Here is a 72,089-nt window from a genome sequence, read left to right on the forward strand (position 1 = left end):
TTTTTTATAAAGCACCTATATCTTCTCTTTTGATTGTCTACACTAAGGCTCTAATCTACTAATTGAAGAAAAACTCTTATAAAATACAAACTTATCTTATACTAAATCTTTATCTTTTTTTAAGGCTCAAATAGCAATATCTAACTTTACAATATCAAGAGGATATCTCACCTCTTGCTTATAAGATAACTCAAATAATTTTTTTAACTAAAATACCTTTTAAGGTTGAGTGTTTCTTAATAAAGTATAAAAAAATTTGATGAATGAACAACAATATAGCTTGGATACAATAAATAAAAAAGATATTAAATTTAAGCTCTAAAACTCTTGATTTCTTTGAGAGAATGAAAATATGACTTGTTTGATATTGCTCTCTTGATTCTTCAACCTTCTTGGTGTGTTGGAATGGCCAATATATAAAAAAATTGAAGAGCTAGCCATTGGGGATGCTTGAGAGAAGAAAATAGCCATTGAAAGTATGAGAAACTAGCTGTTTGAGTTATTCCAAGGCATACCTAATCGATCCCTTCCATGAAAGCATCAATTGTTTCATGTTTTGAACCAATTTATGGCTTGAAAAATCCTACTTGATTGATCCCTTCTATAAGGGGATCAATTGGTTCATGTTTTGAAACGAATTCATGACTTGAAAAACTTACCCGATCGATCCCTTCCTTGAAAGGATCGATTGGTTCAAGAGGGTGATCTATCCCCTTCATATGGTGATCAATCTCTTTTTGCCATTTCAGAAAACAAGTTTGCTTTTGGGTAAAAAATCAATCAATTCTTTCCCTAAGGGGATCGATCCTATCAAAATTGGGTGGTTATATCTTATTTTGCACTCTACTCACTAATTTGATCATATCTTGAGTTATACAAATCTAAATCACAATCATTTGAAGATTTAGAAACTCGACTTAAACGACTTTTTATCCGATAAAATTTATCACCTAATTCATTATGTACGAATTATAGTGAATTTTTAAAACTATTCATTGTGTAGTTTTTAGACAAATGAAAAGTATCTAGTAAAAATTCAAAATATTTTCTTAAAAATTTTGGATTTTGATTTTGTTTTATCCATTAGAAAGTAGACTCAAAGAGATTTTCAACCATATAAAATTCAAATATTAAAACTTTGTGAATTAATACAGAAAAATAAAACAAGTTCAATGTTGGAAAACTTTGTTCTTATAAAACAACTTTCTTAAGTTAATATATTTCTGAAAATCAATATTATCAAAATTGTATTAAGTCTAAGATGAATAAGTTCACATTAAAAACAATAATTAGACTTTCATTTAAACTCAAATAAAATATGTTTAAAGATACTTTTGATTTGAGAAATAAGAAAACATAAAAAATGGTTTGTTTAAACTTTGAAAATAATATTATTTATTTAGTACCAAAATATAAAACTTAAGAATATGTACTAAATAAATCTTTTTCAAAATCTTGACCAAGCTTATTTAGCTTAATGTTTTGTTATTTCAAAATAAGGATCAATTTAAGGTTAATAATCTTTCACTTTTTGATATGACAAAACTTAAAGATAAATTTGCTTGATAAAAAAAAAAAACTTTCTTTAAGACATTTAATATTTTGAAAAACATTTTAAAAAACTCTCTCTTAAATAATGCATGATAAAACTCTTCCTCAATTTATGTATCATAATCCAACACAACTCAACAAACATATGCTAGTCAAATATATGAAATAAACACAATCAAACATATGCATATCAAAATTAGGATCAATTCAAGGCCAATAATAGGGATGAAAGCTGGGTTTAGTGGCGAGGCTAGGTCCTGCAGGGGTTCTTCGGGGTTAGTTGCTGGTGCCGATGCTAGGAAAGGTTGGTGCTTAGGTCTTGGTTGGGGATTAGAGCTAGGGTTGTTTGGTGTTGGTGTCGAGCTGGGTATGGTGTGATTTGGGGTTGTGAAATGGGCGAGACTAGGGTCAAGAGTGGCCAGTCTTGCAGAGAAAATAAATCTGAAACCCCTCATCCCGGTGTATTTTCATTCTTGGTTTTTATCTGGTCATTTGTAATAATAGTCCAAAATTTTCAGTATGGCAAAGTAGTGGAGTTTCAGCTAAAACTCCTCAAAATTTTAGATTTTTAGCCTGTTATGGCAGCAAATTACTGACTACTTTCTCTTGTTTGGATTTTTTTTTTTTGTTTTAATTTTTTTGTCATTTTTCATTTTTAATTATTTCAATAAATAAAAAATAAAAATAATAAAATAATAAAATAATAAAATAAAATTAAGTTTTGAAATTTAATTTGGACTTAAAATTGAAATTTAGGCCTTTATTAGGATTTCAAGACCAAATAGCTAAAATTTGTATTTATCCCGATTATATTGAGCCTTGAACCAAATAGAATTTGATTTGATAATTAATCCATGATAAGTTCTAAATGAGTCAATCTAATTAAAATGCTTAAATTGATCTAAATTGAATTATTCAAATTAAGTGTAACAAACGAAAAAAACTGAATTGATCCAAATAAAATTAAATGTCTATATTTAATTTAATCATATTTAATTATTTTGTTTTGCAAATCTTTATTCGTATTTATTAAGAAGGAATTTAATAGATACACATAAAAATTAGTCAAATTTAATTTTTAAAAGAAAATTATCAATTCAAGATAGTTTATTTAAACAATTAAGAATTTCAATATTAATAATAAAAAATAAATATTAGTTAAATTTTAATTTAAAAATCATTAATTAAAAATAAAATAAATAATATAAAAAATTAATATGTCAATAACTATTTACATTTTTAAAATTCGTACTTATATATACATAAAATAATAATATTTAGTATATGATTGTTTTTTATATCTTCTGTCCAGATACATGAACTTATAAAGCTCTATTACTGGAACTAATTAGGAGAGTTTCAGTTGTATGTATGTGTCACGGGTCGAGACTTAAGCTCCGATTCGCACGATTTTGGGACCAGAACATTTACCCTTCTGGCGTCTCGGATAAGCCTGATCTTTACGGTTCACACATTTGTGAGGTATTATCCGCTCTGGCCCTCCCTGGCCTTACGATTTTGTCCTACAAAAAGTGTCTCACAAGGAAGAGATAGTGTGAACCATTTTATACCCCAGTGACCTTCTTATTATGTTCGATGTGGGATTCATGACTTCTCCTTAAGTCTGTGATATTCTTCTCCACCCAACCTCGTAACGCCTTCGTCACGAAGGTTGGCCACCCTGTCTACCTCCCTCGAGGTGCTCGGTGTGAATCGAACGGTATAGGGCTGACTTTGATACCACTTGTCAAGGGTTGAGACTCAAGCTCCGAACCCGCGCGACTCCGAGACCCGGGCATTCACCCTTCCGGCGTCTTAAATCAGCTTTTCTATCACGGTTCACAGTTTTGTGAGGTATTGTCCGCTTTGGTCCTCCTGATCTCACCATTTTATCTTACACAAGGTACCTCACAAGGAAGAGATGATATGAATCTTTTTATACGTCAGTGACCTTCTTATTATATTTGATGTAAAATTCAATACTTTTCTTTAAATCTTTGACATATGGTTCAGGATCAAGACACAAACTTACAAAAAAAAAAAAAAAAAGACGGGCCGGCCTGCCGCCTGCTGTGTGTGGGTTATCAGATAAGAACACTTATGGCCACGCACCATTGTTATCAGCAAATAGAAGTGCCCAGGGTTCTGACTTGTCAGGATTTGTCGTGGCATATTACAGGTCATGTCCCATTAAGACAAGATCAAGAGTCACGAACCAGAAACGAAAAGGAAAGGGAAATAATATCAGCAACATGGAAACTGGAATGACAAAAGTAGCTGTTAGTTGTTTCATCAAAATTTCGGTTATAAACAAAAGTCACAAACAGATCAGATAAGACTCTAAATCTATCTTGCAATTTGCAAACGACACAGCTAATTACGTGTTTGGATTTGTAAAATCCTTTTAAAATTAAGGTCGTCTCTATTTGTCTACCATAACATAAAATAAATTCATTCCGCTTTTTAACCATAATCTCGATGAGTAAGTAACATGCATAATCCTCCTGCATAAAAAAAGTAAGATTTTATATATATAGAAAGACTAAAAAAGTAACATGCACTAAATATGATTTTATATATATAGAAAGACTAAAGAAGACTTATTCAGTTTTTTGTCTTAAGGAAATACCTAATATATGAGAAAATTGTTAGGGTAAAAAAACATCAATTTAATTAAACAATCAAATTAACAAAATTAAAATTAAATAATTAATTAATCACATAAAATATAATAATTTAATATGATTCAGTCTAATCAATTTATGTTTTTGGATGAAAAAAATCTACTAATTATAAAAAATTATAAATATATCAAGAAATCAATCTTATTTACAATCAATACCTATAAATCTTTTTATTATCCTTTAATTTTATAGAATATTTTGAATCCAAATAAACATATAACTCAATGCACTTATGAATCATATTTATGTATATCTTTTTATTTTTTTTAATTCATTCAGACATATATATTTATAAAAAATCTTAATCTCATTTAATTTTATAAGATATTTTTCTCATAAAATCTTATAATTTTTTTATATATATTTTTTCATATCTAATCGTACAAGATTCCACCTATATATATAAATTTGTCCATCAAAAAAATTTTCTTTTAAATTTTTTTTATAAATTTTTTTAATTTTTAAGTAATATTTAATTAATTTTAAATAAAATTATTATAAAATTTAAATTATTATTCCAACAAAAAGAGGTTTGTGGAAGGGAGTCTAAGGATTGCACGTTGTGAAAAATACGTGCTCGCCCTACCAAAATTATATATATAGAACCACAATCTGTCGTAATGAATGCAATTCAATAATCTTTACACTAATACTGCTGTCAGTTGTAGTAACAATTATAAATTCAATAATGTTGTACTAACTAATATTTTTCAAGTATAAAGAGAAATTATAAATTCTTGTAAAGGTATGTAAAATCTAAATATTGTCATGACGTCTAGATCCGGAGATCTATCACTAGACATTGACTTAAGGGAGTCGCCACCAATCTTTTTTATCTAGGTGCGATTGGTCACCTAAGGAATCTATCTTTTCAAGGAATACTTAAATTTAAGTGTCCCTAAAAGAATAGGTTCAGGTCTACTAACCAGAACAAAGATCGGGAGTTCGGTTACTGTGAGGAAGGTTATAGCACCCTCACAACGCCCATCAAAAGATGGTACCAGTATAATTTTGTGTTATCCAAAGAGCCTTAAAATTTTACCAAGTAATTAATTATTGAAAATTATTCTCAATTGACTCTAATACTTTTAGCAAAAAATTGAAAAAATTCCCTTACCTCAAGAGTATGCAAGAAAAACTACTGTTACATTTGCAGAGGCTCCGTCGTCGGATTAGTTAAAGAAAAATCAAAATCAAAATCAAAATAGAAAGGAAGGAAAGAATGATTGTTCTTGTGTAGGAAAAATTGATACTTTCAACTTTTTTCCAAAAATATTTTTTAAAAATTTATTTTTAAGGAAAATTGATACTTTCAATTTTTCCCCAAAGATATTTTTTGAAAATTTATTTTTAAGGAAAATTGATACTTTCGACTTTTCGTCAAAAATCTTTTTTTTTGAAAATTTATCTTTAAGGAAAATTGATACTTTCAACTTTTTCCTAAAAATATTTTTCGAAAATTTTGATTTTCAAGGAAAATTGATACTTTCAACTTTTCCCCAAAAATATTTTTTTTGAAACTTTTGATTTTTATTTAAAGAAAATAGAATAAAAAAAATAAAAGTGAAAATAAATAAAAATAAAAATAAAGAAAAGTAAAACAAAAATAAAAATAAGATAAAGATAAAAAATATTAAATAAACCTAATCTAATAAATAAAAAAAAACAAATAAACAAATAAATGAAAAAAAAATTCAAAAAAAAAAAAACCTGGAGCGGCTCGGATCGCGGCTCGGCTCAAGGAAGAGAGACGGCTCGGGGGGTGGCTTGGGAAGCTCGGCTCGGCTCGGCTTGGCTCGGAGGGGGGCTAGCACGCGCGGGTTAGGAAGCGAGTTGATGCTCGGGGTCGGGTCACGGCAAAATGCGCGGATCCTCTAGGTCACTTAAGGCCAAAACGGCGTCATTTTGAGAGGGTATAAAAGGCATTCCCTCTGTTTTTCGGCAGAACGCTCCTCCCCTCTCTCTCTCTTCTTCCTTTTTCCTCTCTCTTCTCTCTAAAAGGTCGAAGAACTCCGGTTGAAGATTCACTGGATTTTGGGTTTTGTCGTCGAAATCTGGGTTTTTTCGTCGGAAGTTCATCGGAAGGTCACCGATTTCTGGGATTCTTGCCAGAAACTGGGCAGATCACTGAAAACTTCAAGGTTGGTCAAAATTTTCGTCGGAAAATTCAAACTTTGCCGAAAAATTCATCGAAATCTAGAATTTTCCAGAAATTCTCAGAAAAAAAACGCCAAAAATCTTCAAAAAATTTCTTCTAATTCCCAGAACCCTTCTACACCTTTTCTTAGCCTTCTATACGCCTCTTTTCCCTTAAATCAGTAGCTTTTGCTTACTGTTTTCTTCTGTGTGTTCCCAGCATCTGTTCCAAGAAGTCCCTTTTATAGGGATTGATCAGGAGTTCCTGATCAATCTCAATTCCTCTTTGGACAGAGATTCAATCTTTGAATCCAATCTAGACTCTCTTGATTGAATTTCCCTTCACAGTGGGATTCTTCCACTTTCAATCCCAGCCCTCCAAAATCAAATAAAAAAATAATAGATAATTAGAAAAGATAGGATAAATAAAAAAATAATAATAATATCAGATATACAAAAAATCAGATAAACGGAACAAGAGAGAAAAAATATTAATAGATAATACAATAAGATAAATAAAAAAATATTACAAGAAAAATAATGATAAAAAAATAATAAAAAAATTATAATATATAATAAATATAGAACTATATAAATAAAATACATATGAATATTAACAGAAAAAAATAAATAAATAAGTAAAAATATACATATAATAATAATAAATAATAAAATACATAAAATACAAAAGAAAAAAAAATAATACAAAATAAAAATTACATTGAGCTTACTCATTTGGATCAGACCCACTTGATCTGGGCCAGGACCCAATTGGATGTCTACAAATATGATTCATTAAAAAATTAAAATATGTAAAAAAAATTAAAATTATCATTAATAATTTAAATTTGATTATTACTTATTTAACAAGGAAAAATTTATTAAACTTTTTACTAAAAATATATATTTAAAAAATAAATTAAAATTTTTTAAAAATTTTATATATTTAATTTATGCAATAAGATTATTTAATTTATTAATTTATAATTAAAAAATTTATAAACTTTATCTAAAAACCTTTATTTAAGTGTTTTTATAAAGAAGAAATTAATACTACTAGGTAATTCAAACGGCCATCGGTCCCAAGGGGATTTCAGCATACGAATACTTCAGTTAATATGAATCTCCTGTCAGACGAGGTCAGCAGGTGCGTCATCCATGTACTATATTTTATACTATTTTGTTGAACACGGTTGATGTGTGTATCATCAATTCATCTTTCAATTAAGACATTGATTGAAAAGATTTGTGATTTATGAAATGAAAAAAAAAAATCATAAACTTGAATATTTTATATTTTTTTATTAAAATATTTGTTATATAATAATTTTTATGAGATTTAAAATAAATTAATTTTAATATATTTAATATTAAATATTTATTTATAAAATTAAAATTTTATGATTTTTAATGTCAAAAAAATTAAAAAATAATTTTAAAATATAAAAAAATTTCAGATGTTAAAAAAATAATTTTAAGATATCAAAAAATAAAAAATAAAAAAAGACAGAGGAAGTATTTATAAAAAAACAAAAATCACACACAAAATCTTCAAGGGAACATCTCAACCGTTAATATTATTATGATGTTTTAATTTGAGTGTCTTGATTCGAAATTATGAAAAGAAAGAGATAGGGTTTATCAAATGAAAGAAACCTAATTCTTTTATTCTTTAACCACATATTTACTATATGTTGACAAAGAAGAGCAGAAAATTGGACAAATGAGTGAGAGTGATTGACAATTTGGTAAAAATTTACGGATCAAAATTAGGTTCAATTCATGTAGGAATACATGGGAACGAGTTATTTTGGAAGTATTGGCGCCGTACTTGACTATAAATATAATTGTCTACATGAACTCCATTAGCGATAGGAATATCCTATGACAATCCGATGGACCTGTTTTCTTGGTTAAAAATGGTAATTCAAATATATGAACAAAAATAAATTTTAATTATTTTTTTGTATTTTATTAATTTAAATTAAATTAAATTAATAAATTTAAAATAAATCTTATATTTAGGTAATTCAAAAATTTTAATAAAAAAATTATTTATTATATGTATTACATACTAAAAAAATAAAAATTAAAAAATTAAAAAGTTAATGTACCCGCATACTCCATTCATTGGAAGAATCTGGATATCCATTTCTAGGAGACCGTCGTCATCTCTACTTTCATCCGAAAAAAGTAAAACATTCTAACCCATAATTTTGGTACCTTATTTGGGTGCGTTCACGCCTGCTTAGGTAAATATATAAATGTCATTATCTTGGAAAATTTTCCAAAACGTTTGTTAATTATGCCTCAAAAGAAACTGCTCCCACGGAAAAGGGAAGTTAATTACAAATCATAATCCTAATAATATCCTAATAAAAAAATGACTAGATTCATTGCATTTTATTTTAAGGCAAGTTTTAGGTAACGCCATGCCAGGTAATCTTTTTTATTTTCATTAATAGTTGCTTTTGCAAAATCTCTAACCCCACCATTTTCGCTCATTTCTGTGCTTATATATAGCTTCCAAACCCCTATATCTTTTCCCCAAACCGCTCGTGGATCCCCTCTCTCTCTCCCATATCAATCTTGATTAGTCCTTCAATTTTGCTATTACCAGTTACGTTCAAACAAACCCACCAACAAAATATAAAAAACCAAAGAAGAGAAAGATTCCAGGAAGGTTGGTTTAGTATGGCAGAAACCCAGAGCCGTGGTTTGGTTTTCTCCGGAAAGAAGAGAGCTGCAGGGGCCGATGACTTTGATGGGGATGATCTTTTCATGTCCAAGAAATCAATGTTGCCAACACTGGCACCGGCATGGGAAAATGACCCTGCCGCCGCATTAGCCAGTGCCCGCCATGAATTCGGGGAGCATGGTGGAGTTAACATGTCCATTGAAGCCTCTGCCACCTTCACCGTCATGGAACCTGAGACCATGCGTCGCATGTTTTCCGGGGAACTCGGCCCTGATCGTGATTTCTTCATTTACAGCCGTCACTTCAACCCCACCGTCTTAAATCTCGGTCGTCAGATGGCAGCCCTGGAAGGAACCGAAGCTGCCTATTGCACTGCTAGCGGTAATCCATATATATGGGGCGTAATATGTCTGTTTAACCTTTTATGTTACATGTAAAAATCGTCAATTTTGTGGTTAACAATTTGATTCCGTGATCATAGGTATGTCTGCTATATCATCCGTTTTGTTGCAACTCTGCAGCAGCGGGGGACACCTGGTGGCATCGAGGGCGCTCTACGGTGGGACTCATGCGCTTCTAACCCATTTCTTGCCTAGAGCCTGTAACATCACGACCACGTTCGTGGACATATGCGATTACGAAGCAGTGAAAAATGCCATAGTCGAAGGACGAACCAAAGTTTTGTACTTCGAGTCCGTGTCAAATCCCACGCTCACCGTAGCCAACATTCCGGAGCTTAGCAGGATAGCGCACGAAAAAGGAGCCATGGTGGTTGTAGATAACACCTTCGCTCCCATGGTTCTTTCCCCTGCTCGGCTTGGAGCTGATGTGGCTGTCCATAGTATCTCCAAGTTCATCAGCGGTGGGGCCGATGTTATTGCAGGTTTGTTTGTCGTGTGTTTCTCATTTACCGTACACGTGTCAGACATTATTTTACATTTTTATGTTGGAAATAGTGCCATCAAAGACGTGTGATCCTGTGATTAATCAAGTTAACTAGTGGAATCTAGGACATTGATTTCAGAGTTTTGATGAAAAATGACTTCAACAAAAAACATCCACAAAGTTACTTCAGTCGATAAGAGAGATTCTTTTTTATAATCAATGGGAAAACATTATTAGGGCTAGTGGGGAGCAACTTATCTCGTTAATGATGCTATTACTGATCACTTGCAAAGCAGCCAATAATTATGCAAAACTTTTTCTCGTGTTTATGCTTTAATAAATAGTTAAGTTTCGTTTTCTAGCTAGCTTTTATGGCTGAAAAGGATATTCTCCTGCAAATTCATTAATTTTCAAATTTTCATCGGCAAGATCATCATCGTGCATGTGAGGTGTGCGTTTCCATTGCCCTTTCCTTTTTCTCTTATAGATAAGCTTTCATGTGATGTATTTTGTCTTTTGCATTTTTCTGATAAATTCTGTACACCTACTCTAAGTTTCAAGGCCTTAAAATTGACATTTCTCGTTGAAAGTAAAAGTATCTCTCTTCTACAGTTTTTTTAATAATATTTTGTCCTAATGTTTTACCCAGCTAACTTCTTGGCAAAACTAGCTTGCCAAAACCATTAGTTCTTGTTAACTATGAATATCAGTTGATTGATTATTGGAACGCACAGTCCTTAACAGAGTATCGTGGAAGTTTATCCCCGATTTTGTTAATCCATCAAAATGGCAATTTTCAGGTGCTGTTTGTGGTCCTGCAAGCCTGGTGAACTCCATGATGGACCTTCGTCAGGGTACTCTTATGCTTCTAGGTCCGACCATGAACGCCAAGGTTGCCTTTGAACTCTCTGAAAGAATTCCTCACTTGGGCCTGAGAATGAAGGAGCACTGCCGCAGAGCCATGGATTATGCCACTAGAATGAAGAAATTGGGCCTCAAGGTCATATACCCAGGGCTTGAGGATCACCCTCAACACCAGCTATTGAAGTCTATGGCCAACAAGGAATATGGGTTTGGTGGGCTTCTTTGTGTTGACCTGGAATCTGAAGAAAGAGCTAACAGGCTGATGCACCACTTGCAGAACTATACTCAATTTGGGTTCATGGCGGTTAGCTTGGGTTACTACGAAACTCTCATGTCTTGTTCTGGTAGTAGTACCAGTAGTGAAATGAATGCTGAAGAGAAGGCCCTAGCCGGCATTTCGCCTGGGTTGGTGAGGATGTCCATTGGATACATCGGGACACTGGAGCAGAAGTGGAGCCAATTTGAAAAGGCGCTCTCTAGGATGCAGGATTCCAACTTATTTAACAAAAACTAAAGTTCTCTACTGTTCAATAATGGGTTACTCGTAGTTCATGTAAGGAAGGTGTCTTTGGTGTAATTTCAGTTGTTAAATGCTGGATCTTTTGCTTAATATAATGTTTCTTTAAAGAAAGAAAAAAAACTTGAACTTCAACTAGATGCAACAAATTGAGAACAAAATTGAAAATAAAATATACTATAAGTCACGATATGGTTACACGACTTGGAGTCATTGACGATAAAGATAACTGTCCATGCCATTGCCTTCTCTTTTCAATTTGATTTTGCCCGTATTAAACGCTGAGATTTTGTTATCTTCCTAGCATTTGTGTCCAACAGAGTAGAAGAATCCCTGAACCCACTATCTAGTGGGTATATATGACCCGATGGTCTTTTCTTCTGTAACCTTCCTGCCGTCGTGCCCTTAAATTATACTATTCCATAGCCCACAGTTAAATATTTAACTGAAACCCAGGACTCGTTCAGGCCACTGTTTAGCACCAACCAACTGTATGAAGTTACGGATTCCATGGCCCCGATAGTTTTTGTTTTGGGGCTTGAAACCCAAATAAATGAAACTGATCGAGGCTTTTCTACAGTTTCAATGTTTTGGTAAACGTAAATGATAAATCATATTCAAAGGAAAATTTAAATAAAATATTTATTAACTAAAAAAGTGCATTATTTATTAACTAACGATAACTACTTTTTTATAGTTTTTTCCTGAGAGAAATAACTTCCTGAAGAGATTTTATCATTCAATTTCTAATCCTATTTGTGATTACCTAAAAATTCTTCATATATTGAAGGAGAAGGAAAAAATTTTCAAGGTCAATACTTATGAATATATTTTGAGTAAATAAATTCAATTTCTTTTATTTTCTTGAAACAAATAATTTCAATCATTCATTGTTTCATTTAAAATATGAAAAATAATTTTTTTTTTATATTTAAAAACTCGATGAATCCCTATTACATAAAATTTTAAAAAATTTATATATGTATCTTCGATTAGATTACAATAATTGAATATCTTTATCAATATTTACAATATATATTGTAATTCAAAGATTTTAATTTAGTTCACTTGTTGTGTTTAGGCATATATCTTTTTAATGATTCGTTTGGTACAATATATTTGTTTTTTTTTTTTTTAATTTAAGGTGATAGGTATAAAGTTCACCCTAAGTTGTATAATAACAATATGATGAGATTAAATTGTTTTGTTGTTGGTTCAATTAATTATTGGACTTTTTTTGCAAAAAATCATGATCTATACATAAAGAGTGGTAGAATATTTAACTATTTTTATTTTGATAATATTTAACTATTAATATCTGTTTTTATATGTTATAATGTATAGATCAATGAACCTATTATTAGACATAATAAAAAGATTCGTTACTAATCTTTTTTTATTTAGGTGTAATTTACCACTTAACTAAACCTGTTTCATTTTAAAAAGAAGTTTCAAACTTAATTTAAATATCTCTAAAAGTTAGATTCTAGTTTACGAAACTAGAACTAAGTCAAAGAGTATAGTTATGGTTGAGAAATGTTATAGCAAACATGGATATCTTTAAAAGGTAAATTTTAGTCTATGAAATCAGAACTAAGTCTGAGAGTACGGTTACGCGTGAGGAAGGTTATAGCATCATCACAATGCTCATATAATAAATGGTATTAGCTGATTTCATGTAATCCAAAGCCTTAAAACGTTTTTAAAATTTACCAAATAATTTATTCCTTCAAAATCAATAAAATCTTTCAATAATTTGGTAAGATTTTATTTTAAAATTTAAATCCTTTAACAATTTGATAGGATTAAAAAATTTATAAATTTCATTTTTTTAAAAAAATTATAATTAAATATTCTAATAATTGATGATACTTTTGAATTTTATAAATTATATGCTATTGGTATGTGTTTTGGAGTTCATAAAGGTAGCAGTAGGCGTGATAAAAATGGTGTTATAATTATGAAAGATTTTGCTTGTTCCAAAGAAGGAATGATGTGAAAAATCTTGCAAACGTATAGGCTGTTAAGTAATAATAGAGATTATATAGTCTAAATGTTGATCTCTTGAGAATTAGTTAAATAACTAATAACCTAAACACCTGTTATTCTTAGTCCCTATCTAAAGTTAGTTTGATCAATTAAAGGCGATAAAAAATATATATTTCTACAAAATTAATATTGAAAATCAAGTAAGGAGACAAATCATAAAAAAAATTGAGCTAAGAAAATAAAATGTAAATTAAAAAAGATTTCACAAAAAAAATTCCAAAAAAGCAATAAAATGCAAAGCTAAAAAAAATAAAATAAAGAAAATAGTGATATATTCACATGCAAATTGTACTTAAAATTCTAAAAAGAAAAATTTTTGGAAATGAACTCTATACAAACCAACACTTATCATGAACTTCCTACATTGACTTTGTAACTAAAACAATTCTAAAGTGACATTTAAATCTTAAGTATGTAGCCTAAGTGAACCACTAATATCAAGTACCCTAAACAAAATCTAAAAAAGAGCAATTGTATACATGTAAATCATGTGAAAAAGGAACTTTGAAAAGAAAACAAATGCAAATTGAGACTGATTTTTCTCCTATTGATGAAGTAATTAACCTATGCAAATCTTATATGAATAACTACCTATAGATTTATATGAAGAATGCGAAAACATAAAAATTTGCAAATAGAAGGCAATTAATGATAACAGAACCCCCATTCACCTGATTCACACTAGAACACGCAACAAAGTGAATTTCTACAATGTATACATAAGCTTAGTCCAAATGCATTATGTGTGAACAAATAAAGAACTAAATGAAGAAGTAAAATTCCTTAACAAACTTGAATAAATAAATGAATAAAAATAGACCATAAATGAAAATGTGGTTCATGTATGCAATGTCTTACATGAACAATAAATGAAATTGAGTTATGTTATGCCAGTGAGTTGCTTTTCTAAACTAAACCAAAGGAACCTATTTTTATATGGAGATTAGGAAAGTAAGTAAATGATGCAGAGAACAGATTTAAAATGTAGCAAAAATTAAAAGAAACAATAAAATACTGATGAGTAAGAAATCTGCCAAGTTACGCATGGATTAATTTGTATAAATCTAAAAAAAAATTTAGCAATTGATAATAACTTGTAAGAACTCTTCAATTGCACTAAGAACATCAATTTTGACAAGTTTCTAACAAGAATCCATAAGCAAATCACACAGATCAAATGTAAGAGCAACTCAACAAAGTTAATCATGAAATAGTTACTACTATATCTTCACATATTTTATTTATCACTCAATGATCTAAACATCATCTATCTTTATGTGAAATCAAAGGATTCAATCAATATTTATCAACTAAAACATAAGTCTATAGATCTAAGAAGAAAAGAGAACAAATAGAGCTTCAAGAGGAAAGCGAATCCATGCCAAAGAGGAGTGTTGCGTCTGGCAATTGCAATTGTTCCAACCACACTTTCAGCCTTGATTTGATCTCTTTGCTTCAAAATTCAATCTAAGTTTTATCTATGTTGTGATTATGTATCTTAAGAACCTGTAGAAAAAAAATATGGACAAAAACTAATAGGGTTTGATACATTTCAATGCAAAAACCATATTTAATTCAACTTGAACAATATCACAAACATGTGGAAAAGTAATTGCATAAACATTGTTTTGAGCTAAAAAAACAAGTGATCTTCAAATTTTATTGTAAGATTTGAAAAGAGCATAAGAAAATACATCAAAACATTTAATTTGGAAGTAAAATGTAATGAAAAAAACTAAAGAACAAAGTTTTTTAGAAGCTACGAAAATAGAAAAGTAAATACAGGAAATAAAACTAAAAACCTAGGCTAAGCTTCTCTTTAAGGCTAACCCTCTCCTTTATTTATAGGCAAAAGAGAAGGACCTTAAGTGCTTAAAAAAAAATCTCTGGAACCTTCATCTTTTGGTGCTCACTTGTGCCATTGCATAACCCTGTGCTATTACATAACTGATGATGGTGCGCGATTAGGTGCTTATACCTGGTTGTTGATGGTGCGCACCTAGGCTCTGTCTTTTCTCCTCTGGTTCCTAGTTCTTTTTTTGCCAATTTGAGCTTATCCAAGTTAGTTTCAATAGCCAATTAAGTCTCTCCATTGTGCTACATTAACTTCTTTCATCTTTTCCAGCTTAGATAACATCCTAGCCTTTTAATGCATCAATGCATCAACGCGTTTTCCTTTCGTTTAATCAATATTTTTTTCTTTTTCTGTAAAAAATTCTCACACTTAATGATTATTTTTATCACACATTTTTACTAAAAAAAAATCTATGAAATAAAACTAGAAAAAATTCAAACAAAGAAAGTTAAGAAACTCCTTAAGTGTTAATGTGATCTATTGACACTAGTTAAGGTCATTTGCACCAAAAAAAAATCCTCCACGTTGTGTCCAAATTAGCCAAAATTCTTCATTTTCTTTAATTGTACCTACATATAAGATAATTTTGCTTTTGAAAGTATTTTTTTCATAAAAAACCAAAGAATAAGCTAAAATATAAGTCCAATTACACTAAAATTGAGCATGAAAAAACTAAAATTTAAGTGTAATCAAACCCTCAAACTTAAGTTTTTACTTGTTTTCAAGTAAAACAAGATCAAGGAAGAATCATATTATACTTTTAATGCTTCATTCTACATGAATGTCTCATGGATTGATCAATGGAAATAACTAAAGTAAAATTATGAATAAGTGCTAATATACAAGAATCAAAGGCTAAGATCATTCCTAAATATGGTTCCACAAGTAAGTAACACCTCTCACACGTCATTGCATGAAATCTAGTAATGTTATGCAAAAGATAAAATTTTAATAACAAGGATCAATAAAGCATGCTCATGTTTCATAAGTTTGTTTATCACTTTTCTCTCTACAAATGTAGATAAACACATGATTTGGGATCATTTAGGACTTTATTAAGCTTGTAATGTAAGGCTAAGGTCAATGTATGATAAAAGTCTTTTAGGCTCAAGTACCCTTATAATGCATTACATGTTTAGGATAATTCACCAATAAGCTCTCAAAGCAAGAAACATAAGCTTGAATAAGGAATCACCCCCCTAAACTTTCATTGTACTCATTTTTCTTTTCTTTGCTTTTTAACCATTTTATTGCTTTCGTTTTTTTTTTTTTTTTTTCATTTTGCTAGCTAGCTTGATTTTTTGTTTTTTTTTTTGTTTTTATTTCCCATTTCATTTTGCAAACTAGTTTGATTTTTTGTTTTTTAATTTCCCAAACTTTTCAAGCTCCACCTTCTACCCTAATGATGCATAGCTCACAAGTGTATATGAATATCCTAATGCATATAGGGTAAGGGACCAAATAGATAGAAAATAAGCAAATCAAGGCTATGGTTTGTAATGTGATTTCAAAATAAAGAAAAGGATGTTATAAGGCTTAAATGGGTGACTATAGAAATATTATGTCAAAGTTAGCTCGAAAGGTTTAAATGATCGAATGATAGTCTATATCATTTTTCTAATCATGTGTCCTCTAAGATTTCACTTCGAGAGACAATCTAAATAAATTTTAGAATCATAAAGCATAACTCAAAAAATCAATGCAAAAATAATCTCATTCTTACATAATCATTACTAAATAAAAAATACAATTCCATGTTTAAGACATCACTCACAAATGAATACCATCTTCAAGAATTCATTAAACCTAAGTATCATCTCGTAATTTACATACATTCAATCTTTTCCTAAAGCTATATTTATTATCCATTACTATCTATCATTGACTTCATATAGAACTATTTCAAAGAAAGCATAATAAAGATTCAATGCTGCTACATGTTAAGCTTAATTTCAAGGTAAGCTCAAGAAGAACTAAAAAATTTTATAAAGAATTTTTGAAAATTTTCCATACCCCCAAACTTAGACGACACATTGTCCTTAATGTGTAAGTATAAAGAAATAAAAATAAAAGAGAAAAATAAGAAAACTTCCCTATCAATATGGAGGCATGGTGGCTGAATATTTCATCCAAGCTTTGATCGAAACTAGTGTATCCATTTGAAACTCATATTTTACCTACAAAATAAAAAAATAACTACACGAAAAAACTACATCAATATGTATAATGACAAAATAAGCAACTGAACAAAACATGAAATGTAAAGCTTGGGTTGCTTTTCAAGAAGTACTTTATTTAAAGTCAAATGCTAGACTATTAAAATAAGCTCAATCTCATACGTTCATAGTAATCACTCCACACTTAATTTTTAAATCAAACCATTTCAAGACCTCTCTCTGAACAATCTTATCACAAATAAGGTCTAATGGTAGATCATGTGGGTAAGCAGGAGTAAATATAAATTTCTTAATAAAATCATTAACCTCACATCTAGAAGGACTAAGGTAGGTGGGTTTTGGTTTTTGAATCCAATCAATTGATCTATCATCAACATGAACTATATTATATCCTTATTGTATTATATCCATACCATCCCTCTTAGAAGAATTATGATAGGCATGACTAAATTAAAATTGCTTAAAAATAAAAAAATTAACAAAAAATAAGGTCTTATCAAATATTACTAGACCATTACCCCTAAACTTTCCAAGACTAAAATAATTATGATCAAAGTGAAATGTCTCATAGTTCGATGAATTTAGATCTAAAGGTCTAACCACTCTAGGAAGAGTATCGAGATCAACTAAACTCTTGCCATTGGAAGGTGGTGTAAATTGAAAAGTAGAGAATATAAATATGTCATCATTATCATCACTCAAATTCATGTCCTTTACCTCATCGACTATAGGGGACTTTTCAAAATGTGAGATAGGGTGCTCTTGGTGAAAATATCATGAATAGCATACATAATTAACTACCTCTACCTTTAAACTCTCATCATAATCGTCAGGGAATGGTAAAGCTTTAAAAACATAAAAAAGTGACCTTTTGATCTTGAACTTGCATCATCAATTTTTCTTTTTGCACATCAATCAGAATCTTAGTAGTGGTTAAAAAAGGTCTCTTTAAAATATTTATAATCTTATGATCTACCTTCATATCTAGAACTATAAAATTAATAGGTAAAATGAATTTTTCTATCCTAACCAAAACATCTTCCACAATCCCTCTAGGGTATTTTAGTGACTTGTCAATCAACTATAAAGTGATCGAGGTGGGTTTAGCCTTTTCTATGCCTAATTTTTGAAAAATGAACCAAGACATCAATTTAATGTTAACACTTCAATTACACAAAGCTCTATCAAAAGACATATATGTATAGTACATGGAATGGTAATGCTACTAGCATCTTTAAACTTTATAGGTAGTCTTTTTTGAATTACAAATGTACACTCACTAGTGAGTGTAATTGTCTCATAATCTTTCAATATCCTCTTTCGAGAGATACCTTTATGAATTTTGCATAGGTAGGTGTCTGCTCAAGAGCATCTATAAATGGGATATTAATGTACAATTTTTTAAACACCTCAAGAAATTTAGAGAATTATTTTTTTTCTTTTTACTTCTGAAACCACTGAGGAAAATGAATATAAGGTCTAAGTAGCTTAACTCTATGAGAAATAGGTTTAAATGAACTCGATATAACACTAAAAGATGATGCTGTTGTAATTGATATGAACAAAAACTACACCCTTATCCTTCTTCTTACCCTTTTTCTTATCATAAATTAGGTTTTTATTAAGCTCATCATTATTAGACCCCTCATTTGCCCCATATTGAGAACCTATTAGGCCCTGGCCACTAACTAACTACTTCTCTCTTTTAAATGTGATTGCTTTAGAGTGCTTATTCCCCTCTCTTATAGGGTTAACCTCTGTGTTACTAGGTAAGGTGCCCTGAAGTCGAATACTTAATAGGGTAGCTAATTAGCCAATCTGAATTTTAAAGTTTTTTATGGATGTAAATTGATTCTAAAACATAATATTCTGGGTTTACATAAATGAAGTCTTAGCTCTAAAAAAAAACCTAAAAGTTCCTCGATCGAAGTTTCCTAATTTGGGGATAGCATAGATGGATATATAGGTATGTAATGCTGTAAAGGCTACTATTGAAAAAGTTACCATTAAAAATCTAATGGGTAAGGTGATCTAGTGTATTAAGGCTATTGTGGTACTTGAAAGGACGAGATAGACTAAACTAGATTATTCATCTAACTTGGGTTGTATGTAGGAACATGATGGTTGTTGGGTTGTCTAAAGGTCTATCATAAATACTGGATACTTTCTAGGTAAGTGCTTGGACATGACTCCCCCGAGTGTCCTACCTCACATACATTACACATAGCTAAAAAACTATGGGTATGAGTAAACCTATAATGCCTAAGACTCGACTTAGAGGGTGTAATCTTAAAACGTAAAGACTTTATAGATTTGACTAAGGAATCTACTTTAGCACTAAGTATTGTAAGCTCACTAAGCTTGTACATCGTCAAAGCTTTCCTAAAATGTTGACTCTTATTAGAATCTTAAAATGTTGACTCTCATTAGAACACTGACATTTATTAGTAGTCATATTCTTAATAAACTCGTAAGCTATGTCAGAAGTCTTACTCATCAAAGCATTTCTTAATGCAGCATCTAAAGGTGTTCTAGTGTTGGCACTAACCCATTATAAAAATTTGAATCTCCAGCCATTTCGGTAGTCCATGGTGTGGACACCGCTTTAGGTGAAAAAAAAAATTTAGCCATGAACTTCTGCATTAAATCATCTCAAGTGGTGATGGAATTTTGTGGCATCGATGCTAACCAACTTTTGGCTCTATCTTTAAGGAAAAATGAAAATAACTTAAGCTTATTGACATCTTCAGTAACACCATTTTGTTCAAATGTATCACAAATCTCTAAAAATTCTAAATATGAGCATTAAGATCCTTACTCAAATGACCATTAAATTGCATCGACTATTATATCATCTAGATGATTGTATGTTTAATTTCAAAATTATTGGCTTGAATCGCTGATTTTCTAATGCTAGGCTAAAAATCATGAATATCGGGTACAACATAATCCCTAAGAATTCTAGTATCTTGCTCGACCATAGTGATGGTAGGATCAAATTATCTCTCTTTCCTAATCCTCTCACGGGTAACCTTAAGTTAAAAATCTAAAATGATCAACTTACGATTCATAATAGAGTACGTACATGGGTCTCAAAAGCATTAAGCCTATTGAACCACTTTAAAAATAAACTCTAAATGTATACACCTAAAAATGATCAACAAAAGAATCCTAAAATTTATACCTTAAACCAAAGTAAATTTAATTTCTAACCTAAAGTATGTACACTAAAGTGAACCAATCTATAGTAGAGTATAGTGAAAGTCGATATTAACCTAAGACTCTTTACACCTAGTCTCTGGCAACGGTGTTAAAAACTTAATGTGAAAAATCCTGCAATGACACAAGTTAAGTAATAATAGAGATTGCACAGTCTATAAGTTGATCCCTCGATGATTAGTTAAAGAAGACTCATAGCCTAAGTAACAGTTATCCCCATTCCCTATCTAAAGCTAGTTTGGTCAATCAAAGGCGATAAAAAATATATATTATATATATTTCTACAAAATTAATACTGAAAATCAAATAAGGAAACAAATCATAAAAGAAATTAAACTAAGAAAATAAAATATAAATTAACAAAAAATTAACAAAGAAAAATTTTAAAGATGCAATAAAATGGAAAGCTAGAAAAAAACAAATAAGGAAAATAGTGATATATTCACATGCAAATAGTACTTAAAATTCCAAAAGGAAAAATTTTTGGAAATAAGCTCTAATGTAAACTACAAACCAACATTTATCATGAACTTCCTACACTGACTTTGCAACTAAAACAATTCTAAAATGACATTGAAATCTTAAGTTCATAGCTTACGTGAACCATTGATATCAAAGATCCTAAACAAAATCTAAAAGAAAGCTAATGTATACATGCAAATCATGTTGAAAAGGAAATTTGAAAAGAAAACAAATGCAAACCGAGACTGATTTTTCTTCTACTGATGAAGTAATTAACCTATAAAAATCCTATATGAATAACTACCTACAAATTTATATGAAGAATGCAAAAACATAAAATTCTACAAATAAAAGGTAGTTAACAATAACAAAACCTCCATTCACCTGATTGGCACTAGAACATGCAACAAAGTTGAATTTCTACAATGTATACATGAGCTTAGTCTAAGTGCACATGTGTGAACAAATAAAGAACTAAATGAAGAATAAGAAACCTTAACAAACTTGAACAAACAAATGAATAAAAACATAATATAAATGAAAATGCAGTTCACGCATACAATGTCTTATGTGAACAGTAAAAGAAACTAAGTTATGCTATGCCAATGAGTTACTTTTTTAAACTAAATAAAAAGAACCTATTTCTAAATGGAGATTAAGAGAGCAAGTAAATGATGCAAATAATAGATCTAAAATCTAGTAAAAATTAAAAGAAACAATAAAATACTGATGAGCAAGAAATCTATCAAGTTGTACATGGACTTATTTATATGGATCTAAAAAAAAAATTTAGCAATTGATCATAAATTGTAAGAACTCTTCAACTACATTAAGAACATCAACTTTGACAAGTTTCTAACAAGAATCCACTAGCAAATCACATAGATCAAATGTATAAGCAACTCAACAAAGTAAATCATGAAACAATTACTGCTATATCTTCACAGATTTTATTCATCACTCAATGATCTAAACAACATCTATCTTCATGTTAAATCAAAGGATTTAATCAATATTTATCAACTAAAACATAAGTCTATATATTTAATAAGAAAAGAGAACAAATAGAGCTCTAAGAGGAGAGTGAATCCATGTCAAATTGAAGTGTTGCCTCTGGCACCTACAATTATTCTAGTCATTCTTTTTAGACTTGATTTAGATCTCTCTGCTTTAAAACTCAAGCTAAGTTTTATCTATGTTGTGATTATGTATCTTAAGAACCTGTAAAAAAAATTTGGACAAAAACTAATAGGTTTTGATAGATTCCAATACGAAAATTGTATCTAACTCAACTTGAATAATATCACAAGCAAATGAAAAAGTAATTGTATAAGCATTATTTTGAGCTAAAAAACCAAGTGAATATTTAAATTTTATTGTAAGATTTGAAAAAAGCATAAGAAAATACATCAAAACATGTAATTTAGGAGTAAAATGCAATGAAAAAAACTAAAGAACAAAGCTATTTAGAAGTTAGGCAAACAAAAAAAAAATGTAGGAAATAAAACTAAAAGCCTAGGCTAATCTCCTTTCTAAGGTCGATCCTTTCCCTTATTTATAGGTTGAGAGAAGAGACTTTAATTGTTAAAAAAAATCTTTAAAAATTTCATCTCTTGGTGCTTGGTGCTTGTTTGGGCCATTACATAATTGATGATGGTGTGCGACTGGGTGCTTTTACCTAGTTGTTGATAGCGTTCACCTAGGGTTTGTCTTTTCTCCTCTAGTGCTTGGTTCTTTTTTAACCGACTAGAGCCTCATCCAAGTTAGCTTTAATAACCAATCAAGTCTTTCCATTGTGCCATATTAGCCTTTTTCATCTTTCTTAGCTTAGACAACATCTTAACTTCTCAATACATCCATGCATCAATGTGTTTTCCCTTTTTTCAATCAATATTTTTTTTTCTTTAAAAAATTTCTACACTTACTGAGCATTTTTTATCACATATTTTTACTAAAAAATCATGAAATAAAACTAGAAAAAATTTCAAGCAAAGAAAGTTAACAAACTTCTTAAGTATCAATGTGATCTATTGACACTTGTTAAAGTCATTTACACAAAAAAATCCTCCACATTATGTTCAAATCAACCAAAGTTTCTCATTTTCTTTAATTGTACCTACATATAAGATAATTATGCTTTTAAAAATATTTTGCTAAGAAATACTAAAGAACAAGCTAAAATATAAGTTAAAGTTTACTAAAATTAAGTAAAAAAAACTAAAATTTAAGTGCAATTAAGGACATAGAGTGAATAAATGGAATAAGCTTGACAATAGGGTACATGAGCTAAAAAAGTTGTCAAGAATAGATTGTGGTGTCAACATTTGAGTCATTCTTAGTTAGGATACAAGGCAATGGTGTGTTTCACAATGTCAAATGGAACATAATCACAAGATGGTGAAGCTTTTACAAAGTTGTTTCATTTGATCGAATAGGCATATCAAAGCAACTAATGTATGTGAAACTAAAGTTATGAAAAGCGTTAATATAAAAACATGTCAAGCAATGAAATTTTTTACTGCACAGGCTGGTGACATTCAAAATGTGGCATTTACTCATAAAGGTTTATATAATCGTTTAGTAGTTGACAGACATGTTAAAATTGTTGATGGTGATGTTCAAGTCAGATTGGTATCCTTCAATGTAAAAAAAAAAAGATAATAGATTTTACATACAATATATGACTGATAAGGAGAATGAATTAAAAATATATTTTGGACTGATTTTATATCAATATCAGATTATACTTGTTTTGGTGATATTTTGGCATTTGATACAACTTACAATAAAAATATGTTTAATATGCCTTGACTGGTTTTTATTAGTGTTAACCATCATCATATAACATCAATATTTGGTTTAGTATTACTTACCAATGAAGTTATAGAAAGCTTTATTTGGGCATTGAATATATTTCTAGATTATTTGATGAATGAAAAGCTGATATCTATAGTTACTGATGGGGATCAAACAATAAGAAAAGCCTTAAAATTGGTACTTCCTAAAGTCCGACATAGGCTATATTCATGGCATTTTACTCGCAATGCAAAGGCAAGCATTTCAAACTAAAACTTTATAAAAGATTTTAAAGCTTGCATGAAATCTTGGTGGAGTATTGATATGTTTAAAAGAGCATGGGTAGAGATGGTGAAAAATATGCTTTAAAAAATCACCTATGAATAGATGAGATGTATCAAAAGAAACATATATGGGCCCAAACATTATTGAATGATCATTTTTTGAGATACTTGGAGTATTTTCCAATGTAAAGGTATAAATGCATTTATAGCTTCTCTGGTAAAAGAAATGAAGACATTATTAAAGTTTGCTTATGTACTTGAAGATGGAATTAAAAATATCCAAAACAATGAGTTAAAAGAAGATTGAAAAATATGTTGTTAATGTTTACACAAAAATATCATTTAGTAAGTTTTGAGATTAGTTACAACTATGTGCATTATAGTTTTGTGAAAGTCACTTACAATTACACTCATCACCCAAGCTATAGATTTTAAGTAAATACTAAGAATCTTTTGTGCAAATATGTATTGGTTATCATGAAGTGGATGAAAGCATTACATGTTTATGTCTTAAACTTAAAACTGAAAGGACACCATATGCATGTTTATCATATGATGATCTTAGAGCAATTTAATAGAATCCCTTCTAAACTTATAATGAATACATGGACAAAAAATATCAAAACTTGATGTGCCTACTATTGTTGACTAAAATGTTAAGCCTAAATACACTATCATGTTGCATTATGCCTCTTTAAGCTCACTTTATAATAGGTTATGTTATATGGCATCTCAATTTTTTGAGACATTTAATGTTGGTAAGAGTGAAATAGTTAGTTTAACAAGGCGGTTTGAAAGAATATGCAAAGTTGATTATGAGAGAATTTTAACACAAATAGAGCATGTTGATGATCCTACTAGAGTAAAAACTAATGGCAAACTAATGGCAAACATAAGCCTATAGCTGAAATTAAAAAGCACAATACAAAATGTGGTCATTATAGAATGGAAGGTCACATAAAGAATAAATGTCCAGATCATGAACTTATACTTCGTAGTATTGTTTTAGGTAATTGTTTTGATGATGATATTGATCTTGATATAGATGATAGTAATAATCCAGCATGCCCAACTCAAATAGGTACAATATTTGGTAGTGATTATTTTAAGGTAATTATTATATATTTTTAACATTAATATTTGCTTATTTATACATTTGATTATTTACTAAGATTTAGTTTTACTTTTTTTTATAGGAAGAATGGATGTCGTTAACGAATTTCAACTATAACTACTGCTTATTAATGCCTACCATCATTGGCCATTTACTTTTATTTAAAGCAAGCTTAGGTTATTATTTTGTTATATTGTAGTTGGATGATATTAGAATTGTACTTTTATATTTAATAAATAAAGATCATTTACTTTTTAAAAAAAGATTCAATGATAGAGTAAATAAACGTATGTACTCATTTTGTTCTTCATTGAAATCAACTTCTCTATTTGGGACAATTAGCTACTGCTTTGATGTTTTCAAAAAAATTATATTGAAACTCTGGTTTTCAATTCATTGAGGAAGTTGATTGCTAAATTTAGAGAAATGGGCTGCTAAATTTATAAAAGTCGATTGCTATTTAGGTATTTTGATCATAAATATACCAAAATTTTAGTACTGATTTTCATCATAATGAAAGTCAACTTCTAATAAGAGCATATGCTAGATAAATTAATAAAAGTCCCTTGTAATTTATAGAGGCATATATTTATTTTTATCATAGTGAAAAACTTCTAATTAATGTAAGGTTTGAATATACCAAAGTATGATCTCACCTCATCATTCAAACTTATAATTTTTAGATAAAAATAATGTAATGTTTTTGTTTTATTTTAATTTATTTGAAACAAAATTAATTAATACAATCAAGTAAAAAATTTCTAATAAAACATTTAATTCCTAACATATTGAAAGAATTCATCAACTTAAAGTTAAATGGTTTCTTTTATATTTATGTGCATTTTTTTATTTTACTACATCACAAATGCTTTTGCATAGCTTTTATTAACTATTTTTACCTTCTATTATTATGGTGTCGAATAAGATATGCCAATAAATTATATCGATTAAAATCATCTACACATTGCAAGATAAATTACTAAACTAATATTAGTGTTTAAATTTACAATTCATAAATTATTGTAATAAAAATTGTAAGTTAGATGTCATACAACTTCAAGGTAGCCATTAAGGTGCAAAGTTTGCATAAATTTGGATACAAATATTCCATAATCATATTTGTAATAATAATAAGATGAATGAAACAAAAAATACAAAATAAAATGGTTAATTTTATACAACATATAATAGATATTTACAATTTATTTATTTAAAATTAAAGAGAATCATAATAAATTTTAAACATACATAGATAACCATCGTGGAACATCCTTCGAGATAACAACTTTTCAACCAATTCACACTTTCAAAGGCCGATCATGCATGGAATACTAAGATTTTGTACATAAGCCCAAGTTATTTTTCTTTCATTGGTCATAATGAAATATTATCACAATACATACACATTATCATTTAAGCTATTTTAGATATAAGTTTAAATAACTTATTAAAGAGGTTGACTTAAATTAATAGAAAATTATCATTACAAAAAACAAAAGTAATAATCCAAGATAGTAATCTAAGATCTCATTGATAAAGAACATGGCATGTACCACATAATCTAAGGATTAAACTCTTTCTATGCCTCTATCATGCACATATAGCTCAACATATCAATTACCTACAATCATTTTTAAGTGCTAATTAATCAAAACTTTTGTTAAAAAAGCTACCCTGTAATGATGAGCTAGGCAACTTACAGGAAAAGTCATTCAAACTTTCAGTTTCAATGACATCATGTCAAACCTTGTTTGCATATGTATCAGTGAAAGTCACAATAATATGACCACTACATATGTAAAAAATTAATAAGAAAATTTAATCAATGAAAAATATGGTAAAAATATCTAATAATACTTGGTATTCTTTCAACGATCATTACATACATACTTGTAAATATTATTTACAACTTCAGGCAATTTACAAGGTGACGAAAGACTTGAACTCCTCGGTTGAACCTTTATAATAACATAACATATTTACATTTGGTGTAATCATTTGTTTCATTTAGAAAACTAATAATAATAATAATAATAAAAAGAATGAAAAACATAAAATTAAGATAAATATAAATAATTTAATTATAATAATTTATGATCAAAATTCTTTAACGATACACTTATTAATATGTCTAACATTAAGAATAACAGTGTATGACCTGAAACCAAACATTTATTTCTTTAATTTACATATTCTTTTAATAAAATCAGTATAATAAGGTGACGGGCATGCTGAGCTAGGAATAAGTTTGCTAGTTGAATGTGTTCTCATATAAGATGAATGAGAAACTTGATTTGATGTTGACCTAGCATCACTAATTCTAATGAAATTCATAGCCTATAAGATGTAGTAGTATCAGAATTTAATTTTGAAGAACTAAGCTAATTTCCATTTATTTATAACCTAAAACTATAGCATATAATTATTCATACAAGTCAAAATTACCTTTATAAGATTTTTAACAGTGTTTTTTTTTTTTTACCTTTCCCTTTAACCTAAGGGTCTTGAGATGGCAAACATGCACTATTCGACAATAAATTCATTGAAGATACCATATCAATTAGGTTCTTTTTTGCACTATAATTGGAACCAATATCAACAATTAGACTAAATTGTAAGGCCTATAAAACTTATTAAACAAATTAATATGAATGAAAGTTTTTTTTTTTAAAGTTAGCTTTTAATAATACAAGATAATAATTGCTATAAATAATTAAACTTAAACATATAGTTATGAGTAAAAATGTTACCTTTATTTTTGACTTTCGAGTAATGTTTCTTTGTACTTTGTCTTTCATAAGAGAGCTTGAAGATGAAAAATCTTCTTTTAAAGGAGAAATTGGAGATAAAAACTTTTTTCTCAATTGAGATATTAGAGATGAAAATTTTTCTTTCACATGAGAGGCTTTAAACTACATTAGAAACACTTTCAAAGATTCATTAGGAAACTCATGGATACTTTTTTTGTTGTTCTAGTTATCATGAGAAAAGTCCAGAATGTAGGCTTTATTATTCATCGTTTCTATATTATGTGATTGATCATCATGTAAATTATTAGCATTGAAGAAATTTTTATGTGTAGTACGTATAAAGTCTCCATTTAACTTTGTAGGAAAATCATTACAATTACAACCACAACAAGTATCCAAAATAAATTTGAACAATGAAACTTTTTTAATCGAATGGCTTAAAGAGCTTTATCTTTCATTGAATATAAAATATCTTTAAAATATAAGATGTCAAATGATTTTTTGATTTTATCAATATCTATCTTAAGCTCTACCATGTCTTTCTCTATGGCAACTATTACCTTGTATTCATTGTATTTTTCCTTTATATCATTTATTTGACATTTAAAAAATCTCTTGATCTAATCTTTTTTTCAATGACATACTTTAAACACCTTTTGATTTATTCTTCCATGTGATCAACACGTTCACATAATTCCTAAAAAAAATAACTATTAAATGTATAATTACCTTATTTAGTTAATTTAATAATAATAAGTCAAATTTATGTATACATACTCTGTATTCACAAGAGGAATAAGCATCTGACAACTTTCTCACTAACTATGAATAAGAAATTTATCTAATGATATGTGCATAATTATTCAAATGTGAAATATTATATCATTTTAAAATAAAATTTTATAAAAATGAAAAAGAAACCAAATGTATTTGAAAGAGGCTTGATTCACATTACCTGAATATTTTTTGGATTTTTGAAATATCTAATATGGGCTAATATTTTATCAATGTTTGCTTGGTTCTATACAATAATCCTGGGTTCTAAATGTAGACCATATCCACCGTCAAATCGTGCACCAAATACATGATAAAAAAAAATATCTATGTAATATGATTCATGCAACCAAACTTAGATAAATTTTAGTTTAAAAATAATATAAATCATAAAAAATCTACAAATAAATAAATGTCTAATTAAATTTTTTTTTAAAAAAAAGATAAACATGAAGAATCAAAACAGATCCACACAACCATATTGTTTTTTCATTTCTTTTGATACTTTTATTACAAAAATTACGAACTCCTAATAAAAACGTTTCACAAACATGTTTTATCAAATTCAAAAGTTTACTAGATCCAATACTATACAAGCAACAAATGTATTTTTTTTTTCAATGTATGTGGTTGCTGAAGGATTTAGTAAACAACTTAATGCATATAAAAAAATTTTCACTTTGAAGTCATCCGAATTAGAAAGTAATGTGGGAATTTTCTTTTCTAAGTCATCAAATTTAATGCAACCATTCTCTGAAATATGATATTGCTTACAAACATTTGTGATTTTCGACTGATCTCCAAAATGTGTAACAAGAAAGTCCTCAGCTAAGACACCAAGAATAATTAACACTGTTTCAGTTGTCAATGGTATCTCATAACCATATAAAATCAAGCTACAGTTACTTAAGTCCACCATTTCAACCAACCACAAACAAAAATCCCTTTTAAGTTTATGTCTTTATAGGTGGAGCAAGCCTCTTAAACTAATACTATGAATTTAATTATGGGATTCTAGAATAAATTTTTCAACAACTTATAGAAATAGAAAAAGTTAGAGCATATATCCCAACAACCTTACATTTTGACAAAATAATAAATTAGTATGCTTTTAAAAAAAATGTATCACACATCAATTAAAATAATAACTAATAAGATATTTTTATCAAAATCAATTAAACTTTTTTTAGTTGTCAAAACAATTGTAAAAACCTACAAATTAAAAATATAACTATGGATAAATTACTAACTTAATTTTAAAATAATAAAAAACATAAAATATGTTTTACAATAATTAGAAATAATATAAATAGAAAAGATAAATTACTAACAATCGTAAGTGTCAATTAATATTAAACACATTATAATAACTTTATTGATAATAACATAGTCAAATAATTAATTTTACACATGATATTAATATCTTATTAAGCTCCGAGTTTAAAACATAATTTTCCATTTTATCTCACACACGATCAGCATTTGCTAGTTTTTCATAAACTAATTTCTTCTCATCAGGAAATGAGGAAAATGCTTTTGCAATATCTCTTTTTAACTTATCAAAATAATAATTTTAAAAATAAATACTATAAAGTTATATTAAACTAGATAAAAAAGGTAAAAAAATCCATAACCGACGGGTTTTGATCCGACTCGACCTCTTAGGGTCAATTTTTTTTTAAAAAAATTGGGTACAAGTTGGGTCGAATTAGGTGGTATAAAGAAAAATACGGGGTCGGGTTGGGTTTTAGGCAGACCTGACTCGATGTATATAAAAATTATTTTTTAATTATTTTTTTAATTTTATATTTATATTAAAAATAATATTTTATATTTAAAAAATAATATTTTATTAATTTCGAGTTAGGTCGGATACGATTTTATACAATGTGAGGTCAGGTCGGGTTTAGGTATTAAAATAATAAAAAATTTATCGGGTTGGATCGAGTTCGGGGCGAGCAAAAACCCGCCCCGACCCAACCCGTTGCCATCATTAAGATCAAATATCTACAATATGCATATACAACGAAAATTGATATTTTCTACCTCATTCATCATTTTCATCTTTTTTTTCCTTTTTGTTTCAACATAGATTGCTTTGTTGTAAACAAATAATTTAATAAACAAAATAAAAATGATTATCTAACTCAAAATAATTAGCTATCTTACTAGTTTTGAATTTATTTAATGGAGGATAAATTATTGATAAAAAATTACTAGAAACCAAAATAATTAACTATTTTACTGATAAAACATGTAGGCATTCTTAGGCCACTTTGGACGACAAGGTTTTTAATCACTAATTCTCCATGCTTATCCTCCCCATCTACTATTTTTTTATGATTTTGTTTGCAATGTCCTGAGTCTTTTCCTTCTACAATCTTAACCATTAGCTCTTCTAGAATAGCAAACTCCTACAAAAATGTTATGATAGTAAGCAAGTCGGTAAGAAAAAAATATATAATTCCATTAACCTAGAAACTAATATAAATTATCAAGAAAAATAAAATAGATTAACCTACGTTTTTGGCAACTAGAAAAAATGCCAACCATAAAGCAAGATTTGATTCAACATGATAACGTAGCTATTTACAGTCAAGTATGTTCACACTTTGTACCAACCTCTAATTAATTTATACATTGCTATTTATATTCTACCAAAAGTCTTCTTAATTAACTACTTAAATTTGCACCAAATATATTTTTTCTTGAATCTAAGGGGAACATGGCTTGAAACTTAAAAGATATTGAACATGAAATTATTGTGGGCAGATATAATAAAAAATATTTATTAAATTTAGCTTAATAATTATATTATGTGGGTGTTATAATTGGTTTTTTTTTTTTAAAAAAAAATCCAATTCAAAAAATGAATAACATAATTGTAACTTGTGAGTAGTGATTCATTTAACTTTCTATGAAAATGTAATAGGTTGTAATTAGATGGTTCAAAATAGTGTTGAGTATCATTTTAGTTTCCACCACATGTGTTTGTCTTTTGGGATTTAACAAAGGAAACTCTAACTTATATCAGCTTTACATTTTTGAACCTCTTTGCTTTCTTTCTTAGGCTTTATTATTATTATTTATTAGAATAAGGGTGCATTTGGTTTCAAATATTTACATACCATTCAATCGGTTAATCCTTTTTGCATATTGTTAATGGATACAAATTGAAACTGTCACTTTGAGATAAAAATGAGAGAAAATAGTCTATGTATATATTAATACTATTTTGGTAGATGATGATCATTTAGAAAAAAACACTAGACAAAACATTAAAATTTTAAAGTAAAACATATGAATAAATCATATAGATGTATAAATTTTCCTGTAATATACAAAACAAATTAACAAAAATATGAAAAACAAATCCAATATTTTACATACAAGAAAATTGAAAAAAAATTGATGCATAGACATTGAATATGCCATTCAGACCTGAGTATGACACTTACACTTGAGTTGGAGTAACATAATCTAGTAGCATTAAGTTTTTAACTTTTATCTTAACAAATTTCAGAAGCTAAGACCACATATTTTAAAAGATTGCTTTATTTAGTTAGGCCTAATTCAAATCATCAACAAACATTTCAATAAGTGAATAAAAGCCTTTTTATTTTTCCAATATTATTATAGAAATAGCCATATAAATAGGTGTGGAAATGACATAAAGTTGAAGGCTTTAATTTCAAATTTTGAAGATAGGATTCTTTGAAATTTTACATAGAATAACAAAAATACAAACATAATACAAAATAATTAAGGTAGTCCAATAACAATCAAGATTTATTTTAATAGTAATGGTGTTTCTAGCACATTATATATTATTAATATTGTCACAACTTCAGTTACGTTTAATAAGCAAGCAAAGTTGGGTTAGTTACACATGTGGGAAGACCAAATGTAGAGCATCGACATTTTGATCATTGCAATAAAGGTGAGGGTACTGCTTAAATCCATATTCCATTAAAACCTTCCTAGCTTTCATCACAAGCTATCTATTGCTTAATGCATCTTTGTTATGGTTGAGTATCTGTAGCACTGCATACATAGGTAAATGCCCTATGTGCCTTTGCTCCATTGGCCACATCAGTTGATGTCTCATTCACTTGGCACCCATAAAACCCGAATACAAAAATAACTAAAAATAAAGACCGATGAAATAGATAAATAAATAGTACGACTGACACAAGGATAATATATGTAATCTTTTAACACCAAAGCTTTTTTATAATATTGTTTTTGAATGAAAAAATACTGAATTTACCTAAGATGAATAATGAAAATTTGACTACAATAGAAGAAACTTTTGATGCATTAATGGAAGCGATGTTGAAATTTCAAAGTATAAATGAATATGCAATAAGATTTCAAAATACAATAGATGAATTTCCAAAAACCTTAAAATAAAAAAGGAAAAAGTTGAAGTCCCTAAAGAAACAAAACATAAAAGAAAGAAGATACTGAGAAAAAATTATAAAAAAATAATAAAAAGAAGAAGAACCCTAGCAATTTTAAAATACCTTTTATTTTATTTAATAAATAATATTTAATGTTAACTAATTAAAATTAGGTTGATTAATAAGTAATTAATTATTTTTACAATTAAAAAATAATCAATGGTTTATATTAATTTTTATATATCTAATAGTTATTATTCAATAACCTTATAATAAGATCAAAAAATTTAAACTTATTGTAGAAGCCCCCACATAGTTTTTGATAAGAATAGATGTAATGAAATTAAACTGATGCATATTTAAATTAAAAAGAAAAATAGGTCTCAATTTTTTTTTTATACTTAAAAAATGTCAATATTAAATCGTGATTATTAAAATTAAAATTTTATTATTTTATTAACAAATCACGTGATTATTGATTATTTTTAATCTTATTAGATAATAAGATTTTTTATTTTTTAAAAAAAATTAAATCATGCTTTTTGAATAAAAAGATAATACATAAATTATTTGAATCAAATACTCAATTGCACAATCAATAAGAATTTATTATGATTATTCTTTTTATTTTTAAGCACATTTTTGGTTTCCTCTCCCACATACAACTTGTCATAAATGGATTATTTGTCTAACCTGTGGATTTAATTCGAATTAAGTTGGATTTTGAACAAAATTGTTGAATTCAAACTCGATTTAAAATATTATATTATTAATAAAACATATTTTTAATTTAATTTTAAATTAAACTATGTAAATTATTAAAATTATTTCAATACATATTTTTTAAAAAATTTAAATCTCTTAAATTCGACCGGCCAAATGGAACATTGAATAATGCCTTTAAAAGTTGATCAAATTCAATACGGTCCAATTTATAATCATCTAACACATGTCATAATGTATAGATCTGTGGACCTATCGTTAGACATGGATTAAAAGAGTTATCACTAATTTTTTTTGTTTAGGTATAATTAGTCACCTAACAAAATATGTCTTATTTAAATATGAGTCACAATATTGACTTAGATATCTTTAAATAGTAAATTTTAATCCACGAAATTAGATTTTAAGTTCAGAAGTGTAGTTACGCGTAATGTTATAGCACCCTCAAAGCACCAATTCAATGGATGGTATCAGTTAATTTTCAAATTATCCAAGTTTTAAAATATTCTTATAATTTTACCAAATCGTTTTATTATTGAAAACTAATCCTAAATTTACTTCAATAGTTTGGTAGTAATTTAAGATAATTTTCTTACCTTAAGACTATTCATGGAGACTAGTATCCACTCTGAAGAGGTTTCGTCGTCGGGTTCATTAATATATTTTTATTCAAGAAAATAATTAGTAAAATCTTTTACTAGTTTGGTAAGATTTACTTTGATGTAGATCTTTCAATAGTTTAGTGAGATTTTCTTGTAAATTTATTTTTAAAAAATGTATTAAATCTTTCAATAGTTTGAAAAGATTCATAAATTTATTTTAGAAATATTTTTTTGTTATTATTTTTAAATAAATAAATCAAATCAAATCAAATCAAACTCATAAAGTTATTTTTAAAAAATAAATAATAAATTTTTAATTTAAAGTAATGAGTAAAATAATAATTAAAGATGAAAATAATAATAACAAGTAAAAATAAAAAATCTAAAAATAAAATGAAAATAAAATAGAAAAAATAAAATAAAATAAAATCAAAACAGAAAATAGGATGAAAGAAAAAAAAACATGCGATCAAGTCAGACTTGAAGTGCAATCTTTACGCAAGCCGCCAGGTTCAAGCAAAAACTTCAAACTTCAACTGAAAAGTTTATCCTAAATCCATAAAAGTTTTCAGATTCTTGAAAACCTAATAAAAATCCTAGAATTAAAAGCTAACAAAAAACCCAGTAAAAATCTTAGAAACTCAATAGAAATTGGAATCAAACTCAAAAATTAAAACCCGAATTCAAGAACTCGAAAATCAAATGAAATTCAAAATGAAATAAAATCACAGAATCCAAAAAAGAAAATTTCAGAATTTACTTGAATGATTCCTTCCAAAAACAAAAAACTAAGATCTCTAGAATTTTTCTTTTTTTTCCCTCTTTTTGTGTATGGTTGATTGGTGTTAATATATGGCTTTTTGTTAGGAATTTTAAGGATTGTGTTGAATGAAAAAGATTGCAGATCTGATTATGCTTTGAATTGATTTTTTTTTTTATCTTCTTTAAAATCGATTTAATTAATTTTTAAAATTATCTAGATTTTTTTTTATTTTTAGAATCCTCAAAATTTTTTTCAAATTATATTTGACTTTGATTCCTTGATTTGGCTTCTTTTTAATCTTCCTTTAATATATGAAAATATTATGTTTAAATCTTAATTGTTGAGATTATCTTTGATTAGTGTTCAAATTATTTTAAATAATTTATGATTTATTATAAAAATTTAGAATCAAATAAATAAAAAATTAAAATATAAAAAAAATAAATAATTAAATAGTTGAGCTTAAATCAAATTTAAATCTAATTGATTTAAATTTCGGACTAAATAAAAGATCTACATCATAACTCTAAAAGGTATGAATACGGGTATCATCAATCAAACAGGGAAGACCAATGGTGGGACTTGTTAACAAGGACAATGCGTGTCAATAAAGGCAGCAAAAAATATGAGCCGTATACGCCAGTATTAGTTAGCCCAAGAGTCATATATTGTACAGATAATTTTTTGAAGTCGTTCCTTTCTTTCTTCTTTTTTTCTTTTTTTTTTTTTTTTCTGTCCTCATGTTTTTCTGGGTATTTCCCTCTATCTCTTTTAGCCACATAACAATGACCTTTACATGTATCTGCACGAAAATATCCCCTTGGACCCCCCAGAATCATGGTTTGATACACGTGTAATAGGATCTCATTTGTAGCCACACCTAGCTCTGTCCAAGGGATAACAATGAATCGATCAAAGATGTTCATGTATGGCCCAATTGGAGACGTCACCAGCATGTGTCATTATGAGCATAAGATTTTCCAATTCGCAAGATTTGCAAAAATAAAAAAATAATACTGTAGTACTACTAAAGAAGATTTTAAATATATATTATAATTTGAGAAAATTAAAATCATATTATTATTTATTTCTTCATTATATTCACTTATAATTATTGTAAATCTTTAAAATCGAGATAGTTATCACAAACATTAAATCATAATGATTATAGATTTAACAAAAATTCAATTTATTTTCTAATTTCCTCAACAAAACTTTAAGTCTCTAATCACATACTAAAATGTGATTTTGCATTTTTTTAAGCCACTGCAACTTTTCCTCTCCTTGTACTTCTGTGATTTTTTTTTTTAGCATATTGCTTTGCACATAAATACATATATATATATATATGCTGATAAACATAATGTAATATATATTAAGAAAAAAATAAAATTTAATATTTATTGACTAAGAAAAATAAATGCCAATTCGTTATCAGAGCAAACTTTATTTGCATTTGCATTTGATTTGATTTGGTTTTATGAACTGCTCGCTCCAGCTTGGCCCGGCGAATGAAATTAGGACGTGTGAGTATGATGTGAAATGCACCAAGCCTAAGCCAAGAGACATTGTTTTAACAGAAGTTGGACATATTTATCTCTAAATTTTGCACAGAATATAACAACTTGCTTTTGCTTGGGTTTTATATGGGTTTAGGATTAAGACTCGGCAAGAATATTTGGTGTTATCGCAACAGACAGAGAAGATCACAATCAATGTCTGGGGCAATAGACAAAGTTGTTTCAATGTGAAGAACTTTTCGCATAGTACCATTAGTGTCTTTCAATCAATGTCCGTTTCACGTGGCATCGATTCATTGCTCATCATATGCGATAACCCTAATCAAGGTGAAGAGCATCCGCAATGGCCCCGGCCCCGGCCCCGGCCCCAACCCCAACCCCAACCCAAGTTCAGATAATAAGAAAACCTAATCGACAAAAAGGCAAGGTCGAAAATGTACCTTGCTTTTTCTTAGAAGATGATTGCAATTTTGTTCGGAAGAAACATCAAAATCGTGGTTTTTTTTTTTTTTTTTATCACTACTTTTTCCCAAAAGGAAAATGAAACAGTATATGCTATATGCCTAACTCTCGACGCTGCCATTTTCATCCTTCGAAAAAGCGAAAGTTCATTCCTTTCATTTGGATATATAGAATGATCGATCGATGGATAGATTTGAAATATATACGCAACCAAACTCAATTTTCATTATCTGTCTCGTTTGCATGTAATTCTATGTGCAATATTCAGCAATGTAGTTCAAAAGAGATGGTTTAAGCAAGGAGTTCCGGACAGAGATGGATAAGATGTTCCAGACTAAGGAATAATAACAGTACTACGTAGTTCAAAACTGTTGGCTGGTTAAAAGGACTCCTTCTACACTAAAACCACTTGAACATAAATGAATTAGCGAAAGAAGTAAAGCAGTAAAGCAGTGCTGCCATTTCAACAGCATTAAACAGAACATAGAGATGCAGGGCAGCCTCTTTCAATCTGTTTTCTATTGATTTTTTCTCTCCCTCTATCCTTTTTGTATTAACCTATAATGTTAACTTATCTAAGTTGTTCAAATGTATAAAATCAAGTAAAAATAGAAAAAGAATTTCCACATAAAAATCCATATAAACCATATAATTAACCACCCATTTCTGAGATTTTGCCTGGCTTAGGTTGTAGGTGATTAATCAAGAACTTGGATAATTGAGAGATTTGATCTTATCTTTGACATAAAATTTTTTTTTTTGATTTGAAATCTTTTAGACTATGAAAACTTCTATACCAGCCAAGCGCGTCGTCTAACGGTAACAAAAGCTACTGAATAATAGCAATGGGTGGTCAGTCTTTTTCCTGTCTTTTTTGTTGATCGTGACACTTGTTCATCTTATTGAACTGATCGATTAGTAGAGACGAGCGATTGGTTGATTCAGATTGAAAAAAATTAATAATTAAATTAATTAATTTTTATTTAATAAATAATTAAATAAATAAAATTATTTAAATAATTGATCATAATTGAGTTGATTAAGATCGATTTAATTCGATTGATTCAGTTAAATAATTAAATTTTTTATTATAAATAATTATTTAGTCACAAATTTAATAATAATCAAATTTTTATTTTTTGTTATAAATAATTATTTAATAATAAATTCAATTCAATAAAACTTAAATTTAAATATTATTCGAATTAAATCACTAAAAAATTTAATAATTTCAATAATTTTTTATAAAAAAATAAATAAATATATTTATCTTGAATTTTTTACTTTTAATTATTAAAAAATCAATTAATTTGATCAATTAAGTTATTAATTTTAAGAATCAAAATCAATCGAATTAATCAATTTAATCGATAAAAAAATTAATTATAATTAAAATTAAATAGATCAAATTGAATCAATCAAATTTACTCGATTTCAATTAATCTAATCGGTTTAAACAAATTTTTATTCACCCTTCGACGATGTTTCACTACTTTATCTTCCTGCTGCATCATCCAACCCTTTCGGTTTTTCAATATACACCGTATAATCGGCAGCCTACAGCTGACGAACGATAGTATTTAGTCCCTTTTGACACACATTTCGTCGCCATATATATATACATATATATGTGTATATATATATGTATATATATATATACGTATTTTCTTCTTGAAATGCACAACGATGTCCACTTTCGTTCGCCTTGGACTTCCTTGGACTTCCATGGACGGTTTAAAAAGGAAGTGCCATGGACATGACCTTGTGCAGAAAAAGCAGAGATGTTATTTTGTTTTATTAAAAAGTATGCAGCAACGTGAAGACTACATAGTGAATTGTGATGTATGCATCAAATTTCGTGGCCCACAGCCACGAAAACTATATGACACTAGAAAATTAAAGCAACAATATTAATGCAATCAAGTTAAAAGCATGCTGAGCAATAAATTTTTGCGCCTGCTGTTGTTAATTAGAGCTTGAGAGTCCTCCTTTTTCGATTGGATTAACCTGAGCAGAAGCGATTGAATGATAGGGAACCCTGTTATGTATTCAGTAAGGAAAGCCAAAAGATCAAAACCATATTTCAGGTAAATATAGCTACAGCAATTTACACATTCGTATAATAGCTATGCAGGTCAAGATCAAGACACAGGGCAATAGGGCATTGAGATTTATAAGACAACACCTGCTATATTTACATTTTTAAGTCCAGCATATCTAACAGGATAATCGCTTTTGTTGAGATTGAACAAATCACAAATTGTGCGATTATCATTTCACTCTAATTATTTTGGTCTTTTTTATCTGCGCCTAGGGTGCGCTTTGACCTTAAGAGGGTTAGCCATTTCGCAAGAAAGCCTAAGCTTTTCAGTGAGATCGACTGGATTATCATCTGATTGCACCCACTCGTACTCATGCAATAAGGATCCGACCCAAAAGCTAACAGTGGCCAAACCCAAAGTCTTTCCAGGGCAAGTCCTACGGCCTGATCCGAATGGAGCCAGCCTGAGGTCAGACCCCAACACAGAGAACTCCACATCAGTACTGTCCTTGGACACGAATCTCTCTGGCATGAACTTGAGTGGATCCACCCAAACATCTGGGTCCCTTGTGATGGCCCACATGTTAACCATGGCTGTGGTCCCAGCAGGCACATGATATCCATCAATAGTAGTGTCCCTGATTGCTAAACGGGCCCATGATAGAAGTGGGCCTGGTGGGTGCAGCCTGAGAACCTCCTTCACAACTGCTAGCAGGTAAACCATCGATTGAATGTCTGATTCCATCAACGGCCGTGATTTCCCAACAACTTGATCCAGCTCGGCCTGCACTTTTGATTGGATTTCTGGGTGTAGCACCATTCTCGCTAGTATCCACTCGACTAAAACCGCCACAGTATCGGTTCCTCTAAATATCATCTCCTGTGTAATGAGTACAAAATGATAAGGAAAAAAACGGCTAGCCTTTAATCAAAGGGAATAATGGTACGTTTGGTTGCTAAGAAGAATATGGAAAAGCTAAGAAAATGTATATATATTATAGGAATCAACTGATCTAGATCATTATCAAGATTCCACCTTTGATTCTTTTGCCACACTCTTTCACTGCTAGAAAACATCATGCATGAGAAAACAAAAACATTCATATAAAAATAAATTGCTTTGTTTAGTAATTGTCATGGATAAGTTTGTTGCTTACCCAAAGAACGGCAAACATATCGTTGTCGGATAGTCTATCAGGTCCATTGAGAGAAAGCAAAACGTCCACAAAATCATGTTTTCTTCCCCCAGTTTGGAGTTTATGTTCTTGAATGATTCTGTTCACAAATTTGTTCACTTTGGGAACAAGTTCTGAGCATCGAAGCCTGATCTTTTGAAGGTCTAAACCAGCAAGCCATGGAAGATGATCAGACCAATTCAGCTTCCCTAGCAGATCGTAACCTTCTTCAACGAGCTGACCTAGTTCTTCAGTTTCACTATTTGATGAACCCAGTTGGTATTTACTACCAAACACTGAGAACATCATGTTGTTAAGGGAAGCCTTCTTGAGTATATCACTTACAAAGAACTCTCCGCCGCGACATGCTATTATAGATACCATTTGGGAGGCGATATCGAACCTCTGTGCCTCGGTGGAGCTGATTTGTTTAGGACAAAAGAGATGTGTTGCAGCAATTCTTCTTAGGGTTCGCCAGTAAACTCCATAAGGAGCGAAACCAATCGCTCTATTGAACATTAAACTATATGCCGACTCTTTCACTGGACGATCAGCAAAAACAGAACTGTTAAGAATCTCTTTAGCTACATCAGGGTTACATGTAACGATAACCCGTGTATCACCCAAGCTAAAGGCCATGAGCCGCTTAGCACCAAAAGATTTGGCTGCAGCAGAAAGCTTGCGATGAGCCAGGTTGAGCATGAGGTTCATGCTTCCAAGAACCGGGAACCCTCGTGGCCCCGGAATGATGTTTTTGTGTTTTGTGGCTGCTCTCTTGCGCAGCCAATAATACTTACCCCAGGCAGGGCCTCCAGGGTAGAACCAGAAGCAGAGGACTATGGCAAGCCAAGCCATGCAAAGAAAAAGAAGAAACAAAATGGAGTTTTGGGAGGAGAAAGTTTTGCATTTGGAAGCAAGAAACAAAACCCAGAAGCAATCAGAATTTGTTTCCATGGAGAAGGAAGATGATGTTTGTATTTGTGAGTAATTTTTTCCTTTTTGGGTTAAACTATGAAATGGGAGGTTTGTTTATATAGAGATTTTTGTGGACTGTATATAAAAGTAACGGTTAAAGAGGACGTTATGAGTTATCAACAGTATACGGAAAACAAACAAAACCAAAAGATAAAATCGAAATATCGTGCGCCGCCACTAGCATAACTGAAAATGAGATTCAAGGAGCTGGGCCCTGAGGCCATTGCAGCTGCCGTTGCCGCCATCCAAATGCATGCCCCACGCTCGTTTCAGCTCCCGTGGTTCATTTTCTCGGAACAACATAAGCCAACGAACAAAATATGTGGAGCTGCTGCCATCTTTTTCGATCTCTAGCTATCAAATTAATAATACTAACCCTAAATTTATTACTACTATGCTACATGAACCAGCCCTTCAATTCTATTCATAATTTTGCATCGCTCTCAGAATTTAGGCATCCTCGCTCTAGTGGTCCTGACTGTGCCCTCCACTTCCAGGCCACATTAATTTTATCAAATATTACTCCATTTGATTTCATATCCAATCTAATCGTATAAACAATTTTTTTCTATAATAACATAAACACGATAGTATAATAATATTTCATTATTTTTTTAAATAGACTCTATTTAAATAAACAATATAATTAATTTTCATAAGAATAAAAATAATGATGATGATAAGATTAATTATTATAATAATTAAATTGAGTATTTTAACGATAAAATTAAAACAATGATGAGTAATATATTTGGATATAAATATAATGATATTGATAAAATGAAAATAAAAATATCATTAAAGATATTAATATGAAAATAAAGTAAAAATTATTTTGATGCATATATCTTGATTTTATTTTATATTTAAAATATTAAAAATTAATTACTTGGAGAAAAAAATAATGTGAGTGGAAAAATGTTTTTTTAATTTTTTTTAAAGTTATTTTAAATTTAATAATTTAAATGTAACGATAAAATTGAACTAAAAGAATTTAAGAGAATAAAAATGTCAAAAATAAGGTAAAATGGCTCACTGCAACCCTTTCCCATCATTTGAAATTTTCTTCTCATTAACGTCACATTAACCCAATTCAATCGTGATGTTACTATTCAAACGGATAGCTACGGGGCAACTGCATAAAAAAAGGGGGTTTAATCACATCTCAACATTGTTGTGATGAGATTGAAATTCAGCCTTAAGCAAATATGATCAGAAGCAACGGATTTAATGTAAATCATTAATCAAAATTAGTAGTGGTATTAGTATATATTAATTAGAATTGATTAGGAATTAAAAGATTCATTTTAGGCCGTTTAGTTCAGCATGGCATTTAACTCAAGTAAGGCATTAAATAGTGAAGACATAACATCCCTTGAATTCTCAGCTTATTAAGGATTATTAATTTGTTTTCATGAGAAACAATTTCAACGGATTTTGGATCCTCATTTTTCAAATTACTGTCTTTTTTATTTTCCGTTTTACCTTTTAATAAATAATATTCAATTTCCTATTCACAATTGGAATTTGAACCTTTTTGGCGATTTAAAACAGAAAGGAAGTTAATCGCCACGCACTTGGAACTGAGAGTGGGAAGAAGGTCAATAACAACAAAGATTGGGGGGAGGGGGGAGTTCTTGGTTTTTACGAACAGAAAAAAATTGTAATCAGCTTTATTAAAGTTACGCGACGTAAGCACATGTCTGGTGATGGTGCTATCGTGTCTTTCAAATGAACCCACAAATCTAGCATAGATTTAGGCACTGTCCTAGTTCAGCGAGTAGTCAAAGCCCACGTGGACCCTTGCTGTCCAAACGCCACGTGTCATCATTGTCAATTTTTTTTTCTTTTGGCTTTCCTCCTACGCCAATGCTTCTGTTCATCACTCCGCGCGTCTAAGGTCCCCATTTCATGAAAGGGTTTAGGCTTTAGGACACCCAGTAATTCACGATCTGTTCCTTTTTCCCCTTGTTTTCTCTTAATCATGCGAATGCAAGTTTAAAATTCGATTTTAATTAAATTAATTAATTAATTATCAAATTAAATTTAATTATTTATACAAAATAACTTTAATATACTTTTTATTTTTGATTAATTTGATTTAAAAATCAAATTAATCGAATTAATTGAAATATAATAAAAATTATATAAAATTAAAAATATCTGAAATTATTTATTTTATTTTAAGTTATTGAAAATTTTAATTTAATAACTTACTATTTAAATATTTTTATTGGATAATTTTATTTAATTTATTTTAAATATAAAAAATTTAAAATATAATATAATATAATATATTTTATTATTTAATTAATAAAAAAATTTACACAAATAGATTAAATTAATTTTCAAAATAAAAAAATTAATTTAATTAATAAAAATAATTTATTTTGATTTAATTATTTTAATTTTAAAAACAAATTAAAATGAACAATTGTGCCCTTAAAGACTAAATGACACGGTACCTGTTATATTCAAACCCAGAACAACACAAAAATAATACATCCAAGGACTAGTCCTAGTCATCTGTCCTCTAGCTCCTGCTTGAAATTCATCCCCCGACCGTTGGTCCCAGGTGGTCAAAATTCAACAACGTCACCAAAACTAATTATATTTGTTTTAGAGACAGACAAAACCTTAGCTTAGGAGAGCCCATTATCCCCTTAATGTTCATTTTTCTTTCTTTTTTTTTTTTATTAGAAAATGTTTATAAGTATTTTGTTTACATGTATATTGGGTTAGTCAAAATCAGTCTCTTTGCTCAAGTACATTTTAAATAGTCCCTCTTTTGATTGGAATCAAATATATAGAAAAGCTGATGGGGTTTTCATCGTGTCTTTACCAAGGATCACTATTCTTGTGGGCATTTTTTTTTTTTTTTCATAAAAGATGCTGTAATTTAAGGATAGAAAAAAATATAGACATTGAAATTTATATTTTAAATTTATTAAATATTATATATATTAACTGAATGAAAATTTAAATTTATCAATGACCAAATTTAATTTTTAATAAAAGATTGATTTCAATATTGAATTCTACTCCAAATATGATGATCAAATTGTACAATATGTATAAAATATAGTATAATTTTAATGTATAATTATGTACAGTAGTGATCTTAATTTTTATCTCAAAAAAATAATTTCATTTACATTTGCTTTTCTTCACCTTCTTTTCTCATTTGTCAATCCAAAATCATGATATCTTTTTTTTTTCATTAATTAATGAATTTGAATAATAAGTTTAGGGAAAGATGGAAAAATTAATCTTGAAATTAATTGCCCCAAAAGTTTAGATTTTTGCTTACGTGTATAATTAAAGTGCTTGAAATATGATGAGTTGAATAATAAATGACGTCATTACTAGCTCTTATCTACGTGTCTTGCACTTAAGCATTTAATCTCATGCCCAAAGCCAAAGGTGGTTCCTCAACTTTGGCTTGTAGTGCGGCCTAGATCACGCTCTCTAGGCTATTAAACAAGAAAGAAATCCATCATGCAACAATCAAAAGCTTGAAACTCAGACATAATCCTGGCCTTCAAAGTGGCAGAACTTGATATCAAAATTGTGGTATCAATATGAATTTCCAAATGAGGAAAGGTTCAGAGGTAAATCATAGCCAAGAGCCAACATGAGGAACAAATTCAAAGGGGAAGAAAAGAACGAGAGAAAAGCCAATTCTTTGGTGATGTTTGCAACATAATAAACATACATAATTGGAATAAGATTAAATGCTTCATCCAAAAGAATCATCAATAGCAGATGCCAGCATAATTAAATATATAACCTTAATTCTTAAACTGTTGGTTATCATAGAACACTAGAGGTGCAATAATGAACCTCAAAAGCAAATCTGATATATCAATTCCCACAAACACTTTTAAGCATTTATACATATGAGTGACTTAAGAGAATCAAATGTGTAACATATTGGTAATGTTTCTTGAGATTTGAGGCTTTGATTAACATCCTGGATTCTGTCCAAGCAGGTTCACTGTGTTCTACATGGAGCAAAGAACATGTACTTTTACAGTTTCATCATATCATATTCCTTCAAGAACAGAATATTTTTATGCTAAAGCATAACCCTTTGGAATTAGGATTTTTTTTTATCACAATTTACATGTTGTAACTTATAATTATTCAAGTGATTGAGTCGATGTTCTCAAAATCAGTGGACTAGATTAGTCTTTCTCACTTGAGCAACAAAAAGCGCTTGGGGTGATTGGATTCCATTCGAAAACAGAAGAAAAGCAATGGAAGGTTTAAATTAACTCAACTATGAATCTTTGAATGTTTAGCAGGAAATTATGTTATATCATAGTTAACTGTCCTTTAAGATTCCCTTAGAGCTCTTCCAATTTGCTCAAAATATTGGTGGTGGCTAAACAGCATTCTTATTTCTTCATTATTCTTTTGATCAATGTGAGTTACAAAGTGCAAAGATCCATTTTAATTATGCCTGAATTAGATACACATTGGTGGCCTTCTGATTTTGGATTTCTACTGTTCTCTGTCTTCGTTGTGTTACAATTAGTTATTGATTTACAATTGACAGTGCTGGGTGCCACATGTTTGGTGTAAATCTCAATCTAGGACTTTGATTAATTTGATAACTGCTATGGAAGTAATATATTAACATAGCAAAGAAGCACTATCAATATTGAAAGAAGGATATCTATTTATGAAATAAACATGAAGGAAATGAGGCTTTATTCTTTTCCTGTGAGATGATTTGATGCCAGATAAAGATTAGCTTAGTGCTTTAATTCTGTTCAACTTGACAGCTTAAAGGGTTGCTATTCAGAACAGAACATCCATCTCCATATATAGTTTTCTCTATTTGGATATATTAAGTGGTTATTGACAAACAAGTTGCTATTGCATATCAGTTTCTTTTTCCCAGCAAAAAAGGTAGCGATTCATCAATGTTAAGGACCATTAAAGTTACCACAATGTAAAATCCTGGAAATTAATGATTATTGACCAAGATGATTTTGGTATGATCAAATCAGGGTGGTTCTCTTTCTTGATTAGTATTTGAAATTCGATGAACTTGACAGTGGTAAATGGCTTTAACATATTTGTGGATCAATTTATTGGTCAAAGCTCATAGGCAAAATTTTTCATTTAACTTGGCTTGAAAGCTTATTGGGGAGGATCGAGCTTGTTTCAATATATATTCTGCAATCTGCAATCATGTGAAGTCTGAAGGTAGATCACATTTGATTGCCATAGGCGGCTAAGCCATTCGAATTTACCTCCTTTTCTTCTTTTCCACCCTAAGATGACTAACACAGATTCTATGATTCATTTGGTACAAATTGGTTTTCATTTCCTATTTTAAAGACAAAACCTTAATCATTCACAAACTGAAGATGGAATCTAGGATGTTGGCTTCTGCAGTTGCTTTATTATCAAGTTTCTGCAAGTTTTTTTATCATCATGGATACTCTGATATAAGACCACGATTAGTGACAAATGAGATGGGGAAATCATTAGCTTCCCGTAATATTGACATCATGCTACTATTTTTTTCCCTTTTAGTAACAAGGAAGTGACCAAACCTTGGGGCTTGGGCACTTGTGTATCCCAAACTCAATACCTGACCAACAGGATGGAAACGATTCCATCTACCAAGTAGCCAGGCCCTGTGAGGCTCTGTATCCAACTAAAGGTACATGGTGGCCGCCTGCAATAAAAACATAAGAGGTTTTTCTAAATTGAGAGATGACCTTTGTACCTATAACTGCAAGGATGTTCTATCTGCCCTTCTAGGAATCTAAAGCTAGGTTGTTAAAGAATATTGTTTTTGTTTTTTTTCCTTTGCTCCATTACATTCATATTCTATCAAGCTACGTACGAGGTTTAGTATGATTAGCTTAATTTGCAGATTTTTTATCCTTAACATATAACCAAGCATGTTTGGGGAGTAGGTAATGATATCGACATCTTCAATTGTCATTTGATGGAGAGAAAAGCAGGGGGATTGAGCTGTACACAAAAAACCAGGGAGGGACCGCTTGGTTGATACTTTAATAAGCAATACATGATCCTCCTCTGTATATTATTTGATGAATCGGTCCCTCTCTGCTTTTTGGTGTGCTTTGCATATAATAATTTGCACGCATTTCCAGCCAATCTCACATCTACAGCAAACGGCTGGTCCTTTCATTAAGATTTTATTTTATTCTTGTAGCAGAAATATGCACATTGCATCTAAAGCTCGCACTTTGCTTTATAATTCTGTACTCTATAAATTACAAGTTGATTAAAACCTGTGAAAAAGTTAATTGCAAGTTGTATAAAGGCTTGGCAGTGACTTCGGCTAATCAAATGGTTCTCAATATATAAATCTAGTAAAGTGCAAGTGATGAAGCATATGTTCCTGAATGAAGCAGAATATTTGAAACCGTTCTTCTCTTGTTTTCTGGCCAACCAGCTGTTCTGAGGACCTTTTTTTTCCTTTGATTTATCACCAAGGAACTGTACAGCTGGTAAAAGTAAAGGTGTTTTATTCAGCCATTGCTTTAAGAGGCAAATATGTTTGGAAAATTGACCTGCAAACGAATTGATGAGAAGGTTCGCTATGGGTTCACATCATCCAGTATCAATCAAATTTAATTATAAATAATTTTTTTTATGTATTATTAAATTTTATATTAAATTCTATCAATCTATCAATTTAATTTTTTTTAATTTATTTTTAAAATTAATCTCATAAATTTCATCTAAAATATTTCATGTAAATTTTATTGAAAATGAATAGGCCGAAATGGCATTGAATATTGATTTCATTTCAGTCAGTTTCCATCTCCATTAATGACAGGCTCTCTTTTCCTTTTCACTATGAAGCACTTACATTTGTGCGACGGGGCATCTTTGTGATAATCATGATTTTATAAGGTATAGTCTATACTCTATTGATTGATATGACAATTTTGTTTGAAAAATAGAAAAAGACAACAAAATCTCATTTCTCTTTCAACATTAGATTTTTTTTTTTATAAGTAATATTTTGTGATCCAAAGAAGTAGAAAAATCTCCTATCAAAATATATGGAGTTCTTATACAATCCCCCAAATTTGATGAAAAACTCTTTTTTTTTTTTGTGGGGGGGATGGGGAGGGAATTTCAGCATTAGATTTATAAAGGCTAAAGAGCATAAAAATATTTGAATTATAATTTAAAAAAATCCATATTTTTATTTTTATATTATAATCAATCAATTTCTCTATTATTTATTTGCATTTAATTAAAATTTTATTTGAATAAAAAATTAACAATGTTAATTTTTTATCAATTAAAATAAAATTTTATATGATATCAACAATATAAATAAAAGTTTTTCATATAACCCAAATTAATATATTAAAAATTAAATAAAACAATTTTTTTCTTTTTTTTCTCTCTTTTTTTTTTTTAAATTCCTCTTAGAATTTTGTAATTTAGAGATTAAATGATTAAATTTTACATCTACTTAAATTTTTAATTAATTATAATAAAATATTACAAGATTAAATAATTATTGAATGATACTTCAAGATATTTTTTATCCTTTAGCCATTCATAAACTATGGAGGTTGAATAAAAACAGTTAAAATATTATTTTAGATTCATTTGGTGCATTGTTTTAATTAAATTGAAAAAGATATAATACATTAATTATAATTTTTAAATATTATACAAAAATTAACATGTTTCGTAGACCTAATATTTGATTGTAATTGTTACATAAGATGCTCAATTCTCAAATAAAAAAATAAAAAATAAAAAGAAAGCTGGGACTAGGTCTATTTTAATTTTTAAGGCAGCTTTAGCTGCAGCTGGGCTCTGCGTCTTAATGTTACCTTAAAGTGGGTTTGAAAGTGAAAGCAGACTGATTTCACTTTCTTTCGACGAAAACCTCGAAGAAGGATATGTCCTGTACCCCAAACAAATTGGGCCCAATGTCACTCAAATTGTAACTTAGTTCTACCTGGGCCTTAATGTGCTCTTATCAAGAAAAAGCAGCAGAAATAAAACTGAAGGCCCAAAAACAAAGCTGGAAACGAGAAAGAAAAAGAGGCGAATTGGTTCGGGGCTCCTCGGTGACGGAGGTATTTCAATTCCTGCGAAATCTCTCGCAAATTTCTTTTAGTCTTTGCGCAGATTAAAAGGGTTTATTCAAGACCTCAATTCTCTATCATCTGCTCTCTAGGGTTTGAAGCATCTATCGATTTATTTAATTATAAGTTTTGATATTTATTACGAATCAATCATAGTAGAAAAGGAAGGACTTGCAAGTCTCGAGAAATGGAGGGAGGGAGCGGTGGGAATGGGATAGTCAGCACTCAAACCAATGATACGGCAAACGCAACGCCTAACGATGATCCCAAGCAGAATCTGAGTCAAGTAATTAACTCCATCCAGAAAACTTTAGGCCTTCTCCATCAACTATACCTCACCGTCTCTTCTTTCAATGCCGCTTCTCAGCTCCCTCTCCTTCAACGCCTGTAAAATTTTCTTCAAAATCCTTTCTATTTTTCGCTAAAATTTAAGTTAGTTTTTGCTGCATTGCTTACCTCATTAGGGTCTTATTGTTTTTGTTGCAGGAATTCATTAGTTACGGAGCTTGATAACATGGCAAAATTATCTGAGAAATGTAATATTCAAGTTCCTATGGAAGTTCTTAAGTGGGTTTGGTTTTCTTTTATTATTATTAATTTTTTTGGTGTTTTGTGGCAAAATTAGCTTGTTTTCTTTAGTTCCTAGTAGTAATTTGTTCCTGTTTGGCTTAGTTTAATTGATGATGGTAAGAACCCTGATGAATTTACGAGGGACGTTTTAAACAGCTGTATTGCAAAAAATCAGGTTACTAAAGGCAAAACCGATGCCTTCAAGGTAGTTCTTAATTCCTCGTATTGGATATTTTATTCTAATTTTCATTTTAGTGGGCACTAGTAGATATTTATTTACTCTACTAAATTTTTTAGAGTTTACGAAAGCATCTTCTGGAAGAGCTTGAACAGACATTTCCTGACGAAGTTGAATCGTACAGGGAGATACGTGCGAGTTCTGCAGCTGTGAGTTATTTTAAGCTGACTTTATATGAATGTCTTTCTATTCATGTTATCCTTGAGAAATAGTGATCAGTTCTTGTCAATGCCCTGGCTGATGATATGTTAGCTGAAATGTAATAATGGTTGGATTTTGGTTCTTATGTGGAAAGCCCCCTTATTCATGGCCTCTTGGCAAAGCTTTTAGTTCACTAGTTCACTCTCACTGCAAACTCTTGTTACCCTCCTCTCTGATTTCATCCTTGGTTGGACCTTCTCTTGCCTGCTTGTTAGAAAATACTCAAGCTTATGTTCTCCTTATTTGGTGTGTGTGGTTGTGTGTTTTTTTTTTTGCTTCTGTCATCATTTCATTCTCATGGACAGCACAACCTTTTAGTCTGGATAAGGCACTAAGTGAAGGCATTCCAAAACTTTATTTGTTTATTCAGAACTTTCTTTGCATCCATGTCTTGTGTTTTTCTTGCATTTGCTTACAAAACTCTGTTTGGTACTTGAGAAAAGTGGAAACAAGCATTTACCTATTTATTTATTTAAATAAGAAGAAGCATTAAGAACATTTGTTTATTATATCTGAACTGCATATCTTATAATCTTAAGAAGCATTAAGAGCACGTTTGAATTGCTATAGCTAAAATGGATAGCAAATACTTTAAAGATGAAATATATAATGCAATATTTCAGGTGTGCATGTCGTAAGGAGCCATAGAGTAAAGTGATTTCACATAAGACTAAACCATGGATCATTCAAATTGATTAATTCGTTAAGTTTATCAGTACTTTTCTGCCGTTTCCTTGAAAATTGAATGTCTCACTTTGTCAATCTCTAGTCCATACTAAGTATTTTTCACTGATTGTGTAAGCAAAAGCTCTTTGTGCAATGCAGGAATCTAAACGGCTTGCTCAATCACAAAGCATGTTACCAAATGGAGATATAAAGGTCAAAACTGAGCTTTAGGTGTTAATATTTGGAGTTTTTTTCTCCCCTTTTCATCTATGTAGGTTTCTGTATGTACAAGATGTGATCAATAAATTCTGATTTAACATCACTTCCTACTTGTATTAATGTTGTGACAATTTGTAGTACACTCTTTCCGCTATTGATGATGGGAACTTTTGAGCATTCTCTGTGTTCTTGATTGATGCAATGAAAACTATTGTACTGTTTCTCATTCTTTTTCCCTCAAATAAACAACTTGTTAAATGTTTTATTCTATGATCAATGCTGAGTAGTTGCCATTGATTTAGAGATTGACATGAGACTTTAGGAGTTTGGAGAATAAAAGCAAAGAATTTTCTGGCAGTTATTCTAGTTATAAGGAGAGAATATTCTAGCAATCATTCCTACTTTCTTAGTACTCAGAAACTTAGAAAGGCAGAATTGTGTTTTTGCTTCAGAACTGTATGTTATTCAGCTATTTGACTGAGATTTTGGTTTAGAATTCGCCCCTGTTTTCTGGGTTTTCTTGCTTGTAATGTTAAATTGTTTGTTGTTAGTTGATTTATTTTCATGTGTTAGTCAAGGGGCACAATCCTTCTTCTAGATTGCCTCTTTTTCTGTGAGGTTCTTTCTGCCTTAATAATGAATATAGTTTTCTTGTTTGCTTCATTTGTACTACTATAACATTTTATCATTCTGCTTGCATTTTTCTATACGATTAAATGAGTATAAAAACCGGGGGAAAACTATTGTCTGCGACTTTGTGATCCTGCTTGCGGACATAAAAACATACTAGTATGGTATCCAGCTTGAGGCCTTAGCCCTTGTCATGCCACTGTAAGTGTCTTGAATGTTTTTGAAATCATGGAGAATCCAGGTGTAGGAAGCTTTTCTCAGTTGTCTCTCAGCTTTGTTGTTGGGAAGTATAGTTTTAACAACTGGATTGCTCTGAATAAAAAAGAAAGAAATAAGAAAAAGAACCGCAAGTGCGTGCATCATGGTTTTGGTTACATGGGGGATAGAATTATGGTTCTTTCTGCCTTAATAATGAATGTAGTTTTCTTCTTTGCTTCATTTGTGCTACTATAACATTTTATCATTCTGCTTGCATTTTTCTATACGATTAAATGAGTATAAAAACCGGGGGAAAACTATTGTCTGCGACTTTGTGATCCTGCTTGCGGACATAAAAACATACTAGCACGGTATCCAGCTTGAGGCCTTAGCCCTTGTCATGCCACTGTAAGTGTCTTGATTGTTTTTGAAACCATGGAGAATCCAGGTGTAGGAAGCTTTTCTCAGTTGTCTCTCAGCTTTGTTGTTGGGAAGTATAGTTTTAACAACTGGGATTGCTCTGAATAAAAAAGAAAGAAATAAGAAAAAGAACGGCAAGTGCGTGCATCATGGTTTTGGTTACATGGGGGATAGAATTATATGCGGAGAGATCTAAATTTCAGATTTAATTCATTCCTCGATGCAACGGCTGCATATTTTAATTTCCATTCAACCTTAACCAGTATTCCCACCAATTTGAACTACAACTTGACTCGTCCAGGAAACAATTGGATTCAAAACCGCACCATTTTTCTGATGAAGTCAAGGAGCCATCTCTGGTTTCCATCACTTCCAGAGCCACTCTATCCTCATCCGTGCTCTCAACATTTCTGCTATTTTTATCGCTTGAAAGCATGTGGTCATAGCCTTCAAATAGAAAGGTGATCTTCTCCTTCGCGTCAAATATAGCACTCATGTTCCCGGATTTGCCATCACCACTATTTCCGGCTGTTCTGTTTGGTCCATAGGTTTTGTTTCCATGTTCCATCTCAAGCTGACTCTTCAGTTTTTGCAACTGTTGAGAAACCCCTAGCATTAGAACTGGCAATCAAAGTGTTTCAACATGCATAGTGAATGACAAAGGAGATACCTGGATACTCAAGGATTGATTCTCTCTTTTCAAGGATTCATAGCTAGAAGCAAGAGCATCGTAACTCTTTTTCAAAATGTTGTAATCTCGCTCAATTTGCTTAGTTTTGGACCTAGCTCTCCTGTTCTGGAACCAGATAGCAATCTGTCGGGGCTGTAGTCCAAGCTCATTAGCTAGTTGATGTTTTATCATCGACTCCGGTCTTGAATCTGACTCAAACATGAACTCTAGTGACTTAATTTGTTCATCACTGAATCTTCTCTTGTTCTTGTTGTTGGGTCTAACATTTGTAATAGGAGGGTGCATGTCCTGATCTAAACCATATAAACCAAGTTCCACCTTCACCGTCGCTACTGCTTGGAGTTGCTCTCTCATTGCCAACACGGTAGTACCTGTTTTGCAGAATAGAGGGTGAAGCAAAATAAGATGGAGAGGTGGATGTATATAAATATAGTAATAAGATTGGGACAAGTGCCTAAGTGGTGAGGGTATCCGAGGGGTAGGGCTAAAGACGATTTTGATGGGGAAAATACCGATTGTAATGTTGATGCTCTATTGGGACACCTGTTGGACAACCTTGTGTGGGTTTCTCTCTCAACCAACATAGACATTTGTCTATGAACCGTCCCTCGAATATATAGGTCGCTACGTGATTGGTTATGCAACTTGCATGAGTTCTATTTTGTGATTTGGGATCTAGGTAGGTTTCTTAAAGACGAAAAGTTTCTGTATGATTTGTTTCAGCGTACAGGGATCAAACAAACGTTATTTTCACGCTCAATTTGGATGACGATGTGCTGATACAAGGATTTCGCAGGCTAAAACGCGTATTCCCAACCCATTAGACATGAAATAAATCATATCAATATTCATCTGTTGGTTACAGGACTTGAAAGAATATGAATATCTAAGTACTCCCATCTTAATTTATTGAACGGTGTTTCCCAGGAAAGTCATTCGTTTAGAAGCGACTTTCATCGTCGTGCAATGCGAGAAAGCCACGTTTTGAGTCTAAAATAATTCTTTGACAACAGCAACTTTGGATCGTAGCGTCAGGACAACGCCAATGGTAAAGCTGGCTTTGCAGATAGAACCAATAAGTTGACGCCACACTGTGTCTGGAGTCAAAAAAGGAGGTCCACCTTTTTCGTCCTTTTGCATCCGAACGTGTCGATCATCTTGTGGTTATTTGGACACGCAAAGTGAAATTTGATGGCATTTTGGAAAAAGTTTGTGGTGACAAGTGTCTGGTAACACTTTTAAGTTTAGGGCACAAAATTGATCCTGGAAGATTCGATCGATGTCCACACTTCGCAGTCAGACTGTCACTCTCAGTTACTGTTTGAGGATCGTCACTTGGCTGCACATTCAGCTCCCTCCTATGGTTTCTGATAAACTGGCGGGCTGGGTCTTGTCAGCTTAGAAAGGAACTCTCCATTCATTAATTTCATCCTTCTTTCACATGTTCAAAGTGGAATTTTAAGTGTTCATACCTGGTGGGGGGTTTTAAGTCATAAATCAAATTTGATTGAAAACTAGTTTGGTGGGTTTGGGATGGGATGTGATATGACTTTTATTAAAACACTTAGAACTCCCCAGTTTATCTGAACTTCTTTCCCAGATCATGCAAAAATGTTCAGACTTCAGAGCTCACACTTGGTATATGAATATCTTGTGTTACTAGGCAGAGTTCATAACTAGGTTTAAACTTTTGTTGTGTTTTGATTCAACAGATTGTAAACATCTATAACAACGATGATTTGCCATTCGCTTTCCAGTCAGAGCCAAAATCTGTTCTCACATTTGGTTATTGTTGCTCTATCCTTCTCATTTTTCAGACATTAAAATCTAACGAAACCGAGGCAGCGGCAGTGCAAGCAATCTGTAAACTGAATTGAGCTATAGCCCATGGGCTGTCCAATGGACTTGTTCAGTAGCAGTTGATTCGGTCTTTTACTATAGTTCAGTACGGCAATTATCTTCAGCTTTAGCCCAGTTGATCACCCCTCATTGGACCGTCAGATGCTTGGGTCTCTCACTTTTAATTTTTTGAGGAAACCATCTTTCCACGTAAAAATTTTCACTGTGTTGTATAATGATTGTTAATACATTTTCGACTAAATTAATTATTAAAATTTGTCTAAATCATTTTTATAATTTTAATAAATTTTATTTATTTATAGATTCAATTTAAAACCATAAATTTTAATTTCATAAAAAAATCATTAAATTTCAATTATAAAGTGATTGGAAAGACATTATTCATCATCGGCTAAAATAGTATAAATTTTTACTAATTTTTATGTAGTGAAAAAAATCTTTTTTCCATTTTTTGTTATGCTGGTGTTGATTTTTTTTATTATTACTGGTAGGCTGCCCTTGCTTTGTCGAGGATATAAATTTTTTATATTTTTTAATACTTTTTTTTTAATCTTTTTTTTACTAACATATAATAAAATAAGAATTTTTTTATGTAGAATGAAATTTATGCAATAGATGTAGAATTGAATTTATGCATTATCATTTGATGGTCAATATAATATCAACAGATTTAAATCTTAATTGGATGAAAATTTATTTGAGAATTAGAGCGAACAAATATGATACCTTTTTTGAGGTATATCATGGCACCATTAAATCGATAAAGCTTCATCCTAAAGTGTAAGATTTTCAATCAGATTTAGTTTTAAATCAAAGAAAAAAAAATCAATGATAAAATTTTTGGAAGGCTAAATAAAATAAAATGAAAGGCCAATCCAGCATTATCAAAATCTTTTCTTCTTGCACCATTACTTGAAAGGGAAATTACAGAAACCTATTAAAGTTACATAAAAATAATAATAAAATGGTTATAGATGCAACCTGTTAAAGTTACACAAAAAAATATAGTAAAATAATTATAGATGCAATTAGTGTATAGAAAACAATTCATTTGATCAAATAAATGCATTTATGAAATTATAATCTAATTATAATCCCATTTCGTTGATTTTTGTAAAGAATGCATTCTTTCACATTATTAGACATATTTCATTATTCTTTAATTGAACCACCGAAAACCATAAGCAATTAAAAACAAAAATGAAATGAAATACCAAAAACTAACAATTATGCAACAATAAATTTTCAATTATATTTACATATGCATGCATTTTATTTGAATTCTTATAAGAAGAAACCAATCTAACCAAGAAATTTTTTTTCCCATTATACTACTTTTAATTAGATTTCTCAACTTTAATTAAATTATCAAGTCTTCCCTAACAATCAAATTATATTCTTTCAAATACAAAATACAAAAAATTTCAATGAGCCAACCAACCAATATTTCTATTTTTTTTTTTTTGTTTTTCCTAAAGATTTGTAGGCAATCAAATAGCATTCCAGAATCAAGCTTTAAACCATAAAGAAAATTCAGAGAAAGCAAAAATTAGGACAAAGAACACAAAATTTTGAACATGCAATCAAAACCTAGCAAAGATTGTAGGTGAAATTATCATAATTGTCAATAACGATAATGGGATTCTTGTTTTTTTTTTTTTTTTTGTTATCCAAATCTGAAGTGGTTGAGTCTGATATAGCAGATGCCAATGATACTATTCTAACAATCCCAGTTCTATTTTTTTGGAAAAAACCAACCCCTGCAAAACAAAACAAAACAGAAAAAAAAACTATTATTTAATACTTTATACATTAAAAAATATTTTGAAAAAAGAGAAAAAAAAAAGACTTGGTGGAGGAAATAGCCTAAGTAGGCGTGACAAAGATCGAAGTTAAGGGTAAACCAATATATAGAAAAAACCATGGAGAAATATGACTTCTAACTAACATGCCACATTCAACCAACCCTTTTGTAGCCTTCTCCAAAAAATCTTGAACCATTTAACTTCCTTTGGAGTAAATCCCACAAATTCTAGAACCTTGAACTACAACAGGGAAAAATTAGAGGTAAACACGTATGAACTTAATATGACTATCTCATCCAAGAACATTGTTTTTTCATAAAGAGAATCATTAGAATGGAAAAGTCTTTAAAAGTTTTTACCATATTTTTAATGATGAAGTGTCCAATAGCTGTTAGAGGGAAGCTACTTAATGAGAAGTGATTTTTATCTAAAGGTAGGTATCAAGGGACAAAAAAGTCAAGAGCTTTATCTTTCTTCCATATAACCTAGAAGACAAAATAGAAATAATTACTAGTCATATTCCATTTCCAATTAAAAAGAAAAAAAAAAGGAGGGAAAATGGGAGAGAAGCAAAAATTCACCTCAAAACTAGGCTTTTTTAAAGCATTTAGGCACTATCTAGTCAACCTGATATATGGAAGACCATCACCAATCTTAATTTCTACCTGTATAAGTAAAACTTTCATGTAACATCAACTTATGGATACACCATAAACCAAGGAGCATTTTAATGCTCTTTAGATGCCAACTTTAATTTTTTGATATTCTTAGTTATGTGGATTAAAAGAATCAGTTATGCATCAGTCATACAAGGCAAAACACTGGCCAAGCTTTAATACTTTGTAAATCTTCTTGTAGCATCCATACTAGTCAATAGAAATAACAATCAAATCAAATCAAACAAAAACAAATCAATATATGATAGAAACTTCATAATCTATTCTAGTTGAGATGAAAATAATCATGACTGAGATGGGAAAATTTTAAATTGACATATAGCATTCGATGCATGGTAGATAGCTTCAATTACATAAGTTGCTTCAAAGTTGTTGTTAGGAAATGATATCTTTATAAAGTCAGCCTACATTAGATAACAATAATAAGAAAATTAGTATTTAATGCCTTTGTAATTTTCTTATCAACAATTTTACAACATAAAATACTACACATTTGTAGTTTTTTTCATTTTAAACTGCAAACAAATAATCCTATCATTCACTGAAAATCGATAGACATAAAGAAATCAGCTTAAAGTCCAAACCCATCACATAACAAGAGTTTTCAATTCAATCACCATAAAAAACTTCCCTAAGATTCTTTGCATTATCAAATATGTGCCCAAGTTGACAATAAGGTAGGGAATAGTAAGAATAAGGCGATAGGAATAGAACGAACCCTAAACCTTAAAAAAAAAATAAAAAAATATGAAACTCTTTCTATTCACATTTCGTTTTCTCAAAAACCAAACAAAAAATTAAGAAAAATAAAATTGAACAAATAGATGTTACCATATTTGATGGAAAAGAGAGAATCTTTGCATGAGAATCACATATTTGAGTTAGTGAAATTGCTAAAGGGTAAGAAAGCATTCAAAGAATATTGAACTAACATAAGATAAGCTCCATGTTTTGGGGAAAATGATTCATAAGATAAGACAAAAACCTTAAATAGGATAAGAAATATAAGAAGATCAATGAACATGACAGAGGGATTCAAAATCTAAAGAAACAACTGAAAGGAAAGCAACTGTGTTAGACTGCTTATCCTTTGGAGTAATATTCTCTTAGAAAACTTAGTGTAATCATTGTTGAGAATTTTATAGTAACAAACACATAAGCAATTCAATAAAAACAATGGACATGATACTAAAATTAACTAATTCTCAATAACAAGATCATTTTCACTCAAATTCTCCTTATTCATTTTGTCATCAATATTTTTACTTATGAAAAAATGTGTTTCTCCTCCATATTTCCTAAGAAACCTATTGGGAAAACTTATGTCTACAATGAAATTGGAACAACAAATAAGTACAAACAAAAAAAATGAATGCATGCATGAGATTTTGATCTCCAAACGCTCGTTAGATCCAAGGCAAAATATAAAAAAAATGAATAAAATAATTTTGCATTTTAAAATAGTAAATGCGAGAATTTGTGCATGAAATTCATTTATCTCTTTTCCCCTTTTAAGCACATCTTTTGAGTAACCAAATAGAGTGTTAACTAATTGAGAATAATAAAAAACACATAGGACCAAAACTGTAACAAAAGCTTCCAACATTGTTTAAAATAAAATAAAAAAAAGCATGATCTTGAGGAAACAACCCAATAACTATAATAAATTTAGAAAGATGAGAAGTTAACAAACAAAAGAAAGAGTGAGAGAAGAAAGTTGACCTTGAGTACTTAAGATAGGTGTCATTTTTCACAATCTCGAATTATAAAAACAAAGAATGATTGGAAGAGTTGATTTAAAAATTGAAAGATGGGTGAGACCTAAGGTAAAATACAATTGTTACGCTTAGCTCTATAGCTAGCTCAACTCTCTCTCCCTCATTCCCTCTTACGCCGTCTTTCTTTTTTTTTATCATTTTTTTTTACTTTGCCTCTTTTTTTTTTTTTTTTGTCTTGAGAGATCCAAAAGCTTCAATCTTGGTTTTTTTAACAATGAAACAAATTGAGAAGCTTCTAGGAAGTTTTCTATAAAAAGACCAAAATTACCCCTAATTCTTTTTTTTTTTTTTTTTACATTGTTAGGCTGTCTCTTTCATTACAAATAGGGGCACCACAGGGATTTAGGTTTTTAGTAACATTTTTTTAACATTTAGCTACGTTTATAAATATCACTAAATGATTTGTAGCAATTGCTAAAATTGCTACTAAAAGTGTCGGCTATATACGCGTAAAAAAAATAGTGATGTTTTATAAAAAAACGTTGCTAAGTTAGTAGCGTTTGTATAAAAAAAATATCATTAATTTAGTGACGTTTGTATAAGAAAAACACCATTAATATAGTGATATTTGTATCATAAAACGTCACTCTATTTAACAATGTTTAAAACAACAATCGTCGCTAAATTAGTAGTATTTGTATAAAAAAAATGTCGCTAAATTTAGTGACGTTTTATGATACAAACATCACTAAATTTAGAATTTAACAACATTTTTGAACACAAATGTCACAAAATTAAGAAATTTACTTTTTTTTAAAAAATTTCTTTTAATATTTATTATTATCATTAAATAAAAATGTTAAAAGAAATAAAAACAAACTTAAATTCTGAAATCGAATTTAATAAATACATAATTTGTTCAAATATGCATGTCACACAAAGTTTAATAATTAGCATAACAACGTTCAAATTATTTTGGTACATTCACCAAAAAATTTAAAATGCATGAAACTGATGAATACATTGATTTGAAATTCTACCATTTATTAAAGGATTTTTTTTTACCTTGGTCACTAGCGTGCTCAAGAACCTACTAAATAATATCATACAAGTTTTAACACTTAATAATAAACTATTTTTTATATTAAAAATATAAATAGTTATTAAATATAATACATAAGTTGTGGACCACCTAGAATACTTCCTGAAAATTGTTGTTCAATAAAATTTATAAGAGTATCGAATCAATCATAAAATTGCTAAAATTTTGCCCGTTCTTGGTCAATTCTAACATGTTCATTTTTAATTTTAGCACTCTCATGTTCTCTTTCTACTTCTATTTGCTAAAAATATTATTGCATAGTTTGTAATTCCTCTTTTAATATGAAAACATCTCGCGAAGACTGACTTGCTAAGAATGTAAATTATTGAGAGCTACATCCATAGTAGCTAGATGATGTTGGGCCCAATCCAAGGCTTCGAACCCGTCCATGTTTTTCTTTTCCAGTAATTTTTGTGAAAATCTAATTTTTCAATTCTTACATGTTAACAAAACCATTAGAGGCTACTTCAATCTAAGCAGTCATTTACTATTTCACTTTTTTTTATAAATTAATTAGATAAAACTATCAAGTTTAATGATTAATTCATAATATGTTTAAAATAGTAAATATTTACTTTATGTATAAAACAAATGTAATAAATTATTACATTTTCTTGTGTTTTGACATTCAGGTAAGATCCATCTTTTTTTGTGTGAGTTAATTGAAAAAGTTTCACATGTTCAATTTTTTCACCTATCTCCATCTTCTATGTAAAAACATATGTTATTGTTAAATACATATCAATTGCAACTTATTTATGCATATCAAGCCTGTAAATCAAGTTCAAAAATTTGAATAAGTTTAATATCATGTTTTTAATCTATCTAAATTGTTAAAATAAAAATATAACTATAAAATTATATTTTTGCCCTTGAATAGCACAAAAGTCTTAAATAAACATAAACAATAAAAGCATTTTGGCCTTTCACACATATCAATTATGAAAACCAAATTCAATCATTTAGACAAGTTTAATATCATATATTAAAGCCATCCAAATTGTTAAAACAAAACAATAATAGCAACTTTGTATTTTTACCTTTTAATGGCAAAAAAATCCTAAACAGGTAAACAACAACTTTTTCGCATATATCAACTGTAAAACCAAGTTCAATCATTCAAAAAAATTTAATATTATGTTTTAAAGCTATCCAAACTATAAAAATAGAACAATAACAGTAAAATTATATTTTTACCTTTTAACGGTACAAAAAATCCTAAACAAAGGTAAACAATGACTTTTTCACATATATCAATTGTGGAAACCAAGTTCAATCATTCGAAAAAGTTTAATATCATGTATTGAAGCCATCCAAATTGTTAAAATAGAATAATAATAGCAAATTTATATTTTTTCCTTTAAATGGCAAAAATAGTCCTAAATAACAGTAAATGATAACTTTTTCACACATATAAACCGTAGAAACCAAGTTCAATTATTCGAATAAGTTTAATATCATGTATTGAAGCTATCCAAATTGTTGAAACAGAACAATAATATCAAATTTTATTTTGCCTTTTAATGGCATAAAAAGTCCTAAATAGATGTAAATGTTAGCTTTTTTCACATATATCAACTGTGGATACCAAGTTCAATTATTCTGATAAGTTTAATATCATGTATTAAAGCTATACAAACTGTTAAAATAGAACAATAACAACAAATTTATATTTTTAACTATTAACGGCATAAAAAGTCCTAAATAGACATAAATAATAACATTTTCATACATATCAACCGTGAAAACTACAATAATTTGGATAAGTTAAATATCATGTATTGAAACTATCAAAATTATTAAAACAAAACAATAATTGTTAATTTACATTTTTACCTTTTAATGGCACAAAAAGTTGTAAACAGACATAAATTACAAATTATGACATATATATCAACAATGAAAACCAAGTTCATTCATTTGGATAAGTTTAATATCATAAATTTACTATTTTTTTTTTTGCTTTCTTACAAAACTTTTTGATCAACTTGTGTGGCTATATTTTTGTTGCTTTCTGCTACCAATCCTAATCTATTATCTTTCTTGTCATAAAAAATAATTACGTATATGATAGAAATACATATATTACCAACTTAAATCATAAAACACTTTTATTATGAAAACTAATATTAAAAGTTATAAATTATAACCTTTCCTTTTTTTGAGAATCAAAATCTAATTAATTGTTTATATTGTCACCTAATCACATTACGAGGTAGATTTTTCATTGTGGCATCTACAGTTGTATTTCGATCAAAATACTTTTTCTTCAAATTATGCTTATAGCCTTTCCATTTCTTTCTCAATTACTTAAGCGCAAATAAAGTTGGTATTTCAAGTACAAATCTTGAGTGTAATAATATAAAAAGAAAAGTTTTAATCAATAAACTAAATTTAAAATAATTAATTTTTTTATATGTAATTAATTATACTAATACCTTAATAAAGTTTAAAGCATGGGCCTTAACTTCTGTTAAAACTTTATGCCATGTTTCATAATGAATAAGCAATTTTATTCCATTATGGGCAATCATGCCTAGAAATCTAACCAATAGTTGAGACTCTTCACCAATTGGTTGCTTATCAGAGTTTGCAGACACTACAATACACTCATTTAGAGGTAGTATAAATAATTTCTTCAAAGTTATCTGGCCTCTGGTCTTCCATTAACCATTGTTATCAACTGTAAAATATAAAAAATCAATTTATAAATTACCAATACTTTAATAATTATAATCGAAATCTAAATATGTGGTTTATGATACTTGCATTCAAATTAAAAGCAGAATCCATTGATGAGAAACCTGAACTTCTGGTATTACTAGATCTAATATCAGTTGAAAGATTACAAGTGACTAAGTTAAAACCAACAGTACGTACATTCTCCTCTAAAGGATTTAGTCCATAGCCAAGATCAACATGTGCCGCAAATGATTCTAAAGTAACATATTTGATATGTATTCCTTTCAATTTACTCCTCCACATTGTAGCTTAGCAACATCATAAAAGTGAATATATAAAAAATATATGTAAAGAACATATATAAAGACATTGAGAAGTTAAGAAATCATAGCCAACGATATATAAAGAACATATCGATTTATTTAAATTAAAAAAAAATGTATGATTTACAAAACAATAAATATACAAAAGTAAATGCGACATAAATTACATACAAGCATTTATTACATTATGTTTTAAACACTCGAATTACAGAATATGGATAATCCATCATGATTCATAAATGTCTTCATTAACATCTTCACGGACTCACTGAACAGAGGTATTGGAGATATTTTTATTCAAGTTTTGTTCAGCAAAAGGATAACATTCGATTTCATGTTTAACATCATATCTAATATCTGACCGCATATTAATAAGTCTCTTGGTGTGTTTCAAAGAACAATAAACCAATCCAATTCTTTGGGTTCTTCAAAATAAAATACTTGTTTGACTTGAGAGGAAAAAATATAAGGCTCATTGATGAATTGTTGTTTGGTGTGAATTGATTGATAAAAATTCACAATTGTAATTCGAAACTGATCTTTCTTAATATCTCTTGCACTATTCACATCAATCCAATCATATCGAAATAAAACAACTTCTTACTTGCCATAATAATCCAACTCAATCTTATCATTAATCATGCCATAATAGTCATCATTTTCCTCTAAAGGATTTATGTCCCTAGCATTAGCATAGCTAGTAATTGATGAAGTAATAACAACTTTTGAATTTTGTATACTTCTAAATCTCTCATGGGATTTAGTGAGAAATCTAAATTCATTGATGATGAAACCTTTGTATCATTTTACAATCCTGTTCGGACCTTGTAAAAGACATTTCACATCTTCACTAACAAGTATTCCACTTCAAACCTATAAAGGTGAAAATATATATATATGTTATTAATTTTATTTATACCCTACGCATTCTATGTAGATTTCCCATAATGAGAAGTATGGCATTATTTACAGTTGCTCCTAAGCATTTCTAAAAGCTTTTGACGAACAACCTATTAAGCTTTCGAGGGTTTGATCATCGATAATGTGCACGAGCCCTTGAATTATTTCTATATTCACTACAAAGCACCATGATAAAGTATTAACAATAAGAAAAATACAATAAATTATGCTTAATGGAATGAATTATTTCCTTACAAGAAAACTTAGGTGCAAAATGATTCATGATAGAAAAGAACATATCGATGTGCTTGTGGCCAAGATTTATCATCTAGCTTACCATTTCAGCTTTGCCTATTAGTTGTCTAAAATTTTTAAAAAGATAACTGTAAACAAAGTCAGTATGCTGTATACCAACATTTCTCGATGGTCTATTGAATCTAGTTTCAATATTTTTCAAATAACGAGAATAAAATGTCATACATTCTTATACTAAATATCTTTCAATAATAGAACCTTCTGGATAGCATTTGTTGAGATAATAAGACTTTAACCTCTCTAAAAACCTAATGTATAAAACATTTGTCATATATCTTTTTAGCTAGAGTGATATGATCAACACTAATAACCTAATCAAGCTATTAAAAAATAATACCTTTCGATAGGATACATCCATTGATAATAAATTGGTCTATCAACTTTTGCTTTATATGAAAGGTGGATAATCAAATGCATCATAATAGTGAAAAAATTTTGAGGAAAAATCTTTTTTAAATGGCATAAAGTAATCATGGCTCAATCTTCAAGTTTGTCAAGCTCTTCCATATTCAAAACTTTTTCATATAAAGCTTTAAATATGTTACTTAATTTAATTACCACTGAACTAACTTGCTTTAACATTGATTAACATAAAACAAGAGGAAGTAAGTCTTGCATCAAAATGTGATAATCATGTGACTTCAATGAAGAAAGTTTTTGCTCTTTCAAATTCACACATTTCCATATATTTGATGTATAGCCATATGAAACTTTTACATTTTTAAAAACCCTGCAAAACACATCTTTTTTAGCTTTAGAAATCCCAAAATAGGTAGAGGACAATCGATATTTACCATTAGGAAGCAATTTCGGATGAAAGTCAGGGTGAATCCCCATATCAACTAGGTCAAGCTGATTTTTTATGTCATCTTTTGATCTTTTATTTACATTGAGAATTGTTTCGATAAAATTTTTGCAAACATTATTCTCTACATGCATCAAATCAAAGTTATGATGTAATAAATTATATTCCCAATAAGCTAACTCAAAAAAGATATTTTTTTTCATAACTTAAACTCATTGGGGTTATCTTTTTCATTTTTTTCCTCACCACTTTGAATATCAATATCATCAACTTAAGTATCATATCACCAACTTGAGTAGTAGAAGATCATACACCTTTAAAGATCTCCCTCACTCTTTTCTTTGATTGAGTCATTTTTTCATAAATAAATTTGATATCTTTTAACTTTGACAAGATATTAGACCCATTAATTGGTAAAGATGATTTTCTCAACTATTTAGTTCCATCAAAGAGATGTTTTTATAATCTAAATCGATAATTATCATCTAACCATCAATGATATGTCATATAACTAAACTTCATACCATTATGTACCATTTCAAACATGTTTGTATAACATAACATGGACAAGCATAATGACCTTTTATGCTCTAACCAGATAAATTTGCATAAGCAAAAAAATCATTGATAGTGCATAATAAAACAGCACTTATATTAAAGTTTTTTTTATGTATCATAGGTCTCAACTTCTTCCTATAATTGCTTTAACTCTTTAATAAGAGGTTGTAAGTAGATGTTTATATAATTACTTTGACTTTTTTCTCTGAAAATTATCATAGACAAGATAAATCACTATTGCTTTATGGCAATCCATGGTCGTAAATTGTACAAAATTAATACAACTAACCAAGTATTATAAGAAGTACTCATTATTTTGAATGAGTTGAATCTATCAGATGCTAGTCCAAACATAACATTTTAAGGATCAGAAGCAAAGTCTGGAAACCTAAAATAAAATTATTTTCATGCCAAAAAATCTATAAGATACCTCAATGATCTATCATTTGTCCATTTGTCATGATGCCACTTCATAGAATCTGTAGTTTTGAAAGGTATGAAGAGTTATTGAAGTATTGATATTAATGAAAAATAGCATAAAACTTTTATAGATTTTTTTTTACATAGACCTTATCATCATCCTCCTTCAACCTTTTCATCGAGATTTTTGTTCACCCAATGAGAAATACCACACAAATGACAAGATTCTTGATTTTTCCTACCACTCCAATATAACATGCAATCATTAGGACAACTATGAATTTTCTTATATTTAAAACCTAAATCTTTGATCATCTTTTTTAAATCTTTACAAGATTCAAGAATTTTTGGAAAAAAAAATATTTTTTTCATAAACTCCAATAATAAAGTCAAAAAGTTTTCTGTCCATCCACATAAGTATTTCAATTGAAAAAAATGCACACAGAAAGATGACCTTGAATGCTTAGATCCTTTATAAAGTTTTTCATTCATATCCTCAAGCAACCTATAAAACTTAGATGTTTCTCTACTAGGTTGTTAGTCAACTACGCCTATCCCATGTTGACCAAATTCATTCATTTCAACATTTGACTTATTAAGTCTATCATTTTGGGGAGATGGATTATAAAAATATTGGTTATGAATGTTAAAAGCATATCGCAACGTGCCTTCAATGTCATTTGGTCTAATAAAATCATGTTAGTGTTGAGAAGCCCTTGAAGTTGAAAAAACTTTAGTCGAAGACCTTAATGGTACAAACTTTCTATGAAAATATCAATTAACATATCCCAAGACAAATCCAATATAAATTAAATGTTCACTCATTTGCTAATCGATATTAGCACACTTCAAACATGGGCATAATATCATATTATCTTCATTTGTATTCTCAAATGTAAAATTAAAAAAAATTTTCACTTTATCTTGGTACTCTTGACTTAATCTTGACTTTTGCATCCAACTATTATCCATTTAGTATTTGTTACATTATCATACTAACATTATACAAATAAATTATATTAAAACGAATATGCAAAATACTTAATTATATATGTATTAAACTAAAAATAATAACTAGACTAGTACCTATAGAAGACGAGAACAACAAAGCAGTTATGCACATTATGACAATATCAGTCGATGGAACTCCTCATAAAACTTCAGTGATTTCTCAGTTTCTTTAAACACAGGTATGAAGCACAAGTTACCTTGACAACTTTATTCAGCTTATCCCTGACAATTTGTAACAGATGGGAAAGGTCACCATCCCATTATTTATAAAATTCTAACTCCTTATTGTGAAGTTTTTTCTCAACTACCTGATATAAAATATTTATAACTCTACTACTAACCTAGACATTAGACTAGAGTATTTGTATTTGAGGTTGAAATAAGGTAAATCTGATTTAGAGAAAACCCAAAAAAAGAAAAAAAAATAGAGGAAGGGGATAATGTTCCAAATGGGTATTTGAGGAAAATGGGTTTTGGAGAAAAATTTTAAACCAAAAATTTTAATAAAAATTACAGAAGTTGAAGAAATAGTAGAATGAAGTAAAAGGCAAAGTAAATAACGAAAGAATAGTAGAAATAGGGTTCTAAAAGACAAAGCTCGAATAGTAAAAGTTGAAGAAAAGAGAAAGTAAATTATAGTTGGTCTGGAATGAGAAATAGTAGATTAATGAAGCTAAAGCTTGAAGTTAGGGATTTGATACACTAATTTTAGGGACAATTTTAATGGAGTTTGTACAATAAATGCCCATAAGTTTGACAAATAGAGGCATTTTCAACAAATAAATGCCACTAAATTTTAATGATATGAGTTGGAAAGAGTTTTAAAAAATTACATAAAAATGATTTTGAAGTTCAAGATAGGGGAATGAATATAAAAAGTGATTAGTGAAGGTATTTTTCTGTCAAAAACGTCTTCAATAATCCTTTTCATTTTTATCATGAGATTATTCAAGGTATTTTCTACTAAAAATACCTTTAATAATCCTGTTAAATTTTGACAAAGAGATTAATGAAGGTGCTTTTTACTAAAAATACCTTCAATAATCCCCTTTAATTTTTTTTAAAAAAATTCTTAAAGGTGTTCTTATAGAAAATACTTTCAATAATCCCCTCTATTTTTATTAAGGGATTATTAGAGGTGATTATTAAACTCTTTTTTGGTCAAGATAAGGGAATGAATATAAAAAATGATCAATGAAAGCGTTTTACAAAAAAAAATACCTTTAATTTTTTGTAATAAAATATTCAAGGTGTTTTTAGAAAAAAATACCTTGAGTAATCCCAAATAAAAAAATAGTGATTTATTGAAGGTATTTTTTTTTTTTTTTTTTTACAGAAAACGCCTTGAATAATCCTCTCTAAAAAATTAGATAAGATTATTGAAGGCATTTTTGGCATAAAATGCCTTGAATTTTTTGTAATAATATTCAAAGTATTTTTGGTAAAAAAATGCATTTAATTTTTTATAATGAAATATTCAAGGTGTTTTTAGGCAAAAATGCCTTGACTAATCTCATTTAAAAAAAATCTTGGTTTATTGCCTTGAATAATCCTATTAAAAAAATTAGATGAGATTATTGAAGGTATTTTTGGTAGAAAATACCTTGAATAATCTCCTGATAAAAATAGAGGAGATTATTAAAGGTATTTTTTTACAAAAAATACTTTCAATAATTTCTTTTAAAAAATTGAAGGAGATTATAGATGGCACTCATTAAATTTTGAGGGGATTACTGAAGGTATTTTTTTATAAAAAAATACCTTCATTGATCATTTTTTATAATCATTCCCCTATCTTGAATTTTAAAATCCTAAATTACTATTACAGAGAATGATTAAAGGCTACATTACAGCCAAACCAAAACTCCTAAACCCTTTTAGTTTGATTTTTGGTTTATTTATCTCTCTTCTCGTCGTCAACCTTCAACAACTCAACATCGCGTATCTCTTTGTTTACTAGTATGTTTTTATTTTATTTTTTTGTTTTATTATTTATATTCTTCAATATATGTATTTGTTTTCGTTTCTTACTATTGACATCTGTATATATATTTTTATTTATTCTACCGTAACCTTAGTCGTCCAAGCACCTTTCATTACATGTATGATATTTCTGTGTAGTTTGGTTTAAATATTATGGTTTGTTGAATGGTATTGTATGATATTAGTTTGTTGAATGGTATTGTATGATATTAGTTTACTGAATGGTATTATATATTATTGGTTTACTAAATGATTTGCTAAATGATGTTTTTGAATGGATTGCTGAATGGTATTTTTGAACACATTGCTGAATAGTTTGCTAAATGGTGTTTCTATAGTATAATATTGCTTGTATTTTATTACGTACTATGTAAAATTTAGAGAGACAATTTGGTGTATTTCGTTTAATTATGATCAAAATCACAAGTATTACGAAATCCAAACAACATATTTCTCCTACTATTGAAAATGAAGAAGACACACATGTAGGCCAAAAAAGAAAAAAAATGATGAAATAAACAAATTCAAGTAATTGATATGAAAATTCATGTCAACTTTAATCATAGTAGGTAATCTGTATCTAATGGAACTACCAAATTGGCTACTCATATTGGAACGATCATCTGTGGTAGTATTTTAATTATGTACCATAATTGGCGATGAGTTCCTGATGATCTAAAAAATCATATATAGGAGTCCGTTATAGTATGTGTATTCAACAATTTCATAAAATTTGTTAAATGATCATTTAATTGAAATTCAATGTGTTCATACTAATTGTGTATAATTTTTAAGGAATGATTTAACGTCCCAATTAAGTGTAAAAAGCTTATGTTGCAATATATTGGGAAAGCATTTAAAGACTTTAAAAGTAGATTGACAACCCAATATATTTTATCACTTGTTGATCAGGGTAGTGTATTGGTTGTTTCACCTACGTCATATACAAATGTTATAAGTTATGATGATCGAACGATTTTTGTTCGAGATCGACTATCAAAAGATTTTTTGGCATGCATACCTATTATAAAATATTGTTTATAAGATTTTATATAATATATTCGATATCTTAATATGTGATTGACATAATTTTTTTCTTTTTTAAAAAATAAAAAAAATAACAAAAAAAATTCAGGCTAAACAAGTATATCACCATCGAACATTAAGAAAGGGTTATACAAATATCAAGTATGAGCTTGTAAGTATTAACACACTTGTTTTATACTCATAAATAAATAGTAATGAACATTCATATAGTAGATTATGATTCTTATATTGTAATAATTTATTAAGAATCAGTTAGCCCTAGCACTAAAATTTTTAGATGGGATGTCCAGAAATAAGGACATCTCTAGAAGGATGGATCATTTACAGATGAAATAACCTAAGAAATAACTAAAAAGATTGTATTTATAACTACTCATTATATCATATATGATTGGCTTTATGTTTGTATACATGACTCTATACTTGTATAGATTTGTTGTTACAACCTATCTTATTATTATCTTTTAGGATAATTATGTTACTAAATTTAAATATAGTGAATTGGCAACCCACTATGACTAAGATCCCTTGTCTTTAGTATTAGGAACAAAAGAAAGACATGGTCGAGTTCATTGGGTTGGTAAATTTATGTTGCCATCAATGTTTTTTAGTAATCAACCTAAAGCCCCTCAAATGATGAATGCACAATATGAAGTAATCATTGAGCAACAATAGTAAAGACTTGATGATCAAGAGCAATGCCTGAATAAGTAACAATAAGGACTCACAGCTTTGAAGGCGATATTGGTAGTAATGCAGCCTAGCATATCGTAGGCCAGTTGGATATCATCATCCACCTAGGACAAGCTTTCGTTACAAGTTAGGCAGGAAACCTATCCTTCGATACCAACCATGAAGTATGATTTTTTTTATTCATTTAATATTTATTTGTTTATTATATTTATTGATTTGGTTTTAATATTTATATTTCATTATATATTGTAGCATAATGTTGGGACTCAGAGTATGACCCTTGCTCAAGCTGTCATTGATGAGTTATCTAATTATTCATTTGATCATTTATCCAAAGGAAATTGCATTAACGTTGAGTCCAAGGATGGGTTTTTTGATCAACCATTAGTTTCTTACATTAAGAAGATAAGGTTAAGGAATTTTGTAACCTGGATGAAATATCAGCTACTGATATTATTGCTTATATGAGGTTAGCTTATAAATATAAATATGCAAAGTCAATATGTATTAATTTATATTATGATATATTATTAACTAGTATTGTTGATTATTATTGTACAGCTTCTTATATAGAGAGGTCAATGCGAAACAAATGACCCATAGATTCAGATTCGTTGATTCAAATTTCATTAGTGAGCAGAGTGGCACAGTCGTTTTTCATGCTCATCATGTGATTTAATGCAAGAAAAAATAGGCTGATTATTATTTGCTCTCATATAATGTTACGTAAGTTATATTCATACAAATAATTATTTCAAACTTTTTTG

General features: G+C 29.4%; 4 protein-coding genes and 1 pseudogene across 7 annotated transcripts; 2 read left to right on the forward strand and 3 right to left on the reverse strand.

Moving 5' to 3' along the window:
- Window positions 1-8,921: 8,921 nt before the first annotated feature.
- LOC111290112 (methionine gamma-lyase-like) lies at window positions 8,922-11,470 on the forward strand. The gene is made up of 3 exons (XM_022881497.2): window positions 8,922-9,450; window positions 9,551-9,952; window positions 10,755-11,470. Exons 1-3 carry the CDS (start codon window positions 9,066-9,068, stop codon window positions 11,330-11,332), a joined length of 1,365 nt encoding a protein of 454 aa, XP_022737232.2. The 5' UTR covers window positions 8,922-9,065; the 3' UTR covers window positions 11,333-11,470.
- A 27,965-nt stretch (window positions 11,471-39,435) lies between these two features.
- Window positions 39,436-41,520, reverse strand: LOC111290645 (cytochrome P450 78A9-like). The gene is made up of 2 exons (XM_022882050.2): window positions 40,487-41,520; window positions 39,436-40,209 (listed from the first exon to the last, which is right to left on the reverse strand). The coding sequence occupies exons 1-2, from the start codon at window positions 41,456-41,458 to the stop codon at window positions 39,589-39,591; spliced, it is 1,593 nt and encodes a 530-aa protein (XP_022737785.2). The 5' UTR covers window positions 41,459-41,520; the 3' UTR covers window positions 39,436-39,588.
- Window positions 41,521-49,485: 7,965 nt separating this feature from the next.
- LOC111290007 (mediator of RNA polymerase II transcription subunit 10b-like) lies at window positions 49,486-51,661 on the forward strand. Of its 3 annotated transcripts, XM_022881408.2 has the most exons (6): window positions 49,486-49,581; window positions 49,750-49,977; window positions 50,077-50,157; window positions 50,263-50,365; window positions 50,458-50,547; window positions 51,425-51,661. In XM_022881408.2, exons 2-6 carry the CDS (start codon window positions 49,778-49,780, stop codon window positions 51,494-51,496), a joined length of 546 nt encoding a protein of 181 aa, XP_022737143.1. In that variant the 5' UTR covers window positions 49,486-49,581; window positions 49,750-49,777; the 3' UTR covers window positions 51,497-51,661. The 3 variants fall into 3 exon arrangements, with proteins under 3 accessions (XP_022737143.1, XP_022737145.2, XP_089623976.1); XM_022881410.2 differs by having other exon boundaries at window positions 49,524-49,977; window positions 51,408-51,661; XM_089767850.1 differs by having other exon boundaries at window positions 49,528-49,977.
- Window positions 51,662-52,476: 815 nt separating this feature from the next.
- On the reverse strand, window positions 52,477-54,267 carry LOC111290006 (homeobox-leucine zipper protein ATHB-12-like). Of its 2 annotated transcripts, XM_022881406.2 has the most exons (3): window positions 53,936-54,267; window positions 53,403-53,794; window positions 52,477-53,327 (listed from the first exon to the last, which is right to left on the reverse strand). In XM_022881406.2, exons 2-3 carry the CDS (start codon window positions 53,775-53,777, stop codon window positions 52,971-52,973), a joined length of 732 nt encoding a protein of 243 aa, XP_022737141.2. In that variant the 5' UTR covers window positions 53,778-53,794; window positions 53,936-54,267; the 3' UTR covers window positions 52,477-52,970. The 2 variants fall into 2 exon arrangements, with proteins under 2 accessions (XP_022737141.2, XP_022737140.2); XM_022881405.2 differs by having other exon boundaries at window positions 53,403-54,266.
- A 2,798-nt stretch (window positions 54,268-57,065) lies between these two features.
- On the reverse strand, window positions 57,066-58,949 carry LOC149516017 (cycloartenol-C-24-methyltransferase-like; annotated as a pseudogene).
- Between the last annotated feature and the right edge of the window lie 13,140 nt (window positions 58,950-72,089).

The sequence above is a fragment of the Durio zibethinus genome, chromosome 11 (assembly GCF_047325235.1).
Source record: "Durio zibethinus cultivar Kanyao isolate XHJ-2024 chromosome 11, ASM4732523v1, whole genome shotgun sequence".
Lineage (NCBI taxonomy): Eukaryota > Viridiplantae > Streptophyta > Magnoliopsida > Malvales > Malvaceae > Durio > Durio zibethinus.

Coding starts and splice junctions, on each gene's coding strand:
- LOC111290112 (XM_022881497.2), top strand. CDS start 9,066: ATGGCAGAAACCCAGAGCCGTGGTTTGGTTTTCTCCGGAAAGAAGAGA. Junction 9,451..9,550: donor TGCCTATTGCACTGCTAGCG/GTAATCCATATA, acceptor CCGTGATCATAG/GTATGTCTGCTATATCATCC. Junction 9,953..10,754: donor TGGGGCCGATGTTATTGCAG/GTTTGTTTGTCG, acceptor GGCAATTTTCAG/GTGCTGTTTGTGGTCCTGCA.
- LOC111290645 (XM_022882050.2), bottom strand. CDS start 41,458: ATGGAAACAAATTCTGATTGCTTCTGGGTTTTGTTTCTTGCTTCCAAA. Junction 40,210..40,486: donor ATATGTTTGCCGTTCTTTGG/GTAAGCAACAAA, acceptor CTCATTACACAG/GAGATGATATTTAGAGGAAC.
- LOC111290007 (XM_022881408.2), top strand. CDS start 49,778: ATGGAGGGAGGGAGCGGTGGGAATGGGATAGTCAGCACTCAAACCAAT. Junction 49,978..50,076: donor CTCCCTCTCCTTCAACGCCT/GTAAAATTTTCT, acceptor TTTTTGTTGCAG/GAATTCATTAGTTACGGAGC. Junction 50,158..50,262: donor GTTCCTATGGAAGTTCTTAA/GTGGGTTTGGTT, acceptor TGTTTGGCTTAG/TTTAATTGATGATGGTAAGA.
- LOC111290006 (XM_022881406.2), bottom strand. CDS start 53,777: ATGAGAGAGCAACTCCAAGCAGTAGCGACGGTGAAGGTGGAACTTGGT. Junction 53,328..53,402: donor ATCAATCCTTGAGTATCCAG/GTATCTCCTTTG, acceptor GTTTCTCAACAG/TTGCAAAAACTGAAGAGTCA.